This window comes from Amblyraja radiata, chromosome 3, assembly GCF_010909765.2.
Source record: "Amblyraja radiata isolate CabotCenter1 chromosome 3, sAmbRad1.1.pri, whole genome shotgun sequence".
In the NCBI taxonomy this organism is placed as follows: Eukaryota; Metazoa; Chordata; class Chondrichthyes; order Rajiformes; family Rajidae; genus Amblyraja; species Amblyraja radiata.
Window position 1 is genome coordinate 79,105,714 of NC_045958.1, and position 72,089 is coordinate 79,177,802.

The following is a 72,089-nucleotide window of genomic DNA, read 5'->3' on the forward strand; positions in this document are numbered from 1 at the left end:
GGTGACAATTTTTGTCATATGAAAATGTTGAATAAATTTTCCCCAAGTCCTATCAAATTTACCCAAGGGTTCAACAATGTCACTCCTAATTTTTTCTAAATTTTAACATGATATCGTTTCAGAATACCAATGGAGTGTGGTCGGAGGATTAGAGTCTTTCCATTTAAATAAAATAGATCTTCTGGCAATTAATGTGGTAAAAGCAATCAGCCAATGGGCGGAACGGGACAAAGTGTTCAAAAGGGAACTGCAGATGCTGGAATATCGAAGGTACACAAAATTGCTGGGGAAACTCAGCGGGTGCAGCAGCATCTATGGAGCGAAGGAAATAGGCGACGTTTCGGGCCGAAACCCTTCTTCAGACTGATGGGGGGTGGGGGGGGGGGGAGAAAGAAGGAAAAGGGGAGGAGGAGGAGGAGCCCGAGGGCGGGCGGATGGGAGGGTGGGAGGAGACAGCTAGAGGGTTAAGGAAGGGGAGGAGACAGCAAGGGCTAGCAAAATTGCGGGACAGATGGATAGAATCTAAAATTGGTAGCCCAAAAATTGCAGTAATAGGATGAGGTTGTAAATCAATACCTAAAACTACAGAAATAGTATCAATATGAGTCAATGAGGCCACTTCAGAATTACATCTGTCACAGGTAGGATTTATATGACCATAAAAACGAGCTCTTATCTTTTGACATATGAGCTCTGTGAACCACCTTGAATTGTATCAACGCGTGTCTTGCACACATTGAGGAAGTATTAACTAATTGAAGAATCCTCTCCCATTTCTCTATAGATGGAGACATTTGGAGTTCTCTTTCCCAGTCATTCTTAATTTTATCAAATATATCTATTTGTAATTTCAAAATCAACTCATAGTCGTTATTAAGCCCTTCTGATAAGGGTTCAAATGTAAACATTTTTAAAGCTAAATCTAACTCTCTCTTGAAAAACATCCAGTGAATTGGCCTCCACTGCCTTCTATGGCAGAGAATTCCACAGATTCACAACTCTCTGGGTGAAAAAGTTTTTCCTCATCTCAGTCCTAATTGATCCCTAATTCTTAAACTGTGATCCCTGGTTCTGGACTCCCCCAACATCGGGAACCCTGTCCATTCCTCTAAGAATGTTATGTTTCTGTAGTTCTTGGAATTAGCCGAAATGTTGTATTTATAGGGAGAATGGGTATGGCTGATTCTTAATTGGTTGCTGGATTGTGTGTGATTTTAATGTTTTTCTTCCAAATATAGTTGTACATTTATTAAAGAGCGCTGTGCAGAGCACACTCTGTGTGTGGGCACTTCGGAATCATTGGATTACACTCTTTTCAGGCTGTAAATAAATAAGTTGCATGCAAAGGGATCACCCGGAGATTTAGAACCACTTGCAAATTGATGGCATAGTCAGCAAGGGTGACAAATGCCCCGGGAAGTAACTACCAGAAAGAAAACTTGCTTACTGGAGAGAATCGTCAGAAATAAAAACAGGGCTGCTTTGGAACTCTGAAAATGTTACAGTAATGCACAGAACGTACATATCAGGAAGTGTGGAGTGATTCCTTGATTTCTCTCTTTAAACAAGGGAACGTGGCTCTGCCTTGGGATAGGGAGTGAGGAGGGTCAATTTAAAATGAAAAATAATCTACAAACTTTGATGGGGTTGGTGTTGCGGAATAACATGTGATAGATAGAATTAAAATATTAATCAAGAATGGGCTCAATAGGAACCTAATCTGATCCCGTCTCTGGAGAGAGCAAACATTAAGTGTCTATTGCAGGAGAGATGGGAATCTCTGCATCATGGGCTTCACCATCTAATCAATGCCGCTGTAGTCAGTCATGCAAATGGCCTAGAGTGGATGAAAACATTGTGTTTGTTTATTTTTTAAGGTGGAGCACTTTGCCATCTGCCTGATACAGTCTGGTAGCCCTGCAGAACTGTGACTCTCCCAGCCTAACAGAGACAAGCCAGTTTGAGCAACAAGCAAGTGGCATGGGTCAGTAGCACATGACCTTGTTTATATTTAGCTTGGTAAAAAATTTCCCCATGCGTCGTAACAGACCATAAGGATGAATGGGAATAGAAGGGATATTTTTTATTAAAATTCCTTCATATCCTTGGAACATCCTGAAATGCTTCATCTCCCATGAATAGTAAATAGCCAGTTAATCTATTTTGATAGCTGTGTGCTGGACACAATATCAGGAATCTCCTGTGCCATTTTGGAGAACATGAGATCGTTATCACATGGAATCTCACTCTATCCTAGTGTCCATGTTACAACAGTGATTACACAACGCTGCCTTTAAAACTCAGGCACATCCCACGGTCATGGAAAACTTTGTACTTCAATTATTTTGCATCTTATGTACACCAGAATAGAGGGAATATAATATCAGGATACTTACATGACTGTAGATGCTTCAAAAATTGCCTTTATAATTCAATTGACATAACCACATGACCACTGTTTCAAAATATCTTGAGAACTGCTCCTTTTCAATGGGCAGCACTGTTCACTGTAACCATGGGCATTTTTGAAATATTAAATCAATAAAAGATCAATATGAATATCTCATACGAGCTGTTCACCCTGAAATCCATTCTTTGAAAGAACAGTAGTTCCCAGCTTCTTGCTAGCCGAGCTTGGGGCCTATTTTCACTGGTAAACTCTGTGGTCAACACTGGAGGCCATTCAAAAACAACACTAGACCCAAGTATGTTGTTCCCAGAAGTTAGTTTTTCACACCTTTCTCTCAAACGATAAGGTCCCACATTTGATAAGGTCCCACATAGGAGATTAGTGGGCAGAATTAGGGCACATGGTATTGGGGGTAGAGTGCTGACATGGATAGAGAAGTGGTTGGCAGACAGGAAACAAAGAGTAGGGATTAACGGGTCCCTTTCAGAATGGCAGGCAGTGACCAGTGGGGTACTGCAAGGCCCGGTGCTGGGACCGCAGCTATTTACAATATACATCAATGATTTGGATGAAGGGATTCAAAGTAACATTAGCAAATTTGCAGATGACACCAAGCTGGGTGGCAGTGTGAACTGTGAGGATGCTATGAGAATGCAGGGTGACTTGGACAGGTTGGGGGAGTCGGCACATGCATGGCAGATGAAGTTTAATGTAGATAAATTCCCGGGATGGCGGGACTGTCATATGCTGAGAGGGGGCGCCGTCCTGTATGGTATGGCTGCCCAGCCTGCAGCTGTCCGTTTCTTCATCTCTTTTTTTAATTTTTAGTTAGTTAAAGTATTTTGTTCTGGAGTTCTAGTCATTTTTATGTGGGGTGTGGGGGGGGGGAACTACTTTTCAGGGTCCCTACCTGGTCGGAGAGGCAGCTTTTCTCCGGGCTGCACCGTCGACCCGTCCGTCAGGTCTACCAGCGGGCCTGGAGCGGCGTTTCCTGAGGGGGCCGGCCAGAACCTTGGCTTCGGCAGCGGCACACGCTGTAGCGATATCGCGGAGCGGGCGATGCCTTGCCCAGGTCGCCGTGCTGGAGTTCCGGAATGCTGAGACCGCAGGTGAACATCGCGGAGCTGCAGGACTGTGGAGCGGCCAGCCATGGGCGGCAGCGCTGACTTTAACATCGGGAGCCTGGGATCTCTCGCCGACATCGCCAGTGGTGGAGCTCCATCCAGCACGGCCTGTCGGCTTCAAAAGCCGCAGTCTCGAGTAAGGAGGCGGCCCTTCCAGGCGTCCCATGCCGCTGAGAGGATTCTCCCGACGCCGGAGCACCATGACCCAGCGAGAACGGCCTGGACATCGGGCTTCCGTAGCGGCGACTGTGGAGGCCTCAATAGGCCTGACTATGGGGATGGGACTGGACTTAGTGCCTTCCCTCATAATGGAAACCATTGTGGGGGGATGTCTTTTATGTTTAAATTTCTTTATTATTGTCATGTCTGTATTCTTTTTTTATGTGCTGCATTGGCAACAAGTATTTCACTATACCAATTGGTGTAGGTGACTAATAAAGAAACCTTTGAAACCTTTGAATGGAGCAGCTGGGCTTGTACACTCTGGAGTTTAGAAGGATGAGAGGATATCTCATTGAAACATATGATTGTTACGGGTTTGGTCACGCTAGAGGCAGGAAAGATGTTCCCGATGTTGGGGGAGCCGAGAACCAGGGGCCACAGTTTAAGAATAAGGAGTAAGCCATTTAGAATGGAGACAAGGAAACACTTTTACTCACAGAGAGTGGTGAGTCTGTGGAATTCTCTGCTTCAAGAAGGCGGTGGAGGCAGGTTCTCTGGATGCTTTCAAGAGAGAGCTAGATAGGGCTCTTAAAAATAGCGCAGTCAGGGGATATGGGGAGAAGGCAGGAACGGGGTACTGATTGGGGATGATCAGCCATGATCATATTGAATGGCGGTGCTTGCTCGAAGGGCCGAATGGCCTACTCCTGCACCTATTGTCTATTGTCTAAAAGGAGAATATTTCTCCCTGATTCGGGAAGCTGGATACATCTGCCCTCAGCTACAATCAAAAAACATTTCATTTTGTAGTATCAACTTTATCTGGGAATTCCTCAAATTGATAAGGATGTGCCAGCCTCTAACAAGAATAAAGTGTGGAGGAAGGCTGGGATAGAAATGCTAATTGAAATCAAATTGTACGGTGCCAGTGTGAATCCTGCACCCCATAGCACCGAACCCACATTATGGCGACATATCTGTGCCCACCGCCGCAGTACTCCGTGGCCAGAGCTGAATTATGCACTTGTATCTAAACTCACGTCCGGAAAATAGGCTCAAGATGCTGGAGTCTATAATGACAGAGGAAATGATAATAGTTTAGGAAAGCCAAATATAATCAAATTGACAATAAGGTTTTATGAAAGGCAGGTCATGTGTGGCCAATTTGCTAGTTTAATTTTAGTTTAGAGATACAGTGTGGAAACAGGCCCTTCGGCCCACCAAGTCCTCGCTGACCAGCGATCTCCACACACTAATACTATCTTACATACTAGGGACAATTTACAATTTTACCAAGCCAATTAACCTACAAACCTGTAGGTTTGTGGGATGAAACCAGAACTCCTGGAGAAAACTCACGCAGGTCACGGTGAGAACGTATAAACTCTGTACAGACAAACACCTGTAGTCAGGATCGACCCCGAGTCTCTAGCGCTGTAAGGCAGAAACTCTACCACTGCGCCACCATGCCATCCTGTGAAAAGGAAAATTGATAGGTGACCTGTCAATATAGTGCATAAATAAATCATGAGCCGAAGGTACTGGAGGAAGTTTTAGCACAGGTCTTTTCCAGTTTGAAGGGATGCAACTAGTGGACATTTTTTTAGCCCTCAATTGTTTACTATTTACATCAGTAAACTGGAGGGGAAAATGAAAAGTAAAGTCTCTAAGTTTACTGATGATACAAAAGCAGAAGCAAGGGCATGTTGCTTTGAGGGCATTGTGATTCTGCGACACATTCTAGACAGTTGAGTGACTGGGCAAATGGAGTTTAACACAGAGAAGTGCAAAGTCATGCACTTCAGTAAGTGGAATCAAAAGATGGTTTATCTGAATGGAAAGAGGCAGTAAATAGTCATAGAGTGTGGAAAGAGATCCTTCGGCTCAACTTGCCCACACAGACCAAATTGTCCCATCTACACTAATCCCACCTGCCTGTGTTTGGCCCATTTCCCTTTAAACCTGTTGCATCCATGTACCTGTCTAATTGTTTCTTAAACGTTGCAATAGCGCCTGCCTCAACTACCTCCTCTGGCAGCTCATTCCATACACCCAACATCATTTTTGTGAAAAGTTACCCCTCAGATCCCTATTAAATCTTTCCCCCTTCACCTTAAACCTGTCCTCTAGTTCTCGATTCCTCTACTTGTGATGTTGGTGAGACCCCAATTAGAATATTGTGTTCAGTTTTGGGCACCATGTTATACGAAAGATATTGTCAAGCTTGAAAAGGTTCAGAAAAGATTTACGAGGATGTTGCCAGGACTAGAGGGTGTGAGCTATAGTAAGCGGTTGAGTAGGTGGGTCTCTATTGGAGAGCAGGTGGATCTTCTAGAGGTGTACAAAATCATGAGAGGAATGGATCGGGTAGATGCACAAGAGTCTCTTGCCCAGAGTAGGGGAATCGAGGACCAGAGGTCATAGGTTCAAGGTGAAGGGGAAACGGTTTAATAGGAATCTGAGGGGTAACTTTTTCACACAACGGGTGGTGAGAGTATGGAACAAGCTTCCAGAGGAGGTAGTTGAGGCTGGGAGTATCCAATTGTTTAAGAAACAGTTAGACAGGTACATGGATTGGACAGGTTTGATGGGATATGGACCAAGCACAGGCAGGTGGGACTAGTGTAGCTGGGACATGTTGGCTGGTGCGGGCAAGTTATGCCGAAGGGCCTGTTTCGACACTGTATCACTCTATGACTATTCTGGGCAAGAGATTCTGTGCGTCTACCTAATCTATCCCTCTCATGATTTTATACACATCTGTACGATCACCCCTCATCCTCCTGCTTTCCAAGGAATAAAATCCCAGCCTGCACAACATCTCCCGAAAGCTCAGACCCTCGAGTCCTGACACCATCCTCGTAAATCTTCTCTATACCCTTTCCAACTTGACAACATCTTTCCTGCAACATGGTGCCCAGAACTGAATACAATACTCTAAATGCGGCCGAATCAACGTCTTATATCACTTCAACATGACCCTCCAACATATATACTCAGTACTATGACTAATGAAGGCCAATGTGCCAAACACCTTTTTGACCACTCTATCTACCTGTGACACCACCTTAAAGGAACCATGTACCTGCACTCCTATATCCCTCTGCTCTACAACACTCCCCAGGGCCCTGCCATTCGCTGTATAGGTCCTATCCTGGTTAGACCTCCCCAAATGCAACACCTTGCATTTATCTGTACTAAATTCCATCAACAATTCCTCAGCCCACCTGGCCAACTGATCAAGATCCTGCTGCAATTTTTTGACATCTATCTTCACTATCTACAATATTACTCACTTTTGTATCATCTGCAAACTTGGAAGTTCAGAATGATCTACGTGATCTAATCGATGAATCACAAGTAAGCAAGTAGATCCAACAAGCAGTTAAAGCAAATTGCATGTTGGCATTTATTACAAATGGTATGAAGTTTAAGAATTAAGCAGGTTTTGTTCCAGCTGTGTATGGTGTTGTTCAGACTGTTGGCCTCATATTACTCCTCTGTCCCTTCCATCATTGCATGAAACAGGATTCAAGATTGAACAGTGTGATGTAATCAATAACTGCTCTTTTTAAGGAATGTGGTTGTCTTCTTCCAAACAAGTAATTTTGTGCTGTACAGCACTGGATGAAGGGGAAATGATTTAATAGGAATCTGAGGGGTACTCCAAGATCCCCGTTATTCCACAGCTCTCAGTATCCTCATTTACTGTATACTCCCTGTATCAGCCCAAGGTCAGAAGATAGAAAAATTAATCAGCATGCATTTTACTGGTTGACAAACAGTTGCAAGAGCGTCATGGTGGAATACCATTGCTCAACTGGATTAAAGTTCAAATCCCAACATAGCAACTTGGGAATGTTCAACCAAATTCCAGTCCGTATATTTCTCAACCATCTCAAAACGAGTCAAGGTCAGGGACTCCAGTAGAAAAGGTTGAGCATTCTCACTTTCTTTTGTTTTCACCGTTATGTCTTTGAAACATGTTCACACGTGTCGTAACTAAAAGGAATGCAGACACCTGCAGAAATTCTGCTGTTGCGGAGGAGCACAAACAAAAGGTAACCCATTAAGTATGAAATAAGTTTTAAAATTCATTGCAAAAACCAGCAATTTTATTACACTCTTAAAACATCACAAGTGGCAGGCAATTATATCAATATTTGAATGAACCATACTGATCAACTCTGTGGGCAGCACACCTACCTGGAAATAATTTTTCAATTTCCACCGAAACAATTACTCCTTTTATAATACGACTCTTGGAGCCTTACCAAAGTCTGGGAGATACTTAATTTGATACGTTTGACTCGCATGTTTACAATATTTTTTATATTCTGTAGTAAATCAAACACCTGATGCCCAAGAGAATACATGTATAACTGCACAAACACAAATTGACTCATTCAAATTATGGTTAAACCAAATAAAAGTAGACAAAATAAAGTGACTATTTGCGTAGTTACAGTCATTTACAAAAACAGTTCCTTTGTGCAGATCCAGTTAACACAAGTTATCACCTAAAAGTAATATATGTTTTCTTTGGACCTATCTGCCTCCTCTGTGGGATTAACATTTTATAAAATGGTGGAACAATTCTATTTTCACAATATACAAGTCATTCAAATTTATTTTGCATCAAAATGAATGGATTTGCACCAGTTTGAGTTCTTTGGTTGCAAAGCAGGCTTGAAACTTCTATTCCTACGATGAGGGGTGCAACGGGGGCTATACATCCTCCATGCAAACAGGAAAACAAGCCAGTTGAGCTGAAGAGTTTGTGATTTAATTCTGTGCAATATTGGCTCCAAAGATGTTATTGTAAGTGGTACACTTGGTAGATCTGCTGCCTTACAGCGCCAGACACAGGTTCAATCCTGACCTCGAGCGCTGTGCATGTGGAGTTTACATTTTCTCCTGTTACCACATGGGTTTCCTCTGGGTGCTCCGGTTTCCTTCCACATCTCAAAGACATGCGGGTTAATAGGCCTCTGTAAAATTGCCCCTAATGTGGATGAAAAAGTTATAACATAAAACTAGTGGAAACTGGTGATCGATGTTTGCCGTGGATTCAGTGGGCCGAAGGGCATGTTTCCATGCTGTATCTGTAAACTAAACTAAACACACCTTTAAATTACAACTAGGAAACAATTTGCTGTTACAACAAACAAACTTGTGATAGATGTTTGCAGGAAAAGGGATCAAGTTATCCGCTCTATATATTGGAGCCAATTTTAGCAAACCAGTTGAACAATTTGTTACTGCCCCAATTGACACTTTTTAACCAAACTTAACATTTGTCCCTTCCATCCAGATCTTGGCTCCTTGCCAAGGCACAATTTACCCTCTGGTATCTGTCCAATCTGGACATTAAAACCTGTTTGCTGAATATTAAACAGCACGACTACACCAGATGCTACCCTGAAGCCTACACCAGCAACACAGGTTCAACAGTGGAATTCTTGTCTGTTTTTTTAGTCTCCCCTCAACCAAAGGCTAAATGTCGTACCCCCAGCTAGAAAACGTCAAACTGACCCTACACCTGTTTGGAATCAAGGCCAGGAACTCATTGAATAGAGATTGCTGAACCATTGAGGGAGCCTTTTCTTTCCTACATTCCAATAGCATTCCTATTTTGGGACAATTCTTTGACATGATTGCTCCTCATACCATCTATGACATTTACTCAATATCACAATTGTCTGCTGTAACCCATTTAAAAAATATGTAATCATTAAATGCCGTAAGAGGCTGGTTTAGTGATTTTGCAATTTTGTTTTGGGAATAACCAAATTGTTTACAAGCTAGAAGTGCAGCACATTGCCAAAGTACAGGTGGTTTTGCTTTAACACGTTTCTATAACCCACGTTAAATAGAATACAAACAATGAATCAGGGAACATTGTTTGCATTAAGCAGGCTGAATTGGTTATAATGATGAACCTCCATACAGTATATAATGTACTAAGTCTCTTGCAGATAAAATCTGTGCGCAAGATTATGGTCACTTAAATTGTTTGGGCAAACTTGGCATCTTTCATTGCTGGTGAATTTAATCATAAATGAGGGACAGTCAAATGAAATCCAGAGATGTTTCTAATTAAATGGTTAACAGAAACTGGGCATCTGCTTCCCTCTGGCAAATGTACACTGAACTTGCAAGATGAAATCGCATGATCCACTGGTAGCATCAACTGAAGAAAGTTCACATCCCTTATTGGTATTCTTTCAAATGCGACAAGTAGTCTGATTTCTGAAAAGAATCTCCCCAACATTGAAATTGTCTTTGTGAATGCTTATTCTGGATCCAACCGAGGCAATACAGGAAGAATAAGATTTCCAAAAGCAGAGTCTTGAGTTATGAAATATCCTGATGAGTGTGCATGTGCATGCTGAGGATCAAATGAAAGAATATGCGTTAGATTTTTGTTCTAAACAGAAATGTTCAATTTAATACAAAGTCAACTGATAACCTAGATTAGTTCCCAATTGATGTTGTTTGACATTGATTTAAATATATTTACACATAACAGCAAATGCAATATTTCCAGCTAAATGTAATGAACTAGTAAACATACATTAATAACGAAGTCCTGGAAGGGGTGCAGAAAGTATTTCCTCAAAATGGTTCAATAGTGGGAATTTGGCTATGAAAGGTAGAGTGCGAAAGGTGGGGCACTTTGCTCCTCGAAGCAAAGATGGTGGTGAAGAGATTAGACACAGGTATAAGCCTCATGATTGTTTTAGTCAGGGTACATAAAGGGAAGCATTAGCAAATGGTTCAAAGATCAGAACACACAGATTTAAAACATATGTGCAAAAGATAAAGGAGTATTGCAAGGATGAACAGTAGTTAGGATCTAGAACTCACTGCCTGGAAGGATGGTAACTGGATCACTATCTTAAAAATGAAACTAGGCGAGCAAAGATAATAACTTGCAGAGCCATGTGGGGGATTATGGAGGGGTAATAAAAAGGGAGACAGTACTGACAGGATTACAGGAGTTGGCAGAATTCATAAGACTACTTTCATATGTTCATTTCACAGTTCATATGACTGCTTTCCACACTATAACAGTTTAGTGATTCTGACATATTAGTAGATTTCAAGATGTTAAACATTGAGACTTGGCAGACAATTAAAATTATATAAAAGGTTCACAATGGAGCAAAATGACAGTCCTCAATCTGCTTTTTTCACTAAAGACAAATGGGAATATAATTCTCAAGTCATATTATTAGTAATAAAAGCTGTTTAAAACATACCTGCAAGGCAGCTTTTTGTTGTGCTGCAATATGCTGTTGTTCTGCATGGTCCCGAAAATCTTTAGCAAAAGCAGGCCTTGATAGTGGAAGACTACAAAAAGCAATGCAAATGTCAGACAAAACATTTCAGTTATTCGTGCAATCCACACAATAACATTCCACAAAAGGTGCTTAGCATGGATTGTAAAATAATGTTATTTCAGAGATATTTATACCATAAACTCAAACTTATCATTAAATCATGGACATGCTGGAGGTTTCAATCTACTCTGCATTATGCATGAACACAGTCTGAAGATAAAACATTGAAGTTGACAACAAGTTGGTAACCTTGTGAATTTAATCAAAATTAAGATATAAATGCAAAATTATACAAATGTTTGAAACATGGTTCGTACATTTGGAACAGCTATAAATTCAGGGCTTTAAGGACTTTCAAGGTCCAAAAATCCCACTTTCAAGGGGCAAAATCCAGCCAAAAATTGATGGTTTATCAGAGACTGGTATATATATTGCTTGGTATTGGATGATTTGATTATTTACCAAATAAAAGTAAGAAGGTTGGCTGGACACCATCTCAGATTTGATTGAAAATCATGTTTTGCACACCTCTGGTACAAAGTACACAGCAGAAAAATCAACTTTCAATTCACAGTTCCTTCGAAGTTATGAACCAATGATATAGCTCGAATTATTACCAAATGCCATTGGAATTTGGAGTTGAGACCTTGTTTTCTGTTGTGTTACTTGTGTGCTCTGATGTACAGACACTGATTTTCAGGGAAATCTGAGAAGGTGATCAGTCAATCCATTAGTCCAGGTTGCACAGAACGACACTAAACTACATTCGTACTTCAATAGTGCACTGATGGTCCATTTTCTCATCTCAGTTGTTCAATCTAAAACCATGATAATGGAAAACTTTGCTTTTCAACCAGTCCCTGCAAACACGTACTGTCCTTCCCTGCCTGCTTCAAAGTCTCCACTATTGTCCCTGTACCCAAAAAGACAACGATTACTGGTCTTAATGACTACAGGCCTGTCGCACTGACCTCTGTAGTCATAAAGACCCTTGAAAGAATTGTGCTGGCCCAGCTGAAAAATATCACGAACACTGAACTCTCTGCAGTTTGCATACTGGGCCAATAGATCAGTGGATGACGCAGTCAATCTGGGCCTGCACTTCATCCTCCAGCACCTAGACCACCAGGGGACCTATGCAAGGATTTTGTTTGTTGATTTTAGCTTTGCATTCAACACCATTGTGCCAGAGCTACCACACTCCAAACTCTCTCAATTGACTGTGCCTGAACCCCTGTCAGTAGATCAACAACTTCCTGACAGACAGGAAGCAGCATGTGAGGCTGGGAAAGCACATTTCGGACCTGCAGACCCTCAGCATCGGAGCACCGCAAGGCTGCGTACTCTCCCCTCTCCTTTAGTCGCTCTCCACCATCGACTGCACCTCCACAGACTCTTCTGTCAAGCTTCTCAAGTTTGCGGACGTCACAACCCTGATTAGACTGATCCAGGATGGGGAGGAATCTGCCTACAGACAGGAAGTGCACAGCTGGCGTCCTGGTGGCTTCGTAACAACCTGGAGCCCAATATGCTTAAGGCAGTGGAATTGATAGTAGACTTTAAGAGAGCATCCCTTCTCTCCCCCCACTCACCATCAACAACACCACAGTAACATCTGTGGAGTATTTTAAGTTCCTTGGAACCATCATCTCTAAGGACCTGAAATGGGGACCACCATCGACTCAACAGAGGGCCAACAGGGGATGTACTTCCTGCGGCAACTGAGGAAACACAATCTGCCACAGGCAATGATGGTCCAATTCTATACTGCCATCATAGAGTCTGTTCTCACCTTCCCCATCATGGTCTAGTTTGGCTCAGCCACCAAGCACGACATCCGGAGGCTGCAGCGAACTGTACACTGCAAGAGCCAGGAAGTGAGTGGGTAAGGTCATCTCTGACCCCTCTCACCCTGGCCACAAACTCTTTGAATCACTTCTCTCTGGAAGGCGACTCCGGACTGTCAAAGCCACGACAGCCAGGCATAAAACCAGCTTTTTTCCACAAGCAGTAGCTCTACTCAATAACTAAAAGTATGTAGCTTCCTTTTGCTCTGTTTTTTAATTTCATTCACATGCTTAAACTATAATGTTTTATTATTAATGTTTTATGCGTCATTCTTAAATGTTATTGTATGTCGTGTCGTTACTTGCGAGCATAGCACCAAGGCAAATTCCTTGTATGCATATACTTGGCCAATAAACTTATTTATACAATAAACATTTTTTAAGTTCTTCTTATTTAGAAGTTTTTTATTTCAGTGAGTTTGTCTTCTATGTTTTGTTGCACTTTTTTCAGCTCAACACTCATCACTGGCAGATCTGCGCATGCTGTTGGACTTGGAGATAATGGTGACTCTAGCCATGTGGTCCTACCTTGCTACACAGACTTGCCCCAGAAAACTCCAGACCCCTATTTATTGGAAGCACCTACATGAGTTTGATGCTTAGATTTTACTCTTCATTATTATATGATACATGGGGAGTTTGTGAGCAGTGTTACAGGGCTAATTGTTTAGGTGCCGGAGCTGTCAAACAGGAGCACCATTAAGATTATAGCCAATCACTACATTCCAGTGTACAGCTAGTACAAAAAAACATATAATACTTAATTTAATAATATGACAAAATATTGCAGTTGCACCAACTAATTATGATGAAATATAATTATCAAGCAAGTTAAGAAAAAGACGGTAATCATGTGTTTTTACAGAGGTGGCGGCCCGGCACTAACACGCCCCGACACTCCCGTAACTCTGGGCCTTCACACTCACACATACTCACCCTCACCAACACACATTCACTCACCCACCCACTCACTCACCCATTCATTCACTCACTCACCCACCCACTCACCCACTCCAGACCGGTCCCTCCACTGACACGCGACTCGACCGCCCGCCCGGAGCCCCACCGCTGGATCGCACCGCCACCTGCCCGACCACCATTAGGCCGAGATTGCCACCATGAGGAGCAGCAACAACATCCACCTCCTCTCTGACTTTCACCACCTTCCCGGCCAAACCCAGGCCCGGACCACCAAAGCTGCCGACTCTCAACACCTCCCCGGGCGGGGCCATCGCCGATGTCGCCGACCTTCACTGTCTCCCCGGACACCGATGCTGCTCCCCCACCCTCCTACAGGGAACATTGTTAGCAAACATATGTAACAATGTTTCCCAACTTTGAATAAAATACGCATAATAAACGTGATAAAATAAAATCTATGAATTAATATCTCTATCATAAAAATGAATTTAAAAGGACCTATGATAAATACAAGGACTTTCAGGGCCTTGAAAACAGTGTTTCTAATTCCAGGTCTTTCAAGCACTTCCAAGGACCATACGAGCCCTGTTGAAATCTCAAAAACAGAAAATGCCAGAAATACAACAGGTCAGCAACTGCTAACGCAAAATCGCTGACTACAAATATTAACCCTTTTCTTTCTCTGAATGAATATTTGTATTAATTCCAATTCATTATATTATGCAGATACTTGTTAACATGTATACATGATACTTATCCAGGACAAAATGAAAATAAATAGCTTTCGAGTAGCAATGGGTACAATATTCTTCACAAGATTCCACACTATAATTATAGCATGACATGCAACTCTTCACATTGTTCAGAAAATGGATGCGATCAGGAATGATATTACTTTTACAACAAAGGTTCATATAGGTTAACAATGATTGGAGAAAAAACAGGTCAGATAATTCTAGGGTCCTCAAAGTTCATTAACAAATGATATACGAAGTGGAGGCAGCGGGGAAATCAACAGGCGATGGAATATGCTTCTATACCAACCAGGATTGGTGTAGCGACATCACGGTACTGTCAAATTTTCTGCTCTCCCAACCTAGAATCCCTCTTTATAAACTGCAAACCCTTCTACTCTCCGAGGGAATTTAACTCCTTTATTCTCACTGGAGTTTACATTCCCCCCCCAAGCCTGCATACGTGAGGCGCAAATGCAACTCGCTGACCAGGTAATGCGGGTACAGAGTGACTTCCCGGACTCCATGGCCATTGTTTTGGGGGATTTTAACAAAGCAAACCTCAGCCGTGACCTTCCAAAATACAGACTTCATGTTAACTGCCCCACTAGAGGGGAGAGAACACTCGATCACTGCGGGTCTGGGTCTCTCTGATCATTGTCTAGTTCATCTTATTTTGACCTACAGGCAGGAACTAAAAGCTGCTAAGCCTGTGGTCAGAACAACAAAAAGGTGGACAAGCGAGGGCATTGAGAACCTACAATCCTGCTTTGACTGCACGGATTTGAATGTGTTCAGGGAAGCAACCACAAGCCTCGATGAGTATACGGACACTGTATCATCATGTGTCAGCTTTTGAGAGGACAGTTGCATTCCAACTAAGACCCGGACATGGTTCAACAACAACAACAAGCCCTGGTTCACTGCAGAACTCAGACAGCTCTGACGGTCTAAAGAGGAGGCCTACAGGAGCAGGGATGCAGACCTCTACAGGCAGGCCAAGTACAAGCTGAGAAAAGGAAACAGACCTGCCAAGGAAAGGTACTCTGAGAAGTTGAGGAGCAAGTTCTCAGCTAATGACTCTTCTCAGCTAGAGACCGCTTTTCGGAGCTCCCGCAACGGCAACTTCTCCCGCTGGAATCGCGGGGTGAAATTACTTGTGGCGGGGCCTAACATCGCCCGGCACGGCTTAAACGGTCGCGGGACTTACCATCGCCCACCGGGGGCTTTAACATCGGGAGCCCCAGTCGCCTCGACGCTGCAGTTGGACTGCTAGACCGCGGGAGAAGAACAAAGGAAGAGATAAGACTTTTGCCTTCCATCACAGTGAGGAGGTGTTGGAAATTCACTGTGATGGATATTTGTGCAAAGTGTGGGTCTTGTTTTTTTTTGTAATTGACAAGACTGTAGAAAATGCAATTTCATTCAAACCAATCTGTTTGAATGACAATTAAAGGCATTCTATTCTATTCTTCAGTTTGGAAGGGATTGCAAGAAATTACCAGCTACAAGAGGAAAGCCTCCTGCTCTTTGGACAATTGTCAGCTGACCAACGACCTGAATGAGTTTTACCAATCACCCACACCCTCTGTGCTGCACAACATCACATATCCAATATCAACAATAAAAATAGAGGAGGTGGAGAGGCTTTTCAGAGGACAAAAAAGCCGAAAATCTCCAGGACCTGACAATGTTTCCCTCTCTACTCTTAAGCTCTGTGCCAAACAGCTGGCTCCGGTCTATACAGACATTTTTAACCAGTCCCTGCAAACATGTACTGTCCCTGCCTGCTTCAAAGTCTCCACTATTGTCCCTGTACCCAAAAAGGCAAGGATTACTTGTCTTAATGACTCCAAGCCAGTCACACTGACCTCTGTAGTCATGAAGACACTCGAAAGGCTTGTGCTGGCCAAGCTGAAAAATATCACAAATCCCCTGCGGGACCCTCTGCAGTTTGCATATCGGGCCAACAGATCTGTGGATGATGCAGTCAACCTGGGCCTGCACTTTATCCTACAGCACCTAGACCACCAGGGGACCTATGCGAGGATCCGGTTTGTTGATTTTAGCTCTGCATTCAACACCATTGTGCCAGAGCTACTACACTCCTAACTTTCCAAGTTGACTGTGCCTGAACCCCTCTGTTGGTAGATCACCAGCTTCCTGACAGACAGGAAGCAGCATGTGAGGCTGGGAAAGCACATCTCGGACCCGCAAACGCTCAGCATAGGAGCAACGCAAGGCTGCCTACTCTCTCCTCTACTCTCTCTACACCAACGACTGCACCTCCATTGACTCCTCTGTCAAGCTTCTCAAGTTTGCGGTTGACACAACCCTGATTGGACTGATCCAGGATGGGAAGGAATCTGCCTACAAACAGGAAGTGTCACAGTTGGCGTCCTGGTGCCATCGCAACAACCTGGAGCTAGATGCTCTTAAGACAATGGAATTGATTGTAGACTTTAGGAGAGCTCCCCCTCCCCTCACCCCACTCACCATCAACAACGCAGTCACATCTGCGGAGACTTTTAAGTTCCTGGGAACCATCATCTCCAAGGACCTTAAGTGGGGGGCTACCATCGACTCCACAGTCAAAAAGGCACAACAGAGGATGTACTTCCTACGGCAGCTGAGGAAGCACAATCTGCCACAGGCAATGATGGTCCAATTCTACATGGCCATTGTAGAGTCTGTTCTCACCTTCTCAATCATGGTCTGGTTTGGCTCAGCCACCAAGCACGACACCTGGAGGCTGCAGTGAATCGTCAGATCAGCAGAGAATCGTCCGATCAGCAGAGAAGTTTATTGGCTGCAACCTTCCCTCCATTGATGAACTGTACATTGCAAGGGCCAGGAAGCGAGCGGGCAAGATCATCTCTGACCCCTCTCACCCTGGCCACAAACTCTTTGAATCACTTCCCTCTGGAAGGCAACTCCAGACTGTCAAAGCTGCCACAGCCAGACATAAAAAGTTTTTTTATCCACGAATAGTTGCTCTACTCAACAGCCAAAAATCTGTAGCCTCCCTTTGATCTGGTATTTTGTTGGTTCACATGCTTGATCAATGGTGTTTTATTATTAACGTTTTATTATTATTAATGCTTAGTGTTTTCTGAGTCATTCATAACTGTCACTGTATGTCATGTTGTTACTTGTGGGCGGAGCACCAAGGCAAATTCCTTGTATGTGAATACTTGGCCAATAAACTAACTTACTTATTTATATACTCCTGTTTCTGTACAACGTAACATTAATTGATCATAAAAAGGTTTGATTCTAAGTAACATTAATGGTGCAACCATCAGCATTTTCCAAATGTTAAATTAAGCCAATTGAAAAAAAGACTTCTACTTTATGGAAATCGTAAACCCCAAGTTAGTTCCCCAAAAACAAAACTATAAAAGCATTAAGCAACAGTAACTAAGCAAAGATTTTGCATGTCCACTTGAGTAATTTCACTCAAGTACTGCAGTTACGATGGTGAACCAGACTATTTTAAAATGTCACTGTGCATGTATATTATGGCCTATGGCTTGACCATCACAGAGATATATCACTGACCAAACAAAATCTGCACTTAAGAACTAATGATAATAGGAGGTTTTTTTTTAAAATTGAAAGGTAAACCAATTCCACAAAGGTACTGGGTCGGCCTCATTTTCCTCTCATCCACAAAGATATGTATCTATATGAAATGTGGTTTATTTTTACAGGTAGAGAAGGAAAAAGCTGGAAAGCTGATATATTAACATTAATAACATAGGAAAATGATCACCTTGATCATGGAGTAGGCTGTTGTAGATCTAGAGGTGTCTGTCAAATGGGAGGCTTATAAAAGTAAGATAGTGAGAGTTCAATGTCTGCAAGTTGCTGTTAGAGTGAAGAGCAAAACTAGTAAGAGACGTGGGTCAGATACAGCAGCTAGGATTATCGTATTTCCCGGCAATGAAGACCCTATTTTTTACCCAAGAATAAGGCACGAAAATTTACCTGCGTCTTGGAGGCCGAAGGTTAGGTTGTTAGCCAAGAGAGACTTGGCTATCCCTCAGTACAGCAACATCAAGAAAGATGTTGCTGTACTGAGGGATAGCCAAGTCTATCCCTCATTGCTGGCAGCTGATGGGAAGCGGCTGTAAAAGGACAGCGCCACTGGGGGGGGGGGGGGGGGAAAGAGTTCCTTTCACAGCGTGTGGGGAGTCTGGCCCGGGTCAGCACGGCCAGGAGCGTTGAGAAGGACGGGGTCGGGCATCATGCCAGCAACTCACTCACTCACCGCTGTCGTGGCGTTCCGGGCACGGAGCCACCGCATTGTGGCCGGGGAGGGAAGTAGCTCGGGTGGCTGCGAGCGGTCGCCGGGACCGGACAGCAGATCCGGCCGTCACCTCAGCGCCTTCTGCCGGCCCACTCACCTCTGGCAGTGCTCCCCGTCTAAACACCTCTCTCCTGCCGCTCGTCCCTCACTCATGTCAGCCGCTTCCTGCAAATCCTTAAATTCCGACTGCCGCCGGGAGCAGGACATGGCCTCACTTGCTGCGCTGGGTGACACTGCATGGCATTCACTGCCCGGTTCGCGTCTTTCAATGTAGGTAACCAGCTCAAGAGCAAAGATCATAGAGCGGAGCAGGTCAGTGGGCGATGGATAACAGGACAGCGGGCGGTGGAGCTTACTCCTGTATCAGTGCGAGTAACCTCAATTGGTATTGTCATTGAATAAGATCACAACTGATTCAACGTCCTGGTGTGCTCCCGTTTTTCCCACCATCTCTCCACCTGCTGTCACCCTCGACCCCCACCCATTCAGTCATTCAGAATGGAGGAGATCTGGAAGCCTTGGACAAATTGAAATGTTACTTTCTTTATTTTATTTTTTTATTTTTTTGAGCGTGAGAAATTCTATGTCCCGCCAGCCTTTTTTCAAAATTTAGCAACTCAAAATGGGGGTAAGGTTTCGACGCAGGTGCGTCTTCATTGCCGGGAAATACGGTAATTTAAATCCTGGTAGAGTCGAGGGAATCAGGGGGAAACTTAAGAAGGAAATCAATAGGACAAAAAGGGGGCATGAGATAGCTTTGCCAGAAAAGAATAAGGAGAACCCCCAAAGCTTTTAACTATATTAAGGGGGATAAAAGTAACTAGGATGAGAATAGGGCCCTCATTAGACATTACATGTGACTCCCCAAGAGATGGGAGAGGTCCTCAATGGATACATTTTCCTCTTTTTATTTTGGAGAAAGTCATGATGAATATGAAACTGGGCAATGTTAATAGGGACGCGTGAGGATAGTAGAGGTTATAGTAGAGGTAGTGCTCGATGTCTAAAAATGTACCAAGGTAGATAATTTTCTAGGGCTGATCATATATGTCCAAGAATAGTGGTAAGAGAAGAAATTGAACTACAAAACTGTCTGAAATGTCGTCACTTCTGGCTCCGCCCTACATTTTTCTTCTTCCAGTATCATGAATTATTAGGCTTCAAGAAATTAACCCATTACATTTCACATGATTTTTACAAGCAATATGGATAAAGTTATTAACTTCCTTTCATGGAATGTGAATGGCTTGAATCATCCCATTAAGAGAAAACTTTTTTTTAAAGTTCTTCACAGACTAAATGCTCAGATTATCTTTGTTCAGGAAACTCATGCAAGGCAAGATGACAAGTTACGATTCTTCAAGTTTTGGAGAGGACAGCAGTTTCATTCAAATTCACAGGCTACGGTGAAAAGAGTCTCTATTTTTATTGACTCCTCAATTCCGTTAGTTCACCATGAAACAATTTCTGATCCATATGGCAGATCCTTGGTGATTACCGGTGTTCTTTATAGGCAAAAAGTCGCTATGGTGAATGTCTACGCACCAAATATTGATCACCCTGAGTTTTTTTAAAGTTAATTGCATCCTTTCCTAATTGAAATTAACACTTTTTAATAATGGGTGGAGATTTCAATTGCTGTCTGAATCCCTCGATTGACAGGTCTACATCTGATCATGTGCTTCCAAATAAATCAGCTAATTTTATTAATTCTTTTTTACTTGACTCGGGAATGTTAGAAATTTGGAGATTCTTACACATTCCTTTCAGGAATTTTATACCTCCCTATACCAATCAGATTTTCCTACTGATTCCAATATAATGCATGAGTTTTTTAAGAAACTGAATTTACCAAATTTACCATATAATGAGTCTCTGTTGTTAGATGAACCAATCACGGAAGAAGAAATACAGAAAGCAATTTTTTCAATGAATTCTGGTAAAGCTCCCGGTTTAGATGGGTTTACAGTACAATTTTTAAAGTATTTTTCAAATTTATTGTCTCCATGGCTATACAAGGTATTTAAAGAAGCCTTTTTAAGGAATAGATTACCAAATTCTTTTTATGAAGCTTCTATTTCTTTAATTCTTAAAAAAGATAAAGACCCTACTGAAGTGACATCAGATAGACCTATATCAATGTTAACTAGATTTCAAAATTCTTTCCAAAATATTAGCTATGAGATTGGAAAAGATTTTACCGCAAATTATCTCTGAAGATCAGACAGGTTTTATTAAAAATCGTTACTCATACTTTAACGTTAGGAGATTAATGAATATTGTACATACAGCGTCTAATAAAACCCCAGAATGTGTCATCTCACTTGATACCGAGAAGGCGTTTGATAGAGTAATATGGGAATACTTATTCAATACACTTGAAAAATTTAAGATTGGTCCAAATTTTATCTCTTGGATCAAACTGATATATCTTATACCCCAGGCTTCTGTATTTACTAATAATCAGAGATCCACTTTTAACTAGACAGGGCTGTCCCTTAAGTCCTTTACTATTTGATATTGCTTTGGAACCTTTAGCCACTGCTATTAGGGAATCCCCTAATATTTTTGGTATTACCCAAGGGAATAAGATACATAAGCTATCTCTTTATGCAGATGATCTGTTATTATTTATTTCTAACCCTGAAAAATCTATTCCGGCAATGGTAGCATTACTTAATCAATTTAGTCGTTTTTCTGGTTATAAACTAAATCTTAGTAAGAGTGAGCTTTTTCCATTAAATAATCTTGTTTCGAATTATGGACAGTTTCCATTTAGATTGACTACCGAAAGTTTTACTTATCTAGGTATTAAGATCACCAAGAAACACAAGGATTTATTTAAAGCTAATTTTATGCCTTTAATTGACTATATCAGTTTACTAAATGGTCACCAATGTCCTTATCCTTAATTGGCCGAATCAAGTGGCCAATTAAAATGTTCATTTTACCTAAATTTCTGTATTTATTTCAGACAATACCAATTTTTATTGCCAAATATTTCTTCAATATTATAGACTCCAAAATTTCTTCATATATATGTCAGAATAAAAATCCCAGACTAGGTAAAAAAATACTTACAGAAATCAAAAAAAGATGGTGGTTTGGCATTGTCGAACCTTAGACTCTACTATTGGGCAGTCAATGTTCGTTATTTAACATTTTGGACAAAAGATTTAGAATATACCCAATGCCCAGGATGGATAAACCTAGAACGCGATTCCTTACAAGGGTTATCAGTGGCTTCTATTCTAGAGGCCTCGTTACCTTTTACAATTACGAGATTGAATAAATATACGACTAACCCAATAATAAAACATACGTTCCGAATATGGTTTCAATTTCGTAAGTTTTTTGGACTAAATTATTTTATTGTATCGAGTCCTATTTTATCCAATTTTCTCTTCCAACCATCTAGTACTGATCAAGTCTTTTTGTTATGGAAGAGGAAGGGATTAGTAGCTTTTCGTGATTTGTTTTTGGAGGGTTGTTTTATATCTTTCGAACAACTTTCTAATAAATATAACTTACCTAATTCACACTTTTTTAGATATTTACAAATTAGACCATTTTTGAAGGCTACTCCACCCCTTTTTCTGCTACCACATCAATCCGAAATTTTTGATTTTTTTTTACAGTTGAACCCTTATCAGAAAGGATTAATAACGACTATTTATGAGTTGATTTTGAAATTACAAATAGATACATTTGATAAAATTAAGAATGATTGGGAAAGAGAACTCCAAATTTCTTTATCGATTGAGAAATGGGAGAGGATTCTTCAATTAGTTAATACTTCCTCAATGTGTGCAAGACACGCTTTGATACAATTCAAGGTGGTTCAGAGCCCATATGTCAAAAGATAAATTAGCTCGTTTTTATGGTCATATAAATCCTACCTGTGACAGATGTAACTCTGAAGTGGCCTCACTGACCCATATGTTTTGGTCCTGCCCTCTTTTGGAAAAATATTGGAAAGAAAATTTTGATACTATTTCTGTAGTCTTTAGTATAGATTTACAACCTCATCCTATTACTGCAATTTTTGGGCTACCAATGTTAGATTCTATTCATTCGTCCCGCTCCGCCCATCGGTTGATTGCTTTTATCACATTAATCGCCAGAAGATCTATTTTATTTAAATGGAAAGACTCCAACCCTCCGACCACACTCCAGTGGTACACTGAAACGATATCATGTTTAAATTTAGAAAAAATCAGGAGTGACATTGTTGAACCCTTGGTTAAATTTGATAAGACTTGGGGAAAATTTATTGAACACTTTCATACAACATAAATTGCTCCCTCTTTAACCGTTATAAAAATTATTTTACGTCTATCGGGTGGAACGGACTTGACGACAAACAGACTTAAATTGTTGAAATTCTCAGTTCAGATTCTGTTTTGCTTTGCTTTGTTTTTTAATTTATTTTATTTTTATTCTTATTTTATTATTAATTTTTTTTGTTTTCTTTAGTTTAGGGGGATTTTGTTTTTTCCTTTTTTCTTTGTCTTTTTATCTTTGTGTTTTTTTTACATTTATAAGTTTCATTTTAAAGATTTAACTATATTTACATAGAGATCGGGAGGTCTATATTCATTGTGTATTTTGACACTGGTCTCATATTAGGTTATACCTGTTATTAATGCAATCCTGATCCCTATGTATCAATACCATTGTTATGTTTATCATTATTCTTTTTGCTCCGTTTTTTGTTTTATTTTTGTTTTTTTGGGGGGAAAAAAACAATAAAACGATTTTAAAACAAAAAAAGAGAAGAAATTGTAGGAGCACTGGCTGAGATATATGCATCATTATTAGCTAAGGAAGAGGTGCTGGAGGACTGGAAGGGGATTAATGTTGTGTCCTTATTCATGGGCTACAAGAAAAAACAGAATTATTGACCAGTACACCCAACATCTATGGTACACGTAAGTTACTGGAGGGGATTCTGAAGGATAAGGTATATATGCATTTGGAAAGACGGACTAATTAGGAATAGTCAGCATGGTTTTGTGTGTGGGAGATCATGTCTCATGAATCTGAATTAGTTTTTTGAAGGACTAACCAAGAAGGTCAATGAGTACAGCATATCCATATGGACCAGCAAGGTTTTTCTGCATGGTAGGCCGTTTTGGAAGGCTAGATTGCACAGGATTCAAAGAAAGCTAGCTATTGGATACATAATTGGTTTGATGGCATGAAGCTGATGATGGATGATTGTTTCCTGAAGACCCTTGGCTAGTGGTGTGCCTTAGGAGCAGCGCTGGGCCTATTGCTGTTTGCCATCCATATCAACGATTTGGATGAGAATACACATGGCATGGTTTCTAAGTTTGCAGATGAAACTAAAATAGGTGGTATCATAGACAGTGAAGGCGACCATCAAGAATACAGCGGGACCTTGATCAGCAAGGTAAATAAGTAGGGGAATATCAATTGGTCCAATTCAGATATGTGCACGGTGTTGCATTCTGGGAAGTTAAACAAGGATAGGACTTCCTAGTCAAGACCCTGGGGTGTGTTACTGAACATAATGACCTACAAATACAAGTACATAGTTCCCTGAAAGTGGTGTCACAGTTAGATATGTGATGACTGCAGCATTTGGCACTCTGGCCTTCATCAGTCAGGGCACTGAGAATAGGGCTTGGGACATTACGTTGCGGTCATACAAGACATTGGTGAGGTCATACTTAGAGTATTGTAGACACCAGGAACTGCAGATGCTGGAATCTTGCGAAAAAAACAAAGTGCTGGAGTGACATCCTACCTGGCCCGCTACGTTACTCCAGCACATTGTATTTTGTGCAAGATTCCGGAGAACATAGTCAACATTTCGGGTCGTGACCCGTTTTCAGACAATACTTGGGAGTATTGTGTTCAGTTTTAGTCACCCTGCTATAGGAAAGATGCCAATGTTGGAAAGGGCACAGAAAATATTTATTAGGATGGTGTCAGAGCTTGAGGGACTGAGAGGTTGGGCAAACTAGGATGTTATTCCTTGGAGCGTAGGAGATGATAGGTGATCTAGTGGTGTATAAAATCATAAAAGACGTAGAAGGGCTGAATGCTGTATTTTCCTTGGAGTTGGGGAAAATCAAGAATTAAAGGGCACAGGTTTAAGGCAAGATAGGAAAGATTTAATGGAAACCCTAACGGGAAAGTTTTTCCACACAGGAGGAATTCCAGAGGCAGGTAGAATAGTTTAGAAGTTATTTTGGCAGGTACATGGTTAGGAAAAGATTTGAGGGACATGGGTCAAACACAAAGAGGACTAGCTTAGATAGGCATATTGGTTGGCGTGGATGAGTTGGGCCGAAGGACCCATTTCCAAACTATACAACTTCATGACTGACAAATTCAACTACCACTTTACTTTGAAAGATATTCAAATCCTTTGTCATTTTTCAAATAAATTTACAAGAATAATCTGATACACTATACCTAGCTCCAGGGTTGTTCATAGATGACTGATTCTGCATTATCAACTTTTTCTTCTCCTGTTGCAGTTCTACCAAGATAGCAGCACGATTTTTGTTTTGAAGATCTGTTAAAAAAATGTTGGTTAGTGCAAATGGTACACAAGTCAGATATATAAAAAACAAACTCCTGCAGCAACAATTTACTCTGAACTTTTAATTATTTTGTAGAGGCAATTTTAAAGGAAATACATTACTTGAAAAGCAAACCATGTTGTTTTCCTTGATTTTGCAGCTAGTGAACTGAGAGAATAAGCCTGATGCCCATGATAAAAGATTCACACTGTATTTCGGCAATTTAGCAGGGCTAAGCTAATTTTATGTTGAACGTATTAAGCCACTACAACTCAGTAGAGTGGCACAACTTTGATACACATCTGCAATTTCCCAACCTGAAAACAAAGAACATGGGATACAGTGGAGAGTATTAGAAACTGAGACATAGAAATCATTCCATTACGGTATTCTGGCTCCAGAGTGCCTAGACTCCATAAGATCAAACGATTTCAAACATATTTTCGTTATCTGTATACTAGGATCTATGCAGAACCCAAAAGTCTGAGCATGTACAACAGCTGAACAAAGCAGAGAAAGTGTAATGGGCCTGTCCCACCTACACAATTTTTCAGTTGATTGCCGGCGATTGTCAATTCACCAGCAGTCGCCTGAAAAATGGGGAACTGGAACGACGACTGTCAGAATGGAACACACACACACATCGCAAAGGCGGGGGCAGGGCAAGCGGGGGGGGGGGGGGGGGGGGGGGGGGGGGGGAAGGGTAGCGCTGTCTGAAATTCACACGGTGCAAAGCCAAGGTGATACAGACACACACCGCGATGAATAGGAAGGTTAAGACGGCTAGCACAGTGTACAGTGAGTCCTTTAAAAGAGGGGGGAAGAAAGGGGGAGAAACATTTATGAAGCCAGGCAACTTTTAATAAAGCCAGAGATGCACAGCTGTGAAGTTCGGCGGGAATTTAACATTACCGGTCGGTTTTCCTTGGTTCTGAAAACTCGTGCTTACTTTTTTTTCCCCCAATGAGCCAATGAAAATGACCGGTCAGCAAAGGCGATTAACTAAAACCACCTACGCCTACCTCGACTACCTATAACTACATGGCGACCCCACTACAACTGCACCAACGACTACAGGATTATCAATTTTCTCCATGGCGACCAATTTTTAGTTGGAGAAACCTTTTCAACATGTTGAAAAATTTGCGGCGACAATACTGAGGCCATGACTAGTCCCCAGATTGCGGGAACTCCTCGCAACCATGAAGGAGACTCACCAGAGACCACCAGCGAACATGTGGTGATCAGGTGGCGAGCGCAGAGTCTCCTGCACAAAGAGGCTGGTGTGGGGGAATGGAAGGGCTGGGGTGAGGGTGGGAAGAGCTAGCAAGGAATAGGGGAAGAGAAACTGATTGGTAGACAACAATCAGATGAAGAAAACAGGGATAAATTAGTTCTGCACTTATCAATCTTCCCCCTCCCCCAAGTTCTGCTATTCCACACAAAAAAAAGCCCACTCAAAATTCTTAAGTATTATTCTATAAACATATTTTGTGATGACAACAGTTAATTTAGCAGGGGGAGGGGGGGGGGGGTGCAGAGATGTCCGGACCGACGGGATACCAGCCCCCAGGCCCACCGCCAGCGCAGAGAAGCACCAACCCCAGCTCACCTCCGCCTCCCCCGCCGGTCCAACCAACAGCCCGGTCCGACGACACCAGCGGCCTCAGGCCCACAGCCATCACGGAGATCCCAGACGCACAGCCAGCCCTGAGAACCCACAGCCAGCACGAAGAACCCACAGACCCACAGCCAGCGCGGAGAACCCACAGACAGCGCCAACTCCAGCCCAACCCCGCTCCAACTCCAGAGGAAATCGCTCGCCGATGAGCCTTTACGGCGAAGTGCCAGTTCGTCCACAGCCTAGCCGAGCTGCGCTACTACCCCAAGTACAAGTCGTACCTTGCACACCACCGACTTCGGCCACTTCATCCACAATCCCGAGGAGGAGCGAGGGTCCCGGCCTGGGCTCAGCCTCCTCCAGCCCGGCGCTCGACAGTGCCGCATTGTGGGCGGCCTTCAGCCCAGATCTAGAGTTGGAGCTGGCCCGGACTCTGGGCTTGGGGCTGGGCAAGGGAGGGGGAGAAAGTTGCTGCTGCTGCCAGCACCACCAACAGCACCAGCAGCTCCGGCGGGCGCCCGACCTGCCCATAGCCAGCAGGAGCCAGTTTGCAGACTCTCTCTCCGACCAGGATGACTCCAGCAGCAGCGGCTCTGATCGCCCGTCTTCGAGCATGGCCGGCGGCTGCCCATCTTCAGCAGGTTCTCGGTGTCGGACTGAGGGGAAGGGGGTGGAGGTGGAGGACTGCCGGCCAACCCAGCAAGACAGGCAGAGCCGAGCTGGAGTCAACGGCTACAAGTCCGGGGCCATTCAGCTCCATCGATATCGATAATTCAGCTCCAACTCAATAATTAAGTTTGCTGATGACACTGTGGTGGTGGGCCTGATCTCAGACGACGAGAAGGCCTACCGGGAGGAGGTGGCTGGTCTAGCACTCTGGTGCCAGGATAACAGCCTCCTCTTGAACATCAAAAAAACGAAGGAGCTGATCATGGACTTTAGGAGGGCACATCATCCGAGGACGTACACTCCATTGAGGATAAATGGGGATCCTGTGGATAGGGTGAACTGTTTTAAATATCTGGGAGTCCACATCCCCGAGGATATGACATGGGCATCACACGCCTCAGCACTCGTGAGTAAGGCAAGGCAGCGCCTTTACCACCTCAGGCAATTGAGGAAATTCAGAGTGTCTCCGAGGATCCTCCAGTGCTTCTACGCAGCGGCGGTGGAAAGCATCTTGTCCGGGAACATTACCATCTGGTTTGGGAATTGCTCTGCCAAGGACAAGAAGGCTCTGCAGAGAGTAGTGCGTTCGGCTGAACGCACTATGGGAACTTCACTTGCCCCCCTGCAGGAACTATACATCAGGAGGTGCAACTCCAGAGCCAACAATATCATGAGAGACCCCTTCCACCCCTGCAACGGACTGTTCCAGCTGCTACGGTCAGGCAAACGCCTCCGTTGCCATGCAGTGAGAATGGAGAGGTTGAGAAGGAGTTTCTTTCCAGAGGCCATTCGGACTGTAAACGCCTATCTCACCAGGGACTAACTCTACTGAACGTTTTTCCTTCCATTATTTATTATGTAGAAGAATATGTGTGTTATGATTGTGTTTATAGTTTGTTTGGTTGTTTGGTTGTTTGTCTTTTGCACAAAAGTCCGCGAGCATTGCCACTTTCATTTCACTGCACATCTCGTATGTGTATGTGACAAATAAACTTGACTTGACTTGACCCCGCCAGCCCAGGACCACCCCGGACACCTCTGGACAGAGACGGGACACGGGGAAGGGACGGGGACGGCCCAGAAGCAACTCAATAGAGGCCGCAGCTACTGAGAGCCGACGCCGACTCCAACTACGGACAAAATGCAAGCCTGCACACAATGCAGCACCACCGTTGCCGAGACTTCTTATAGCTAGTGACCTATGACCTGGGCATGCACAGACGGAATACCGAACTCGCTTATTCTTTTGGCATTCAACTGATTTCACCACTGATTTAACTAAGAAACTCAGTATATTTAGTATTTAAAGCCTACTTAAAACTTGCATTTTTTATTCAGCAGTGCAGATTTATTTTTCTGGTATGTGGGGGTGGGGCAGATGTAGACTGAGAATTTGAATCATTTCAAAGGCCTGTCACATACAACAAAGCGACAGTAGAATTTCACAACTTAGTTTCAAACTGCTAAAAAGTAGCTGCAGTCAATGTTTTAATTATTTCAAAATGTAGGATACCATCATGTGCACTAAAGGATCATTCTTTGGAAAGTGAACCAAATTTGAAAAAAAAGTTTTATCTGTTAAATTTTTAGTATATATTCATAAAGAGCATTGTCCAAAGTTACGTGAATAATATATATTTTTTTGAATTAAGACTTCATTCATGCACATTTGCATAAATTTACATAGGCGTATATTACAATGAAAATAACATGTATTTTCCCCCTTTATTAGACAACTGTAAAATTGTATCTAATATCTTCCTTTCTGTATTTTAATGTTATGTTGTGCTTGTCCACGTCTATTTTTAAATTTCACTTAAAAATAATAGCTTTCATTCAATTATAATGAAATAATTAACGGTCTAATTAACGTTAAATTGCACACACATGACCGAAAAAATGAAAAGCTTATGCCATCTGAAAACCAGTTTTGATAACATTCATTTTTCATGTCAAAAGCTAGCTTTATTGTGCCTTGCTTTTTTTTTTACCAAATATGAATTCACTAAACTGTCATTTTTAATTAACAAAGAACTAATCAATTGGTCACACACGTGGCATTTATGATCACGTGCGTGACAAAGCAATCCATGAATGCACTCAGGTTATACCTATCATTGCTCCTCTTCTTGACCAGATTACCCATAAATGTAATGGTATAGTCTACTCAGTTATTACAGGAATGTGATCTCAGAAACAATGGAGTAATTGTATGTTATGCCAGTGTCTAGCACTTGGCCCACACATGGTTCAAACACATTACCAAAATAACACACAAAGTACACTGTATGAGCTGGTCATGTGTCTGCTGGACAACTGGATGCACCTGTACAAACTCTTCACTACTGCTATACATTTCTGAGCTGTTTTGAGCTGGAAAATAATTTGAAGGTGAGCATTTTACACTTGCAGTTGATTTTAAATATTAATAGAATTAATTATATGGAATTTGTTCTATGATTATATGTAAATCATGTGCAATGTGATGAACATGTTTTTTTATAAGAGAGCATTCTCATGCAAGAAACTGTTGAATGAGATATTTAAAGACATTAGAGTTTGCATGTGATGTCAAGACAAATTAATTTACACCGTTCAAATAGACTACTCAGTAATCAACTCAGATTAGAATGTATGTGTACATGTAGGTGCCTTAATTTCTTTTAAGGGTAACATATGAATTGAACCAACGTAAAAATAAATAGTACATGTACATCTTTTCATGTTCATGGTAGTCAAAAATGACTATGACTACACTGATGTTGTGTTAATATAATATTCTGGAGTATTTTAGGAACTGTTTTACTTTAATACTGCTTTTACATGAATGTGATTAAATTCCAGACAACATGGATGAACAGGCTCCTGCAACCAAAAGACCAATGACTTCAGCAGAGAAAATGAGGAGACTTCGAGCAAAAAAGAAACAACAAGATCCTGACTTTTCTTCTAAGGAGAGTCAACGAGTGGAAGCACTACGCAAGAAACGCTTACAAGAAATGACAAAGGAGCAGATCACTACATATCGCGACGCTGCTGCTGCAAGAAAGCAAAAGTCACGTGAAAACAAACTCAAAACAGAATGATCAGAAGCTGCGTGTGTGTGTGTGTGTGTGTGTGTGCGTGTGTGTGTGATCACATCTTCGCGAAAAAACGGCGTGGTATCAGTAACACTTTTACATATTTTGGTAGACATGTTTCCCCTGGTCCAAAATCGACTTATCTGAAAATTTCATGCTTTATTTCTTGTTATTAATGAAAAATTTCAAAAATCTGCCAAAACATGGAATTAAAAAACGACTGTCTTTCACTGATGACGTCACAATGTGTCTGCATGCCTTCTTCCTTGCGCTGTGAGTGACGTCATCCCTCCCACATCTCCCTCCTCCTCCTTCCTTCCCCCCCTTATTTAAAAGACGCAGCCGGAGATGAAATCGGGCAGTCGACTGAAGACCAAAGATCGTAGCTGAAGACTGTGGTGGCCCAACTCGCGGTCCTTTGGTCGATGGTTGATGCTCGCTCGCTTGCTCACCCGCCCTCTCGCCGCCCCCCCTCCCCTCACCCCGCCCCCTCGCTAGGGGTCCTCGTGTCGGCGCATGTTGGGGAGGTTGCTGCCCGCTGCCTCTGTCTCCACCTCGCTATCTCTACCCCCCTCCCTCTCCCTCTAGCTGCGCCTGCGAGTGGGGGCTATGCATGAGTTGACAGGGCGGTGGATGAGGTAAAAGGAGTGAATTAATAATATTAATATAATATCAAGGGGGGTGTGTAGTCCGCACCCCCCCCCCCTTCCCCCCACCGGGGACGGAACCCAACGGGTCCCACTTGGTCTACTAACATATAAAAATTTCACTTGATAAACTTCGGAAAAATAGAATCATATATACAGTACAAAACGTACAAAACAATATATCTGTAATGCTTTCAAAATTAGAGGAGATGTATTTCACAATGTTTCATATTTTTGGTCACACACGGACTGAATGGCCCTAAATGACAATTTACTGGAAATCATGTTAGCCTCCGAAGCCATAAAACAACCTTTTAAAATGTCAACAGCTTTCCACATTAAGTTAATTTTAATTATTCAAACAATACAAATTTAACATTCTCCACTATCTCTCGCTCAATTATTGGCAATTCAATTCTTTAGAAGCTTTCAAATTAAGATTTTTAAGTCAAATCCACCAGCAATTTTATGATGTTTATATTGTACACATCTTGCCGATACAAACCAGCTGTCTCTTTTACCACCTGTTGAATGCTGATCAAGAGGTCAATCTGAAATGTTGACTTCCTCCACTGCCTAAATCAACGGTATTTCCACAATTTCCACCATTATTTCATCTCATGCATCTGCAGTGTGTGCTGGTGACGTGGATAGTAAAATGATGATAGATTATTTTTGTAGAATGGGGAAAGTGATACAAATACATTTAAAATTATGACCCTGAGTTACAAAATCTGATTATGTAAATTGTGATTTTTATATCCAGCAAAACACTGCCCTTTTACTGAATTACCAGTCCTATGAAATGCAAATCTAATTACTGAAGAGAAAATAGATTTTCAGTATAACACTAATCACCACAACATGACCGAACAGATATGACACAATGAAACTATTATGTGAGATATACTAGAGATGAGTAATTGGTTCGGAAGCTATAAGTGGAAGAATTCAATAAACAAGCCCCAGATGCTGGACTTTTATGGCACTCTGGAAGCAAACTGCAACACTGCTGTACCATTTCTATTTTATATAATCACTAATCAATTTTGTTTTTCCCCAATCCCCAGCTTCTAGCAGTACCACCAACACTGCCACCTGGTGGATTTACAATAAACAGCAGATCTATAATTTAAAAACAAATCTCTATAATGCTGTCAGATCTTTAGAGTGGTGACCAGAACAGTATAGAGTTCTCTAGCTGTTGTCTAACCAGTATTTGGTAAAATCCTGCATGACCTCCTCTTAGGTGATGCTTCGGGTTGTGACCCTTCTTCAGACTGATTGTAGGCAGGTGGGTGGGGAGGAGAAAGAACTGGAGCAGTTAGATGATCTTGCTGAACGCCTGGGGAGAGGATAACTTCTTCAAGGTCCATTAACCAGCTCCACAGTATGCAACGATGTATCGCTCTTGGGATCACTGTCCCTAGCCAAATCAGCCTATCAGGGAAACCAAGTCATCTGTCGCCAGCCCTGATTTGTCCTGGTTTTTTCTTGCTTCCAGTTCTCACTCTCCAGACTCAAAACGTCACCTATCCAAAGGTTGACCAAAAATGCTGCCTGACCCGCTGAGTTACTCCAACATTTTCTGTCTATCATTCTGGTAAACCACCTCTGCACCCTTTCCAAAGCCTCAATGCCCTTCCCGTGATGGGACGACTAGAACTGCACACTGCACTAGAATATTTCAAATGCAGCCCAATAAAAGTTCTATAAAGCTGCATGACTTCCTGGCTCATATTCAATAACCTATGACCCCCAGCAGGACCAAAAACAAGACCTATCAAAGGGCGGATGAGCTTCTAGCGAGCCAACGGCCATCCACACTTCAGTAGAAGTTGCGATCGTACATAGCATTGTAAGGAATGATGATAAAGCACACACACCAAAATCCTATACATCCAGCAGCGGAAGTTTGCAGGAACTGGACAGAGATGCATGGTGTGTCCGTCACCGTTCCCGTCAGAAACCAGCACCACTGCTTCGCTAAGGTTTTTAACAATGATCAATGAAATTATGAATAACCCGTGAAACCAAGCATGCCATCTATCTATCCATCTATCTATCCACTTTAACAAAAATCACTTCCATCTGCACTGCTCGTTAGCAGCGTATGATGTCAGTGGGATCCCGAATCTCATTTACATAAAGTATTGCTCTTTTCAAAAAATTCTGTTTTAGTTAAATTCTTCCGTTTTCATTCACAATGACGTCACAATACTCATTTACTTAAAAAAAAAAATCACAATAAAAAAAAACCCTGATTTAATCAAATAGTTAGGGAGAGGTTTCATTTACAAAAAACATTGCGATTTCATTGTGGGAGGCGGGGGTGGGGGGGGGGGGAGGTGAGGGGAAAGGGGGGGGGGGTGAAGAGGAGGGAGAGGGAGTGCTGGGTATGAGAGGGAATGGAGGAGGATGGGGTAGGGATGGCGAGGTAACGGAGGGGAGGGGAAGAGAGAGGAGGGGAGGGGGTGAGGGGAGGGGAGGAAGCAGAGGATGGTGGGGAGAGGGAGGATAATGAAGGAGGGGAAGAGGAGACTGAAGGAGAGTGAGTTGCGTTCACATTGATGTTACTGTTTACAAGTTATTCACATTTTAAACCTCCATCTGCACTGGCCGTTAGCAGCGTATGACATCACAGAGGGGTCCCATTTACAAAAAATATGGCTCTTTTGAAAAAAAATCCACTTTTATTCAGAGAGACATAACAAATTGCTCTTTTTTAAAATATTCTGTTTTATTCAAATGTTTCCATTTTCATTGACAATAACGTCACAATGGGACCGCAAATCTCATTTACATTTAAAAAAATCATAATTTTCATAAAAACTGTTTTACATCCTTTGAACGAGCTCTTGAGAAAAGATGTACCATAGATGTTCCATTTTTTAGCATCTCTTTTGGCTCTGCACATAGCTGTCCACTCTGACTTTCTAATGGACCAATTTTATCCCTCGTTATCCTTTTGCTATTAATATAGCTGTAGAAACCCTTTGGATTTACTTTCACCTTACTTGCCAAAGCAACCTCATATCTTCTTTTAGCTTTTCTAATTTCTTTCTTAAGATTCTTTTTATCTATCTATCTTCTATCTATCTATCTATCTATCTATCTATTATATAAAAGTCTCGCCCCATCCGTCCGGCTGGCGTCCGGATCCCTTCCTGCCTTTCGATTTGTTCCCGCCGTGCGATGTCACAATGCCCGATGCTCGCAGACGTCCAATCGCGATGCCCGACGCTCGCGGACGTCCAATCGGAACGGATCCATTTACATGTACGGCTTCCTTCCGGCCGCATTTCTTCCTTTGATTCCCTGCAACTCCGAAACCGGACGCAGAATCGCCGACGTCTTTTCCATTTCGGTAGAGATTTCACTTTTCTTTCTAGGTATCCGCACCTCATTACATTTCGTCGTGTTTAAGTACACGTTTTTAATCAAATCCTCCCCCCCCCCCCAAAATTTCAAAACTAAACTGGCTTCTCACCCACAGAAGCTTCACCAGCCCCAGCCCCTGCTGAACGTTCCATCGTGTGATGTCACAATGCCCAATGTTCACATATGTCCAATCGGAATGGATTCATTTACATATGCCTATGCAGGAGCCCCAGCCAATGGTGAACGTTCCATCGTGTGATGTCACAATGCCCAATGCTCAAATACATCGTTGCCATAGTGACAGTACAGAGTACAAACTGGCTTCTCACCCATACAAGCAGCCATTTCAGTAGACATTTCACTTTCCCTTCCAGCTATCCACTCCTCATTACATTTCGTTATGTTTAGGTCCATTTTTTTCATTAAAACCTTCACCCCCCCCCCCCCCCCCCGACCCACTCACTCATTTTGTCGCCTCCTGCTGGCCAGCGACCATAACGGCTGCTGGCGCCCGCAGCACAACCTCAAGCGATGCCATTTAAAAACGGCCTTTCGGGAACGGCTCTACTTCGATGACCACGTCTCCCGTGGGGGCTGCGGGTAGGCAATGGCTGCGTTGGGGCATTACACTTTTAAGGCTCTGTGTGTGGGGATGCTTCGTGTGTGTGATGCCGCCCCGCCACCCCCCCCCCCCCCCCCCCCGCGTTGCCGAGACGGACCCGACTTCGACGACTTCAAGATACGCTATTTTAAGACGGTCGGTACCCGACTTCGACGACCACGTCTCCGCTGGGGGCTACAGGTAGGGAACGGTGGTTATACACTTTTCCAACTCTGTGTGTGGGGGTGGTTAGTGTGTGTGATGCCGCCCCCCCCCCCCCCAGTGGGGGCTACGGGTAGGGAACGGCTGCGTTGGCTAAAGGGATCAAGGGGTATGGAGAGAAGGCAGGTACATCCCTCTCCCTACCCCTCCCTCCCTCCCCACTCTTCCACTTCTCTCCCCCTTCCCCTCCACTCTCCCTCCCCACTCTTTCCCCTCTCTCCCCCACCCCTCTCCCTCCTCCCCATCTTCCCCATCCCCCTCCCCGACATCTCTCTCCCCATCTCTCACCCCCTACCCCGCTCTCCTTTCCCTCCCAAATCTATCCCGTTTCCTCCTCCTCCTCTCCCCTCCCTCCCCTCTTCTCAACCCCCCCCCCCCGCAAACACCGTTGGGGAGACAGACCCAACGGGTCTGCACTTGGTCTAGTTATTCTATAAAACTCTCGCCCCATCCGTCCGACATCCGTCCGGCTGCCTTTCTGCCTTTCGATTAGTTCCCACCGTGCGATGTCACAATGCCCGATGCTCGCAGACGTCCAATCGCGATGCCCGACGCTCGCAGACGTCCAATCGGAATGGATCCATTTACATGTACGGCTTCCGGCCGCATTTATTCCTTTGATTCCCTGTAACTCTGAAACCGGACGCAGAATCGACGACGTCTTTTCCATTTCGGTAGAGATTTCACTTTTCTTTCTAAGTATCCGCTCCTCATTACATTTCGTCGTGTTTAAGTACACATTTTTAATCAAATCCTCCCCCCCCCCCCCCAAAATTTCAAACCTAAACTGGCTTCTCACCCACAGAAGCTTCACCAGCCCCAGCCCCTGCTGAACGTTCCATCGTGTGATGTCACAATGCCCAATGTTCACATATGTCCAATCGGAATGGATTCATTTACATATGCCTATGCAGGAGCACCAGCCAATGGTGAACGTTCCATCGTGTGATGTCACAATGCCCAATGCTCAAAGACATCGTTGCCATAGAGAGGGATTAGAGAGAAGGTTCACCAGGCTGATTCCTGAGATGTCAGGTTTTTCATATGAAGAAAGACTGGATACTGCCTTGTACTCGCTAGATTTTAGAAGATTAAGGGGGTATCTTATAGAAACGTATAAAATTCTTAAGGGGTTGGACGGGCTAGATGCAGAAAGATTGTTCCGGATGTTGGAGAAGACCATAACAAGGGGTCAAAGTTTACGGATAAGGGAGAAAGCTGAATAGCCGACATCTTTTCCATTTTGGTAGAGATTTCACTTATCTTTCTAAGTATCCGCATCTCATTACATTTCGTCGTGTTTAAGTGCACGTTTTTAAACAAATCCTTCTCCCCCCCCCCAAAATATTTCAAAAATAAACTGGCATCTCACCCATAGAAACAGCACCAGCCCCTGGTGAACGTTCCATCGTGTGATGTCACAATGCCCAATGCTCACATATGTCCAATCGGAATGGATTCATTTACATATGCCTTTGCAGGAGCACAAGCACTTGGTGAACGTTCCAATGTGTGATGTCACAATGCCCAATGTTCAAATACATTGTTGCCATAGAGGGATTACAGAGAAGGTTCACCAGATTGATTCCTGGGATGTCAGGACTTTCATATGACGAAAGACTGGATAGACTCGGCTTGTACATGCTAGAATTTAGAAGATTGAGGGGGTATCTTATAGAAACGTACAAAATTCTTAAGGGGTTGGACAGGCTAGATGCAGGAAGATTGTACCAGATGTTGGGGAAGTCCAGAACAAGGGGTCACAGTTTAAGGATAAGGGGTAAATCTTTTAGGACCGAGATGAGAAAAACATTTTTCACACAGAGAGTGGTGAATCTCTGGAATTCACTGGCACAGAAGGTAGTTGAGGCCTGTTCATTGGCTGAATTTAAGAGGGAGTTAGATGTGGCCCTTGTGGCTAAAGGGATCGGGGGTATGGAGAGAAGGCAGGTACAGGATAATGAGTTGGATGATCAGCCACGATCATATTGAATGGTGGTGCAGGCTCAAAAGGCCGAATGGCCTACTCCTGCACTTAATTTCAATGGTTCTATGTTTCCCTCTCATCACCCCTCTCCCTCTCCAACCCATCCCTCTCTCCCCCACCCCCCTTCCCTCTCTACGCCACCCCCTTCCCTCTCTCAACCCGCCCCCTTCCTCCTACCCCTCTGTCCCTCTTCCATTACTCCCCCTACCCCTCTCCACCTCCCTCACCACTCTTCCACCTATCCCCCTTCCCCCTCCACTCTCCCTCCCCACTCTTTCCCCTCTCTGCCCCACCCCTCTCCCTCCCTCCTCCCCATCTTCCCCATCCCCCCTCCCCCACATCTCTCACCCCCTACCCCGCTCTCCTTTCCCTCCCAAATCTATCCCGCTTCCTCCTCCTCCTCTCCCCTCCCTCCCCTCTTCTCACCCCCCCCCTCCCGCAAACACCGTTGGGGAAACAGACCCAACAGGTCTGCACTTGGTCTAGTTATTATATAAAAGTCTGTGGCTGCCGCCTGCCGTCCGTCCGGCCGGCTGCCTTTCTTCCTTTTGATTCGTTCCATCGTGTGTGTCACAATGTCCAATGTTCACATATGTCCAATCGGAATGGATCCATTTACATATGCCTTTGCAGGAGCCCCAGCCCATGGTGAACATTCCATCGTGTGATGTCACAATGCCCAATGCTCAAAGACATTGTTGCCATAGAGGGAGTACAGAGAAGGTTCACCAGACTGATTTCTGGGATGTCAGGACTTTCATATGAAGAAAGACTGGATAGACTCGGCTTGTACACGCTAGAATTTAGAAGATTGAGGGAGGATCTTATAGAAACGTACAAAATTCTTAAGGGGTTGGACAAGCTAAATACAGGAAGATTGTTCCAGATGTTGGGGAAGTACAGAACAAGGGGTCACAGTTTAAAGATAAGGGGGAAATCCTTTAGGACAGAGATGAGAAAAACATTTTTCACACAGAGTGGTGAATCTCTGGAATTCTCTGCCACAGAAGGTAGTTGAGGCCAGTTCATTGGCTATATTTAAGAGGGAGTTAGATGTGGCCCTTGTGGCTAAAGGGATCAGGGGGTATGGAGAGAAGGCAGGTACAGGATACTGAGTTGGATGATCAGCCACGATCATATTGAATGGTGGTGCAGGCTCGAAGGGCCGAATGGCCTACTCCTGCACTTAATTTCTATGGTTCTATGTTTCCCTCTCCTCACCCGTCTCCCTCTCCCACCCATCCCTCGCTACCCCACCCCCTTCCCTCTCTCCACCCTTCTTCCTACCCCTCTGTCCCTCTTCCAGCACTCCGCCTACCCCTCTCCTCCTCCCTCCCCACTATTCCACCTCTCCCCCTTCCCCCTCCACTCTCCCTCCCCACTCTTTCCCCTCTCCCCCCACCCCTCTCCCCGTCCCTCCCTCCCCATCCACCCCCTCCCCCTCTCTCACCCCCTACCCCGCTCTCCTTTCCCTCCCAAATCTGTCCCGTTTCCTCCTCCTCCTCTCCCCTCCCTCCCCTCTTCTCACCCCCCCCCCCCTCCCCCCACCTGTGTGTCTGGGGGGTGGTTAAAGATTTCACTTTTCTTTCTAAGTATCCACTCCTGATTACATTTTGTCATGTTTATGTACACATTTTTAATCAAATCCTTCTCCCCCCCACCCCCCCAATATTTCAAAATAAACTGGCTTCTCACCCATAGAAGCAGCACCAGCCCCAGCCCCTGGTGAACGCTCCATTGTGTGTGTCACAATGCCCAATGTTCACATATGTCCAATCGGAACGGAGTCATTTACATATGCCTTTGCAGGAGCCCCAGCCCCTGGTGAACGTTCCATCGTGTGATGTCACAATGCCCAATGCTCAAAGACATTGTTGCCATAGAGGGAGTACAGAGAAGGTTCACCAGACTGATTCCTGGGATGTCAGGACTTTCATATGAAGAAAGACTGGATAGACTCGGCTTGTACACGCTAGAATTTAGAAGATTGAGGGCGGATCTTATAGAAACGTACAAAATTCTTAAGGGGTTGGACAGGCTAAATGCAGGAAGATTGTTCCAGATGTTGGGGAAGTACAGAACAAGGGGTCACAGTTTAAAGATAAGGGGGAAATCCTTTAGGACAGAGATGAGAAAAACATTTTTCACACAGAGAGTGGTGAATCTCTGGAATTCTCTGCCACAGAAGGTAGTTGAGGCCAGTTCATTGGCTATATTTAAGAGGGAGTTAGATGTGGCCCGTGTGGCTAAAGGGATCAGGGGGTATGGAGAGAAGGCAGGTACAGGATACTGAGTTGGATGATCAGCCATGATCATATTGAATGGTGGTGCAGGCTCGAAGGGCCGAATGGCCTACTCCTGCACTTAATTTCTATGGTTCTATGTTTCCCTCTCCTCACCCCTCTCCCACCCATCCCTCGCTACCGCACCCCCTTCCCTCTCTCCACCCTTCCTCCTTCCCCTCTGTCCCTCTTCCAGCACTCCCCCTACCCCTCTCCTCCTCCCTCCCCACTTTTCCACCTCTCCCCCTTCCCCCTCCACTCTCCCTCCCCACTCTTTCCCCTCTCCCCCCACCCGTCCCCCCCGCCCCCTTCCCCCCTGTCCCTCTTCCATCACTCCCCTTACCCCTCTCCTCCTCCCTCCCCACTCTTCCACTTCTCTCCCACCTTCCCCCACCCCTCCCTCCCCATCCCCCCTCCCCCACATCTCTCACCCCCTACCCCGCTCTCCTTTCCCTCCCAAATCTGTCCCGTTTCCTCCTCCTCCTCCCCTCCCCTCTTCTCACCCCCCCTCCCCCACCTGTGTGTTTGGGGGGTGGTTAATGCGAGTGTCATGATGCAGCCCCCCCCCGCCCGCAAATGCCGTTGGGGAAACAGTCCCAACAGGTCTGCACTTGGTCTAGTTATTATATAAAAGTCTGTGGCTGCCGCCTGCCGTCCGTCCGGCTGCCTTTCTTCCTTTTGATTCGTTCCATCGTGTGATGTCACAATGCCCAATGTTCACATATGTCCAATCGGAATGGATCCATTTACAAATGCCTTTGCAGGAGCCCCAGCCCATGGTGAACGTTCCATTGTGTGATGTCACAATGCCCAATGCTCAAAGACATTCTTGCCATAGAGGGAGTACAGAGAAGGTTCACCAGACTGATTCCTGAGATGTCAGGACTTTCATATAATAATAAATAATAATAACTTTATTTATAAAGCACTTTAAACAACTACAGTTGCCACAAAGTGCTGTACATGAGAAATCATGAACAAAAAGCTATTACAAACAATTAAAAACCATTAAAAACCGTAAAACGAAGGACTATAAAAAACACACTAAAAATTAAAAGACATTAAAAGCACTAAAAACAGGAGCAATGCCTCAGCCAGTGTCGAAAGCCAAAGAATAAAATATGTTTTTAGGCAGGATTTGAAGATGGAAAGTGAGGGGGCCTGTCTGATGTGCAACGGCAAGGTGTTCCAGAGTGCCGGAGCAGCAACAGAAAAGGCTCTATCCCCTCTGAGCTTCCGCTTAGACCTTGGTACCTCAAGGAGCAGCTGATCAGCTGACCTGAGGCACCGGGCAGGAGCATATAGGTGGAGCAGCTCAGAGAGGTAAGGCGGGGCGAGCCCATTCAACGATTTAAAAACAAATAAAATAATTTTGAAATGAACTCGAAAGTGCACTGGGAGCCAGTGTAGGGAGGCCAAAATTGGCGTAATGTGCTCCCTCTTTCGAGTTCCAGTCAAAAGGCGAGCGGCAGCATTTTGAACAAGCTGGAGACGAGCCAATGAAGCTCGTGCGACTCCAGAGTAGAGTGCGTTACAGTAATCCAGCCTAGATGTAATAAAGGCATGGATTACTGTTTCAAAATGCTCCCGCTCGAGAATGGGCTTCACCTTTGCCAGCTTCCTTAGGTGAAAGAAGCTGGACTTAACCACCGCGCCTATTTGTTTGTCTAGTTTAAAATCACCGTCCATCCTAAAACCCAGGTTCAAGACGGTTGGCTTTACAGACAATGCCAGTGGACCCAAGTCAACAAAGGGAGGTTCACGGCAGCCATTGGGGCCAAACAAAATCACCTCTGTCTTCTCTTCATTAAGTCCCAGAAAGTTTAAGGCCATCCAGGACTTAATGTCCTCAAGACAAGACAGAAGTGATTTTAAAGAATAGTCTTCCTCTTTCCTGAGTGGCATATATAACTGGCTATCATCTGCATAAAAGTGAAAGGAGATGCCATGCCTTCTCAAAATTGAGCCCAGAGGAAGTAGGTATAAGGAGAAGAGCAGGGGCCCTAAAATTGAGCCCTGTGGAACCCCATATACCAAGGGAGTGGAGGAGGATTCAAAGCCAGCAAGGCTTACCCGCATGGTTCTGTCTGCCAGATAGGACCTGAACCATCCCAGGGCACTGCCACAAATGCCCACTTGGTGCTGTAGTCTGGAAATTAAAATTCCATGGTCCACTGTATCGAAGGCGGCAGATAGGTCCAGCAAGACAAGAACCACATAATTACCTGAGTCGTTTGCCAGGAGGATGTCGTTGAAGACCCTTAGCAGAGCCGACTCTGTGCTATGCATAGCCTTGAATCCAGACTGGAAAACCTCCCGAATATTGTGCTCATCCAGGAAGAGTTTCAGCTGCGCATAAACTACCTTCTCCATGATCTTGGAGATAAAAGGCAACTTGGAGATCGGCCTAAAATTGGACAGATCAGTTTGATCCAGGCCTGGTTTTTTAAGTAGTGGTTGCACTACAGCATGTTTAAAATTTATGGGGACAACCCCAGAACACAAGCTACTGTTTATAATGGCGAGAACCGACTGCCCTATACTCGGGAAAACCTCTTTAAAAAGAAGAGGAGGGACAGCATCACAGGGGGAACCCGACGGCTTAATATGCCTAACCACATCCTCTAGACCCGACAATGTCAGAGGCACAAACTTTTCAAATGCCACCAGGCATGGGGCCGGAACAGAGGGGTCAGAGGCAGGGGCTGAAATGAGAGCCCTTATAGAAACGACCTTTTTGATAAAGAAGTGCAGGAAGTCATTGCACAATTCGGACGATGCTTCCAAGCAAACAGGCTGTGGGGCATTTAAAACAGAATCAATAGTTTTGAATAATACGCGTGGGTCGTGACGCTTAGCCACTATTATATTAGACAGGTAATATCTTTTGGCCTCTTTAACAGTATTTTGATAATTTCGCCAGCTGTCCTTTAGGATTTGCGATGAAACCTGCAGCCTGTCCTTCTTCCACTTTCGTTCAGCTCTGCGACAATCCCGTCGAGCTGTACGAGTTGCGTCACTAAACCAGGGCTCGGGTTTAGCTCTGGGCTGCAAAGTTTTTAAAGGAGCCACAGAGTCCAGTATAGTTGTGCAGGAGGAGTGGAACCAAGAACTAATCTCCTCCGCACCAAGGGGAGTGGACGCAGAGGGGGCACAGAGCTGATCGAATGCAGCAGAGAATTGGCCAGCAGCAGAAGGGTTAAAGGACCGACAGCGCCGAGCAGACGATACAGGTCTAACTGCAGCACTGGAAAAACCAACATCAAACAGTACAGGCATGTGATCAGAAAACAAACTATCACAGACCTCCAAGTTTAATACAGGCAAGCCATAGGAGAGAACAAGGTCCAATGTATGTCCATGTTCGTGTGTGGGACCAGACACACACTGCACAAAATTAAAAGAATCAATAAGACTTAAAAAGTCCTTCGCCAACGGCTTATCAGGACAGCACACGTGTATGTTAAAATCCCCAACCATAAGGACACGGTCATAGTTGGGCATAATCCCAGCCAGAAACTCAGAAAAGTCAGACACAAAGTCCTTGTGGTATTTGGGGGGTCGGTAGATGACAGCACAAAGCACCGTGTCGGAGCGACCCACCTCAAATAAAGTTGCCTCAAAGCTGGAGAACGTTGATAATGCAGTGCACTGTTTGCATTTAAAAGTGCTTTTATAAATGACTGCAATTCCACCTCCACGGCCCGACATCCGTGGCGAGTTGAAATAAGAGCAGCCCGCCGGCAAAAGTTCAGTAAAAGCGCTGCACTCACCAGGACCGATCCAAGTCTCTGTCACACAGAGGAAGTCCAGGGCCCGGGAACAGAAGAAGTCCCTCAAAATAAAAGTCTTGTTTGCCAGCGATCTGGCGTTCACCAGGCCAACCCGGGAAGGGGATGGACTCTTTAGGTCTGCAGATCGGGGAGCCCGGGGCAGTGTCCGCAGGTTCCGGATATTCACCCCGCGATGGCGGGGCCGAGGAGAGCAGGGGGAGCGGAGCCGGTCCCGCTGCAGCCTCCGATCGTAAGCGGGTAGGGGGGGAGGGGGGGAGAAAGGAGCAACCTGAAGCAGCCGGCACACCCGGCGACCGCCCCCGTCCCCTCCGAGGCGGCGTGTCCGGCCAGTTTTCCGGGCCGTAGCAGGCGGACAGCCCTCTACACCTTCCGGGAGGAGTTGGTCCGGTGGCAGCTGAGAAGCACCAGGCTGGAGACCCCGGAAGAGCGGGCTCACCTTGAGGCTGCCCACCTCCCCTCCGAGGCGGCGTGTCCGGGCAGCTCTCCAGGCCGCAGCAGGCAGGCAGCGCTCTGTACCCTCTGGGAGGAGATGGTCCGGTGGCAGCTGAAAAGCACCGGGCTGGAGACCCCGAAGGCGAGGCCCACGAAGAAGTCGCTGACAAGGGAGCCCGGGCGTACCCAGTCTAAAACTCACCAGTCGACCGCCGCGCTTTCCACGGCGACGGCGACGCTTCCTTCGAGGCAAGGCCCAGTCCAGGTGAGTCGAGGTTCCGGATAAGAACGGTGGCAGGGTATTATATTCAAACGCACCGACAAACGCACCGACATTATGTCGTAGATCTTGGAGAGATTGACGGTCGTACACCAGCAGAGACTTTACCTGTATAGTGCCAAAAAACACCAAACACAGACAGAGCGACAGACGAGCAGCCACACACACCGGCGCCATCTTATGAAGAAAGACTGGATAGACTCGGCTTGTACTCGCTAGATTTAAGAAGATTGAGGGGAGATCTTATAGAAACCGATGTTGGGGAAGTCCAGAACAAGGGGTCACAGTTTAAGGATAAGGGGGAAATCTTCTAGGACCGAGATGAGAAAAACATTTTTCACACAGAGAATGGTGAATCTCTGGAATTCACTGCCACAGAAGGTAGTTGAGGCCTGTTCATTGGCTATATTTAAGAGGGAGTTAGATGTTGTCCTTGTGGCTAAAGGGATCAGGGGGTGTGTAGAGAAGGCAGGTACAGGATACTGAGTTGGATGATCAGCCATGATCATATTGACTGGAGGTGCAGGCTCGAAGGGCCGAATGGCCTACTCCTGCACCTAATTTCTATGTTTCTAAGTTTCCCTCTTGTCACCCCTCTCCCTCTCCAACCCATCCCTCTCTCCCCCACCCCTTCACTCTCTACCCTATCCCCTTCCGTCCCCGCCCCCTGCCCCTCTTCCACCACTCCCCCTACCCCTTCGTCCCCACTTCTCTCCCTCACCCCACCCCTTTCCCTCCCCCACCCCTCTCTCTCCCCCTCCCTCCCCTACCCCTCTGACCCTCCCCACTCTTCCACCTCTCCCCCTCCCACTATCCCTCCCCACTCTTTCCCCCCCTCTCCCCCCACCTCTCTACCCCTCCCTCCTCCTCTCCGTCCCCATCCCTCCCCCCCACATCTCTCTCCCCCCTCTCTTCCACTTCACTTCTCTCCCCCCTTCCCCCTCCACTCTCCCTCCCCTCTTTCCCCTCTCTCCACCCACCCCTCTCCCCTTCCCTCCCTCCTCCCCTCCCTCCCCATCCCCCCCCCCCTCACCCACATCTCTCTCCCCATCCCCCTCTCTCATCCCCTACCCCGCTCTCCATTCCCCCCCAAATCTGTCCCGTTTCCTCCTCCTCCTCTCCCCTCCTCTTCTCACCCCCCCTCCCCCCACCTGTGTGTTTGGGGGGTGGTTAATGTGAGTGTGATGCCTCAAACCCCCCCCCCCGCCCCCCGCTAACGCCGTTGGGGAAACGGGTCTGCACTTGGTCTAGTATATTACTAAAAGTCTGATCTTGACCGCTTTTGTCCGAGAGAACGCCACCACCTACGGCCGTCATTTTTGGCCACCTGGCTCAGAGCCCACGTCTGCCTTCCTAAACCGGAGTATTTTTCCCAACGATGAAAAATCAGAGAGATATTAATGTTTTTTAAAAAATCACCATTCTCTCTGCTGCCCCTGCTGGAGGGAGGGGGAGGGACTATAACACCAGGAAGTGGTGTGCCACATTCAGTCTCTGCAAGATGGAGGTCACTCTGAGCTCTGAATAACACTGAACACATGTGTACTCAACTGTGAGTACCTTTAATGTGGTTTGAAAATGAAAATATGGTTAGTTTGAAGTAAAAAAAAGCACTGCCTGCAAATGGTTGTTTGGGAGGTTTGGGTTGAAGTAAAAAGGCACTCTCTCTCTCTCCCCATCTCCCCCTCTCCTCCCCTCTTTTTCTTCCCCTCCTCCCCTCCCCCACGGTCCCTCCCCTAAACCCCCCTCCCCTCCACACCCCTACCCTTCCCTACCCTTCCCTCCACCCTCCCTCCACCCTCCCTGCTCCCAACCTCTCCCCCCTCTCAGCACACCCTCTCTCAGCACCCTCTCTCTCTCCTCCCCCCCTCTCTCCTCCCCTCCCCCCCTCTCACTCTCTCCCCCTTGCCCCTTTCTCCGTGTCTCTGTCGCTGCCCCTTCTCTCTCTGCCCTCACTCTCTACCTCCACCCCCCTAGATCCCTATCAAGGGGGGTAATTAGCGTGAGTGCGGGGGGGGGGATAGTTAGTGTGTGTGACGCTGCATGCTGCCTCCCCCCCCCACAACCGCACGTTGGGGGGGAACAGACCCGTTACATGGTCTAGTATTCTTTATATTCCTCAATCACCTCATTTACTCCATGCTGCCTATATTTATTGTAGATCTCTCTCTTTTTCCGAACCAAGTGTCCAATTTCCCTTGAAAACCATGGCTCTTTCCAATTATTACTCTTTCCTTTCAACCGAACAAGGAAATAAAGATTCTGGACTCTTACACCCCTGTCTCATGGTGTGAGTTGGCCCACGAGGTACCCCGAGTTTAAAACAAATTTAACTTGTGGTAACTACATACAATTAACGTAGCGGGAACGTCGGAATTCGTAGACACAACTTAGTGACTCGTGGCGCTAACGGCAGGTACCCGTGAAACTTGTTAACTCTTGGAAAAATTCAAACATGTTTAAAGTTTTCCACGAGTAAAATGTACTGCTGAAGTTAAAAATTGAAACATTTAAACTCGTTGTAAGAACGTAGTGGCCCGTGCGTTTACCTTAGTGTCTCGTGAGTCTACCATGGGCACTCTTTAACTCAGCGGGCAGGCAGCATCTCTGGAGAGAAGGAATGGGTGACGGGATAACGTTTCTATTGAACCTCGCAATGAAAGGACAATGGATTTCATATAATGGAGTTACCCTTGTACTTCAGCGTACTTGCTCAAAAGTTTACGGCCGAACTGAACTCAAAATATGGTTTGTATATCAAACATGCATGTTACAAGCACTAACCAACCATTGACAGATGAAAGATACATGCAGCTCCTGGAAAGCGAGCGTTAATTAGTTCCATGTTAGAGTGAAATCCTTACCGATAGTAATAATTTTATTCGGAATAGTTTAAATCTACCGAGTAGCATTTTAGTTTACACCCACCGCCTCCATACTAATACACGTGTATCCACATGTTGTTTCCTCCATATACCACCGGTGGTATCGTTATTTAGGTGTTTTGGCCACCCTGAGTCTGAACGGCACTGTAATACAGAGCAAGTCTTTATTTCTATTTCCCTTTGTGAGAATTTTTTCCCCCTGATCATCTTCAGTAAATAGCTTTCCAAATATTGGAACGTGAAATTATATTTTATCTACCGTGCAAAGCTTCATTTCAGATCTTCACAATGCCAACCGCATTGAAGCCTTTCGCTGCTTGGACGCGGGCGGTTCACTGCAGAAAATGACTATTTGTTTCCCAGATAAGGACGAAATGCAGAATGAGTTAGGATACACAGTGGAATATTGCTTAAAGTTGTATATGTGTGTTGGTGGAGCGAGATCTGGGTCCCCCAGAAACTGCACTGGTTTGTTCCGCGACAAGCCGATTGTACCGCATTCACCGTTTGTAACACCTTTTCCCACGGACACCTTTCAGAACAAGCTCAGAAACGGCTTCTCTTTTGTCCGTTTTCAGGTGAGCCGACAGTGTGGAGAGGTGGGGGTACGCGACTTTTGGCTGTAATGGATATTTGTCACCGAACCAGCCGAATTCCTGGAGACCAAACACCACTTATATAGCTCGTTCTACCTGTTTAGCTAAAAAATGACCCCCCTCCCCCCCCTCGGGGAGAACAGCGAGGGTTCTTTGTTCTTGTTCCGAATTGTGTCAGAGTTGAAGAAAAGTGCCGGTTTCCACGCGCGACTCAAGCGGTGACCTGATCTCTCTGGGAAAAGGAGAAGTTCAAAATGCAATATATGTGGCCGCACTGAATTCTATCTTTAATAAGTCTCATAATCAGGCAACCATGAACTAGACAGACAAAATGCTGGAGTGACAATGGGTCAGGCAGCATCTCTGAGGAATACGTAATATTTCGGGTCAAGACCATTCTTCAGACGGGTCTCGACACGAAACGTCACCAATTCCTTTACTCCAGTCCCGCCGAGTTTCTCCAGCTTTTTGTACACTTGTTCAGACTTTCGGTTATTGATCTGCAAAGTTTCTGTGGAATTTGCCTGACAATCCACAAATTGCTCTGCTTGCTATCTCTCTTCATTTCTTTTGATTTTTCTGATGCCCTATTCACACCCTGTTCCAATCCGATTCATTCTGGATCTGATCTCGCACACTGTTCATACCTCCAAGTTTATGCCATATCAATCACCACAAATTTAGGACTGGTTCATCTTTCTTCGCAATCTTTTTAAACAGCAAACGGGCAACTGATTGAATGATTACTGCATTGAAAAGCTATTTTAAAGAATCTGCACAGTGTCTCAATTGTGCAGCAGCTCCACAAATAATAACACAATCATATATTTTTATCACAGTTAACAGTACACGCATATGATTTACAGTTTAGCTACTCAATGCCGCAGGATGGAGATGTCTTCTTTAACACTGTTGCTTATTAAAACAGACCTTCATCCACGGTGGCTCAAGAGTATCTTGGGAGAGGAACTTGGAACATCGCAGAAATGACAAGTAAACGACAAACATTATCATACCGGTGGGAACTTAGTTAAACTCTTGATCATATACTTGGAATCTCGTACACAACCACGAGTTGTGATTATTACCAACCACTTTCTGTTATTTGCACTATCAGTTTATTTATTCATGTGTGTATATATTTATATCATGGTATATGGACACATTTATCTGTTTTGTAGTAAATGCCTACTATTTTCTGTGTGCTTAAGCAAAGCAAGAATTTCATTGTCCTATACAGGGACACATGACAATAAACTAACTTGAACTTGAACTTGAGTCTTTCACTCAGGGTACCTCGTGGGTCAGCTCGCACAGTGAGACAGGGCTATTAAAATTTCACCTTTAAATGTCCTCCATTTCTCTACTACATCCTTCCCATAAAACAAAAAGTCCCAATGCACTCCTTTTAAATCCTTTCGCATCTCCTCAAAGTTAGTCTTTCTCCAATCAAAAATCTCAACCCTTGGTTCAGTTCTGACCTTCTCCATAATTATATTGAAACTAATGGCATTGTGATCACTGGACCCAAAGTGCTCCCTGTTAACAAGAGGTCCAGCATTGCCCCTTCTCTAGTAGATAGCTCTATGTATTGCTGCAAAAAAACTATCCTGCACACATTTTACAAACTCCAAACCATCCAGCCCTTTTACAGAATGTGTTTCCCTTGAGTGGAAAATTGAAATCTCCCACAATCACTACCTTGTGCTTACTACTAATATATGCTATCTCCTTACATATTTGCTCTTCCAATTCTCGCTCCCCATTAGTCGGTCTATAGTACACCCTTATAAATGTTGCTACATCTTTCCCATTTCTCAGTTCCACCCAAATAGGCTTCCATTGATTACCCTAAACTATCGTATTATTTTTATTTGGGTTTTCCTCTGTTTTAGGTACTTATCTATTGTCAGGACTTTATTTCTCTCCCCTATTCCAATTTCTTAAGATCTCTCACTACTTTCTATATTCAATTTGCAGACTTTGATTTATACAATTGTCACTGGATTCTTTTTCTCCTCTTATAACTTTAGTTATCTTCCCATTGAGTGAAATATATATACACAATTTTTAAATGAGTTATATTTTGAAGGTTCATGTTGTTGGATTACTATTGTGACTATCAACTATTGATTGCAATCTATCAATATAATAGCCAGTTTCCACGCTGTATCTCTAAACAAAACTAAAACTAAATATTCACAATATACAAGGAACAGGTCAGACTGATTATTTTTCAGCCATCTAACTCTTGACTCCCAGAACAGTACAATAATTTCCAAGAGTCAAAAATTAAGTTTCTACCGGGAACTGAAACATAACTGAAAACTTTGTACTGATACCCAATGAGACATGACAAGAACAACTTCAACCGCATACATACACTTACCAGCTATAATGAATGATGCAAGGGTGTGTGGTGGCCACTGGGGGGAAGGGAGGAAGTTTGAGGACAGCATAAAATATTTTAGAAAACAAACAGGGAAGAAAGGCAAACCAATGAGGGCAAGAAGAAACTGAAAACATTTATTTTTGGCCTGATGTCCATTTATCACCTGTACATTTTTGGAAAAGTCTTGGGACCTTTCTTCTACATTAAAGGCAGTTTATTGCAGAGAGACGCAGATGAAACCACAAGTAGATCGGAGCTTTTCCAATCATAGGTGCCCAAACAATGAACTGTCCTTGATATATTGCTATTGTTATAATATGGGAAAGAACGGTTGCTGAAATTTACTTTAATTTCTAATCACTAGGCATGTATATCTATAATTATTCTTTTCCACATCTTACCTGGCGCTGGAGGGTTTGTTGTCATTTCTGTTGAACACCCAAAATCTATATAAAAAATAAAAAAGATAATTATAATTATAAATTTGGTAACAATTAGGAGGTTAAGCTTGAATAGTAATGAACGCTTATCTTTTACAAACATCGTAGAAACTGTTATTGGCTTTATCGTGTATCTGTACACTGTAGTCATCTTGTTTGTAATCATGTATAGTCTTTCCACTGACTGGATAGCACACAACAAAAAAACTTTTCACTGCACCTTGGTCAAGTGACAATAAACTAAACTAAAAAAAACTCAACTAAATGTAGAGAATTTCAGTAATGTGGAGAATCTATATTTCTCCAGCAGCAAATTATTTAAAGATTTTGGACCAATGATTTGAGGCCCAGGCAACAGACAGGCCTGGCAGTATAATCGTTTATGCAGCTTCAGGTTGTGTTTTCAAGGTTGGTTACAGAATTTGAAGTATAGTTGGAAAGCCTAAGATCAAACAAATCTTGTATTACTACATCCCAACCATTTTTGCAGATGATTTCCAGCAATCATGTATCTCCTCAGTTGGTTAGTCTTATCCAGTTGAGGGGTTGAACCAGCTCTAAAATGACTGTTATCCCAGTCTATCAAAGCAAGTTGCAGAATCTGCAGAGCAAGCTTTATGAAACAGTTACTGGCAATATCAATTGGCGTTTGTCTCATATATAGCACTAAGAAGATGTCAGGTTGCCACAAGGATATCTTTAATATAGAGTGACAACATAGTTTGCCACTCTAAGGAAAGTACTAATTTCAAAGCCAATATGTCACATGAATGCAAACTGAAAGTTAAATAGTGAATTCATGAACATGTTGGAAGTTGAGCAAATCAAAACATGAATCGCAGGGGACGGGGGACGGGATAAAACTTTCATCTGTACTCAACCTAAATTAACGCCAGGAGATCGTAACACCTTAAGACTGGTTCCTGAATTCCCTGGCCAGTTTTGTAGATGAGCAACTTGTATTATGCAGCTCGCACAGAATGGTGTAAATCTATCTCCATAATTATTACATGAATGTACAACTTGCACATCTATACTTTTCCCCAATACATCGTAGCACCACAGAGTACAGCTTTTAAATGATATAACTAGTAAACATAACCTGCAGGACATCATTAAAAAGTGATGTTACATGCAAATTGTAGGAACAACACTTCATATTCCACGGGTAATAGGTAAAGGAACCACTAGGAGGTAGTGACCATAATATGATAAGTTTTTAATCTGCAATTTGAGAGGGAGAAGGTTAAATCAGAAGTGTCAAATGTGGGTCCCTTGAAAGCAGTAACAGGTGAAATTATTATGGGGAACAAGGAAATGGCAGAAGGGTTGAACAGGTACTTTGATTCGGACTTTACTAAGGAAGACACCAACAATCTCCCAGATGTACGAGAGGACAGAGGAACTGAAATAAATTTGCATTAGGCAAGAAATAGTATAGGGTGGACTGATGGGACTGAAGACTGATAAATCCACAGGACCTGAAGGTCTGCATCCCAGGGTATGCAAGGAGGTGGCTCTAGAAATCGTGGACGCATTGGTGATCATGTTCCAATGTTCAATAGATTCAGGATCAGTTCTTGTGGATTGGAGGGTAGCTAATGTTATCCCACTTTTCAAGAAAGGAGGGAGAGAAAACAGAGAATTATAGACCAGTTAGCCTGACATCGGTGGTGGGGAAGATGCTGGAGTCAATTATTAAAGAAGTAATAACGACACATTTGGATAGCAGTAAAAGGATTGGTCCAAATCAGCATGGATTTATGATGGGGAAATCCTGCTTGACTAATCTGGATTTTTTTGAGGATGTGACAAGTAAAATGGATGAAGGAGAGCCATTGGATGTAGTGTATCTGGACTTTCAGAAAGCCTTTGATAAGGTCCCACACAGGAGATTAGTGGGCAAAACTAGAGCACATGGTATTGGGGGTAGGGTATTGACATGGATAGAGAATTGGTTAGCAGACAGGAAACAAATAATAGGAATAAACGGGTCCCTGTCAGAATGGCAGGCAGCGGCGAATGGAGTGCTGCAAGGCTCGGTGCTGGGGCCGTAACTATTTACAATATACATTCATGATTTAGATGATGGGATTAAAAGTAACACTTGCAAATTTGCAGATGACACAAAGCTGGATGGCAGTGTGAACTGTGAACCTCATGTGAGGTTCAAATGACAAATAAAAGGTATTGTATATTGTATTGTATTGAAGAGGATGCTAGGAGGTTGCAGGGTGACTTGAACAGGTTGAGTGGGCAGATGCATGACTGATGCAGTATAATATAGATAAATGTGAGGTTATCCAGTTTGGCGGCAAGGACAAGGAGGCAGATTATTATCTCAATGGTGTCAGATTAGAAAAAAAGGAAGTGCACGAGACCTGGGTGTCCTTGTACACTAGTCACTGAAAGTAAACATGCAGGTACAGCAGGCAGTGAAGAAAGCTAATGGCATGTTGGCGTTCATAAAAAGAGGATGCGAGTATTGGAGTAAAGAGGTACTTCTGCAGTTGTACAGGGCCCTGGTGAGACCACATATGGAGTATTGTGTGCAGTTTTGGTCTCCTAATTTGAGGAAGGACATCCTTGCTATTGGGGCAGTGCAGCATAGGTTCACAAAGTTAATCCCCGGGATGGCGGGACTGTCATTTTAGGAAAGATTGAGCTTGTATTCACTGGAATTTAGAAGGATGAGAGGGCATCTTATAGAAAACATAAAAGGCTGGACAAGCTAGATGCAGAAAAAATGGGGAGGCCATTTAAAACTGAGATGAGAAAACCTTTTTCATCCAGAGTTGTGAATTTGTGGAATTCTCTGCCACAGAAGGCATTCACTGGATGAATTTAAAAGAGAGCTAGATAGAGCTCTAGGGCCTAGCGGAATCAGGGGATATGGGGAGAAGGCGGGCACTGGTTACTGATTGTGGATGATTAGCCATTATCACAATGAATGGCTGTGCTGGCTCGAAGTGCCAAATGGCCTCCTCCTGCACCTATTTTCTATGTTTCTCTGAATACTGCAATTTTTAATACTTAATCTACAAACTAGCCCCCCCCCCTTTATTATTTTTTTTCCTATCCCTCCCCCCTCCCTGTGCCTCACACGTTTCTCCACAATCCGCAAGAAATGCAACACCTGTCCCTTCACCTCCCCCCTCGACTCCATTCAAGGACCCAAGCAGTAGTTCCAGGTGCGACAAAGGTTCACCTGTATCTCCTCCAACCTCATCTACTGCATCCGCTGCTCTAGATGTCAGCTGATTTACATCGGGGAGACTAAGCGGAGGTTGGGCGATCGTTTCGCCGAACACCTCCGCTCAGTCCGCAATAACCTACCTGAACTCCCGGTGGCTCAGCACTTCAACTCCCCCTCCCATTCCCAATCCGACCTCTCTGTCCTGAGTCTCCTCCATTGCCAGAGTGAGCAACACCGGAAATTGGAGGAACAGCACCTCATATTCCGCCTGGATTGCTTGCGTCTGGTTGGCATGAACATTGAATTCTCCCAATTTTGCTAGCCCTTGCTGTCTCCTCCCCTTCCTTAACCCTCGAGCTGTCTCCTCCCATCCCCCCGCCCTCGGGCTCCTCCTCCTCCCTTTTTCCTTCCTTCTCCCCCCCATCAGTCTGAAGAAGGGTTTCGGCCCGAAACGTCGCCTATTTCCTTCGCACCATAGATGCTGCTGCATCCGCTGAGTTTCTCCAGCATTTTTGTGTACCTTCGATCTTCCAGCATCTGCAGTTCCTTCTTGAACACTTTCTCCACAATCTGCCTGGATTCCTTCCTCCAGCTTCATAATTCACATCTCTTCCATCCTTAACTCACACCTTTTGCCTTTTCATCTGTTCAATCAACTGCCTATCAAACTCACCCTCACCTATATCCACCTATCACTCACCAGGCTTTGTCCTGCCTCTCCTCTCTTCCAGCTCTCCTCATCCCCACCACAATCAGTTTGAAGGGCCCCAACCTGAAACGACACTTCCATGTTTTCCAGAGATGCACCTGACCCGCTAGTTACTCCAGCTCTTTGTGTATATTTTGTAAGTCATCATCTGCAGTTCCTTCTGTACATTAGAGTTGAGTATAGGAGCAAAGAGGTCTTTCTGCAGTTGTACAGGGCCTAGTGAGACCACACCTGGAGTAATGTGTGCAGTTTTGGTCTCCAAATTTGAGGAAGGACATTCTTGCTATTGAGAGAGTGCAATGTAGGTTCACAAAGTTAATTCCCAGGATGGCGGGACTGTCATATGATGATAGAATGGAGCGGCTGGGCTTGTGTACTCTGGAATTATATGCACAAAAAGCTGGAGTAACTCAGCGGGACAGGCAGCATCTCTGGAGAGAAGGAATGGGTGACGTTTCTGGTCGAGAGATACTGCCTGTCCCGCTGTTACTCCAGCATTTTGTGTCTATCTTCGGTGTAAACTAGCATCTGCAGTTCCTTCCCCACACAAAGATACTTGCTCAGGACTGACCCATGGTGCGGCAGGCCGACCTGAAAAAGGATCTCGACCCGAATCGTCATCTATTCCCGTTTTCTCCAGAGATGCTGCCTAAATCCGCTGTTACTCCGGCATTTTATGTGTGTATCTTCTATGTTTATCAGCATCTGCGGTGCGGTTCCTTTCCCCTTCCCTGCACAAAGCTAATAGCTCGGGGACTGACCCACGGCTCGGACAGGTCGCTCCACTCTCCAGTGGAGGGAGCGCGCGCCGCTTCCGCTGCCGCTGCCGCTGCCGTCACACAATGGGGGACGGAACGCGCGCCGGTGTCGTCACAATAGGGAGTGTGCGCGCCGCAGCCGCAGCCGCTGATGTCACAATGGGGGGCTGCGATGGCGGTTGAATCGTCGCTCGGCTCCGGGCCTGCGACGCAGCAATGAAGGGGCGGTGGCGGCCGTGTGGGGAGAGAGAATATTATTCATTCATTCACTGTCTGTCTGCCTTTCCTCTTGACATTTGTTTCCCCCACCCCGTGCACCTACCGAGCGCCTCTTCCTCCTCCACCTCGCCCGTCTCCGTTACTGATCGCCTCGCACTCGGCGAGACACAACTTAAAGACGAAGCGGCGCGGCCGCGGCCGGGCGATGGCGCATGCGCGCACTCTGCCGCTCCGGAGTGCGCACAGGCCGGCGCGCATGCGCGAGTGCAGGTTCTAAACATTGCCCAGGAAGGAACTGCAAGTCGAAACACAAAGCTGGAGTCATTCAGCGGGACGGGCGGCATCTCTGCAGAGAAGGAATAGGTGACGTTTCGGATCAAGACCCTTCGGCTTTTTTATTTACCTTTCGGCTTTTGTTTTAAAAAACGTCTTGATTTTTTTGAGAAATCAATCGATCGAAGAAAGCTGATCCTAAATCGTTATCTGAGTGCGTGAAAAGCAAAGATCTTATATAGCTATAAGATCTTTGGTGAAAAGTGTTGCAATAATCTCTGAATTGTACAAACGGGTCACAATCTCGACTGAGGCGCGCATCTGCCATGGCACCAATGCGCAGGCGTTTTATCGCCGCAGAGGCAAGTTTGGGGTCGAAATCGGACAGAGAGCTCTTAAATTGGGTGCAATCATTGCTTGTAAGAAAAAAAAACATAGGTGGATTGCAAATGAATGTGCCTTGTTTTCCTATTGAATTCATGTACACACACTGACGGTGGATTCCCTCCAACTCAATGGATTGTTCATGAAACTCGGGATAAGTCCATCCGAGGACGATATAAAGATTGTTCCTCAACATCAGTCACTCCTCTTGTTCCCTTAGCTACCATTTAAAGGGCAGGGGAATGGGAATTAGAAAGTTACAAATAACTTTGTGTGACACTCCTAAGCCAACTGGAATAAAGAACAGTACAGCACAACAATAGGCCCTTTGGCCCACAATGTCTGCCGAATATGATACTAAGACCAACTCTTATCTGCCTGCACATATCCATATTCTCCCATTCCCTGTGTATCCATATGTCCATCCAAAAGTCTCTTAAATGATGTGGAGAGAATGTTTCCACTTGTGAGGAGAACCTAGGACCAGAGGTCATAGCCTCAGAATTAAAGGACATTCTTTTGTGTAAGAGATGAGGAGGAATTTCTTTAGTCAGAGGGTGGTGAATTTGTGGAATTTATGACCTTAGATGCCATTATCGTATCTGCCTCAACCACAGCCCAGGCAACGCTTTCCAGGCACTCACTATTCATATCTCCTTTAAACTTTGTCTTTCTAACCTTAAAGCTGTGCTCTCTAGTATTTAAATTCTCCCATCCTGGAAAAAAGGTTCTGACTTATCTATACCTCTCATAACATTATATACTTCCAACAGGTCTCCCCATGCCTTCAGCCTTGCAGAGAGAGAAAAAAAACTAATTTTGCCCAACCTGTCCTTCCCACTAATTCTCACCAATCCAGGCAGACTGAGTAAATCTCTTCTGCTCACTCGACAGCCTTAGCATCCTTCCCGTAATGGAGTGGCTAGAACTGCACCGAATACTCAAAATGTGGTCTAACCAAAGGCCTGACTTGACTTTCTAACCCTTATAGTCAATGTCCCATCAGATAAAAGGAAGCAAACCATAATAATTCTTTACTACTCTATCTACTTGTGTTGCCACTTTCATGGAGTTCTGGACTTGGACCCCAAGATCCCTCTACATCAATGGTGTTAAAGGCCATGCTGTTAATTGTATATTTTCCCCATACCTTTGACCACCCAAAGTGCAAAACCTGGGCTAAACTCCATCTGCCATTTTTTTGCACATTTCTGTAACTGATCTATATTCCTCTGTATGCTTTGACAGCCTTCCGTACAGTCCACGACCCCAGCAATCTGCAAACTTACTAAACAAACCGTCTACGTTTCTGTCCAAGTCATTTACATGTATTTACACTCCACAGGGTATGTGCTACTGTTTCAACACCAAAACATCTTCAAGTCAAGTCCAGTTGAGTTTATTTTCAAATGCACAACTACGGTGAGGAAGAGGTATGAAAAGGTATGCTCTCAGAAGCATTACTGACATATAGATTGAGACAACACACAAAACAAATTGTACAATGACTGCATTTCGTTGTCTCTGTACTGTACACTGACAATGACAATGACAATTAAAGTTGAATCTGAATCTGACAAGACAGTAAAAAGAAAAAGGCTGTGCAAAAACAAGACAATAGAGCAAAACAGAATTAGAAAACATGTTAGTGCAAGAGATGGTCTGTAATGTTTCATTGGTGAGGTAGGATTAGGGTTGTGCATGTTTGGTTAATAACCTTTTGGTTGTAAGAAAGTAGCTGTTTCTGAACCTGGTGGTGTTGGTACCTCCTGCCCAATGGTAGCAACGAGAAGAGGAGATGGCTCAGATAGTGGAAACTTTTGATGATAGATGTCTTTTTGAGGCAGCAACTCATGTAAATGCCTTTGATCATGGGGAGGGCTGTGCCCATGATGGAGCAGACTGACTCCATCGCTCTCTGTAACTCTTATGTTTCTATGCAATGGAATTACCGTACCGATGCAGTTACTCAAGATACCCTCTACAATACATCTGTTAGACTATTAGGTGAATTCAAATTCTCCTTAAAAATTATAGGAAAGTAGAGATACTGGCATGCCATCATCATGATTACATCTATATCTGGATCCAGGAGAGGTCATCCGAGATGTTAACCCCCAGGAATTTGAAGTTGCTCTCTATCCACCACCAGCCCACCAATGAAAACCCACATGTGGTCTCCTGACCTCTTTTCCCGAAGTCAATTAGTTCCCCGGTTTTGTTGACATTTACCTCAAAATTGCCAACAAAATAATTGTGCTAATGTATTGACTTCAAACATTCTCAATTGAAGCATATAGAATGGTACAGTCAAAAGGGAAGGTTGTAGTTAATCAAATTATCAATGGAGTGATATTAGGATTAGAATAACTAGAGTGCTTAGAAAGAGAAGCAGCCCCAGTTAAGTGTTAAAGCATTAGACGGAAAATTTGCAAGAAGATAGAATAAACTGCAAGAGTTTTATCTGAAATCATAGTCATACAACATGGAAACAGCCCATTCACTGCATATTGTCCCAACTGACCAGTGGGCATCCATCTGCATTAATCTCATCTTTCAGCATTTGAAGTAGCTTCATTGCCTAGGCAAATCAAGTGTTCGCCTGGATTCCTCCTATTTTACTTCCACTACTCTCTCCAGCAGTCTATTCCAGATATTCACCACTCTCTGGTTGAGAGGTCACATTCAAATCCACCCGAAATCCCTCACACTTTACCCCTTACATTGATATCTCTTCTTCATTAACAACTGTTGTATGCATCTAGGGTTAGAAAATAAGTTATACATCTCTCACCCGTATCCCCTCTGTGACCCGCAGTTCTGCTCCCCCTCACCCCAGATGGAACTATGATAGAGTTCCATGATCCTCTCAGTTCAACCCACTAACCTTTGCGTCCAACACATCATCCTCCGATATTAACGTCACCTCCGAAGTGATCCCACCAACAATCTTCTCATTTCCACCCCTTTCCACTTTCTGCAGAGACCGCTCCCTCCACAATTCCGTGATTTACTCATCAGTATCAGTATCAGTATATCTTTATTGTCATTTTCCTGAGTACTCACATACCCAGAGGAAACAAAAAAACGTTGCTCAACCAGTGTCCATTCAGTGTGCAGTACAAATAACAACAAATAACTAGAAATAAAAAACATATATCATGAACAAATTAAATTAAACACTCTACTCTCTACTAAACATCAACAGGCGTTCCGATCGACAGCTGCTGCAGTGTGTCCAGGTTGATGGTTGGTGCGCGATACTTTGGCAGGGGGCTATGTCCGTTTATCAGTCTTATAGCCTGCGGGAAGAAGCTGAGGAGCCTGCTGGTTTTGCAGCTAATGCTCCTGTACCTCTTCCCAGATGGCAGGATGGAGAATATGTGATGCGATAGGTGGTATGGGTCTTTGATGATGGAGATGGCTCTGTTGATACATCTCTTCCTGTATATGTCCAGCAAGAAAGGGAGTGGAGCACCAATAATCCTGCTGGCGGTCTTCACAATCCTGTCAAGTTGGTGCCGTTCGTACGCCTTGCAGCTCCCGAACCAGGAAGTGATGCCGTTGGTTAATGTGCTCTCGATTGTCCCCCTATAAAAAGTTCGTAGATGTGTAGTGGGGAGACCTGCTTTACGTAGTCTTCGGAGAGGGTGTAGTCGCTGCTGGGCTCTCTTGACCAGTGCTGTGGTGTTGGTTGTGGACATCAGGTCATCTGACAGGTGGAGTCCTAGGAACTTCACGCTGCTGACCCTTTCCACATCAGCTCCATCGATGTGCAGAGGTGTATGGTGTTGTTTTCCCGCCCTCCTGAAGTCAACCACCATCTCCTTAGTTTTTCCCACGTTGAGAATGAGGTTGTGGGATTTGCACCATCCTGTGAGCAGCTCCACCTCCATCCTGTACGCCGACTCATCATTGTCACTGATGAGACCCACCACTGTTGTGTCATCAGCGAACTTGTTGATGAAGTTGTTATTGAGTCTAGCAGTACAGTCGTGTGTAAGCAGACTAAACAGCAGGGGGCTTAGGACACAGCCTTGGGGCGAGCCAGTGCTCACGGCTATGGTTTTTGATGTCCTACTGCCCACCCTGACTGTCTGCTGCCGTTGTGATAGAAAGTTCAGGACCCAGTTACATGTGCCAGCATCAACCCCCAATAGCTCCAACTTCTCCACCAGCTGCTGCGGAATGATTGTGTTAAACGCAGAGCTGAAGTCTATGAAGAGGATCCTGGCATAAGTATTTTTCCGATCAAGGTGTGACAGTACGAGGTTCAGTGTTGTTGAGACTGCGTCCTCTGTGGATCGGTTGGCTCTGTAGGCGAACTGCAGTGGGTCTAGGTCGGCAGGTAGACTCTTTTTGATGTGCTGCATAACCAGTCGCTCAAAACACTTCATTGCTATGGGTGTTAGAGCCACTGGTCGAAAGTCATTATGGCAGGCTGGGTTTGGTTTCTTCGGGACAGGGACGATGGTGGCACTCTTAAGACAGTTGGGCACTACTGCCTGGCTGAGTGAGATGTTAAAAATGTCTGTGAAGACATCTTTCAGTTGCTCGGCGCAGATTCTTAAAACGCATCCCTTCCCACCCAAAGCACCCTCTCCATAGGTACTGCAATGTACTCTAACTGCAAGAGATGTAGCACCTGTCCCTATACTTCCTCCCTCACCTCCTTCCAGGGACCTCGACAGTCTTTCCAGGTGAAACGGAGGTTCATGTGCACCTCCTGTACATTGGTGAGACCAAGTGCAGACACAGCGACTATTTTGATGAACACTTGCGCTTGGCCCGCCAAGGCCTCAGGGATTTCCCGGTTTCTAACCACTTTTCTTCCTAATTCCTCTTCCCATTCTCATGCTGACCTTTCAATCTGGGCCTCCTCCATTGCCAGAGTGAGGCCACATACAATCTAGAGGAACAGCACCTCATATTTCCGCTTGGATAGCTTACAATCCAACGATATGAACATTGAACTCTCTAATGTAACTAGGAAAATGGACAAGGGAGAGCCAGTGGATGTAGTGTACCTGGACTTTCAGAAATCATTTGATAAGGTCCCACATAGGAGATTAGTATATATATATTAATGATTTAGATGAAGGGATTACAAGTAACATTAGCAAATTTGCAGATGACACAAAGTTGGGTGAACTGTGAGGAGGATGCTATGAGAATGCAGGGTGACTTGGACAGGTTGGGCGAGTGGGCAGATGCCGTTTAATGTGGATAAATGTGAGGTTATGAATGAATTAATGAATAATTTTATTGGCCAAGTATTCACATACAAGGAATTTGCCTTGGTGCTCTGCCCGCAAGTGACAACATGACATACAATGACAGTTAGGAATGACGCATTAAACATTAATAATAAAACATTATTAATTAAACATGTGAATTAAATAAAATACCAGAGCAAAAGGAGGCTACAGATGAGTGGTTATTGAGTAGTGCTACTACTCATGGAAACAAAGCTGTTTTATTGTCTGGCTGTGGCAGCTTTGACAGTCCGGAGTCGCCTTCCAGAGGGAAGTGATTCAAAGAGTTTGTGGCCAGGGTGAGAAGGGTCAGAGATAATCTTACCCGCTCGCTTCCCTGCCCTTGCAGTATACAGTTCATCAATGAATGGAAGGTTGCAGCCAATAACCTCAGCTGATTCGCTGCAGCCACTTTGGTAGCAAAAGCGGGAATGAAGATTATTATCTAAATGGTGTCAAGTTGGGAAAAGGGGAAGTACAAAAGGATCTGGGGGCTTTGTTCATCAGTCAATGAAAGTAAGCATGCAGGTACAGCAGGCAGTGAAGAAAGTGAATAGCATGTTGGCCTTCATAACAAGAGTTGAGTATAGGAGCAAAGAGGTCCTTCTGCAGTTGTACACAACCCTAGTGAGACCACACCTGGAGTATTGTGTGTAGTTTTGGTCTCCAAATTTGAGGAAGGACATTATTGCTATTGAGGGAATGCAATGCAAGTTCACAAGGTTAATTCCCGGGATGGCGGTACTGTCATATGCTGAGAAAATGGAGCGGCTGGGCTTGTATACTCTGGAATTTAGAAGGATGAGAGGATATCTTATTGAAACGTATAAGATTATTAAGGGTTTGGACGCGCTAGAGGCAGGAAACATGTTCCCGATGTTGGGGGACCAGAACCAGAGGCCATAGTTTAAGAATAAGGGGTAGGCCATTTAGAACAGAGATGAGGAAACACTTTTTCACACAGAAAGTTGAGAGTCTGTGGAATTCTCTGCCTCAGAGGGCGGTGGAAGCCGGTTCTCCAGATACTTTCAAGAGAGAGCTAGATAGAACTCTTAAAGATAGTGGAGTCAGGGGATATGGGGAGAAGGCAGGAATTGTGGATGATCAGCCATGATCACATTGAATGGCGATGCTGGCTCAAAGGGCCGAATGGCCTACTCCTGCACCTATTATCTATTGTCTAATTTTAGGTTACTTTCCAAACCCACTCCCTCTTCCTCTTTTCTCCCCCCCCCCCCCCCCCCCCTCCCACTGCTGTTTCCACTCTCTTCCCAGTGTCCCACCCATCTAGACTCACACACATTTCTCTTTTCATCTCAGGTCTTTGTCCAACCATTTGCCTATCCAAAATTCTTGCTTTGTTTTTGATTCCCAGAGCTTAACGTATGATTTTGATTTCCAGAGCTTAACGTATGCAGGGGTATTGGCTGTTGGTTCTACTCAATTTCTGCCATTATGCTTCATTGAAGTCAATGAATGTGTGAGAATCAATGTAGGTGACAGCTGATATTCTACCGGATGTTTAATGCCAAAGACGAAGGCCAAATTCCCCCCCTCAGAAAGTGTAATTTTACACAAATTAAAAAGCAGGTTTTTAGGTTTTTCAAATAAAATGATATGATCTCAGTTAACCAGTATAATGCCAAATGACTGACAGCCATCTTCGTTGGTTGTTTTTAAATACCTAAAACAGCTTATCAAAGTGAAGAATATTCTTATAGCAATTGATTTTCTTGGCTACAGGCTACAGAGCCAGAACAACCATTTCTTAAATTCACACCGAGACTTTAGAATCCATAGAAAGCTGCAATATGCCACCCTTTCCAGTCTGTGTCAGCCCTCAATTAATTTTGCTAACAGCAAGGTTATGAGAAATGCTATCAAGAATTTGTGAGATCTAGGATTCTTTTGTGAATAATTCAAAAACGTAAAACAGGATTACCAGCAACTGCAGCAGTCTTGTTTTTTAATTTTCAATGTTATATTGTTAATCTATTGCATGTGCCTGGCATCCTGTCATCAACCCATCTTTTTCTTATCACAATCCCAACCCACAGGAAGCTCACAGGTAGCTGGGGGCGCCATCTTGGGGCACGGCTGCTAGCTAGCAGCTGTCCGTCTTTTTAGTGAGTTTCAGTGTTTGTTTTTAGGAGGTCTAGATTTTTTTCTGTGGGGGGAGGGGGGGGGGGGAAGGGGGAAACTACTTTCTAGGTCCCTACCTGGTCGGAGAGGCAGCTTTTCTCCGGGCTGCACCGTCGACCCGTCCTCGCGGTCTACCAGCGGGCCTGGAGCGGCGTTTTCCCGAGGGGACCACCCAGCACCTCGGCTTCGGTACAGCGCTGGAGCGCTATCGCGGACCGGAGCGGGCAATGCCTTGCCTGGGTCGCCGCGCTGGAGCTCCGGTGAGCTGAAGACCGCCGATAAAAACATCGCAGAGCTGTGGGTTTGCGGAGCGGGCAGCTGCGGGCGACGGCGCTGACTTCAACACCTGGAGCCTGGGATCTCTCGATGAGATCACTAGTGGTGGAGCTCCAACCGTCGCGGCCTTGTCGGAAGCCGCGGTCTCCGGTAAGGAAGCGGCCGTTCCAGGTGTCCCTAGCCGCTGAGAGGACTCTCCCGACTCCGGAGCACCATCTCCCGGTGAGAACGGCCTGGAACATCGGGCCTCCGTAGAGGCAACTGTGGAGGCCTCAATTGGCCCGACTATGGGTGAACTGGGGATGGGGACTGGACATTGTGCCTTCCCCCATAATGGTAACCATTGTGGGGGGATGTTTCTATGTTAAAGATCCTTATTGTTCCGTTTCCAAGATGGCTGCCGGAAGGGAGAGTGAACGCTAGCGCGATTAGCTGCCGCCGCTCTCTCTTTGAATTGTGTCTTTAAATTGTGTCTTTGAATTGTGTATTGTTGATGTCTTTACTATTTTTTTTTTTTATTTTGTTGTCGTTATTTTTTGTTTTGTTTCATTCTGCTTACATGTTTTGTATTCTGTCTACTAAATTTTGTAAGGTGTCCTTGAGAGTCTTGAAAGGCGCCCATAAATAAAATTTATTATTATTATTATTATTATCAACCTTTGCAACATTTTCTATGCTTGCATTCACCTCTGTTAATATTCTGTAACTATCCACCCTTTTTTTTGGCTTCATTATATCTTTGCTTGTTCCATTACTACCATCTTACATCATCATTCCTTATGTGGGGTCAAAGCAAGAGCGTTCACGTTGCGGCCGTGTTTCCACCAATCTTTCCATCACTATGCACAAGAAGCTCAAGCCGACATGGTCTGCAGATGCTGAGAAGTTTGTTCAGTTCTGGCTGAACAATTTCTAATCTTGTGATGTGGACTCGATAAGAAGATTCCTTATGTCATATTGGGAACACCTTGAGAACAAGTTTCCAGGAACAGTTAGGAAGCACATTAAAATACGAAGGTAAATGTTATGCGATTATATTTTGTCTTAATCATACAGATAAAAGTTGGTAAAATGGTGTTAGATCACAGTGCAGGCATGATTGCATTGAAAGAGACAAATTCAATGGGTTGAATGGCGAACTCGAATCGTAACCATATTCCTAAACTTTCCTGCGCTCCATCCTGGATTTATTGTTCCTCGTCGAAAATGGGACTGAATCGTTAGTTAAAGAAAAAGACCTGGATTTTCCCAGAGGTTTGAGCAGTTGCAGAGAATTTAGCAGTTTTTAATGCATTTGTTCTCTTTTCACTTACATTACCATGGATTGAGAATTAGAAATCAAAGAAAATTAAATGATTGTGCAGAGTCACTTTGATTAATAAAGTGAAATCATGTTTAATTAAACTTTTGGAAATTATTTGAATGTATTTAATTAGATGAAGAGGCACCATATTTGGATTTTCATAGTCTTTCATAAGGTCCCAGACAGGTGGTTGAATTGAGGGTAAGGTAGCACTGTGAATTGACTAATAGATGAAAAAGAAAGAACATAGAACAGTACAGCACAGGAATGGGCTCTTCAGCCCTCTGTGTTGGTACGAATATGATGCCAAATAGAATTTGGGGTCATGGTCATGCAATTAGAGTTAGGCCAGTTAGAATATAATACAGTATAGAGACATTTCTTCATTCTGATGATTATGAAATTGCAGAGAATTATGGTCGCAGTGCAGACCATCACACAAACTAACCTCCCTTCCATTAACTCTATCTACACTTAGAAACATAGAAAATAGGTGCAGGAGGAGGCCATTCGGCCCTTCGAGCCAGCACTGCCATTCATTGTGATCATGGCTGATCGTCCCCAATCAATAACCCGTGCCTGCCTTCTCCCCATATCCCTTGATTCCACTAGCCCCTAGAGCTCTATCTAACTCTCTCTTAAATCCATCCAGTGACTTGGCCTCCACTGCCCTCTGTGGCAGGGAATTCCCCAAATTCACAACTCTCTGGATGAAAGAGGTTTTTCTCACATCAGTCTTAAATGGCTTCCCCTTTATTCTAAGACTGTGGCCCCTGGTTCTGGACTTGCCCAACATTGGGAACATTTTTCCTGCATCTAGCTTGTCCAGTCCTTTTATCATTTTATATGTTTCTATAAGATGCCCCCTCATCCTTCTAAACTCCACTTCATGCTGCCTTAGCAAGGCCACCAGCATAATCAAAGACGATTCTCACCCCAGTCACGCCCTCTTCTCCCCTCTCCCATCAAGCAAGAGGTAAAGAGATGTGAAAACGCATACCTCCTGACTCATGTTTCGTCCCAGCTGTTATCAGTTCCTACACAATCCTATCAACAATTAGAACGGTCCTGAGCAACTATCCACCTCATTGGAGATCCTTGGACGATCGTTAATCGGACTTCACTGAACTTTATCTTGCGCTAAACGTTATTCCCTTTATCTGCACTGTGAATGGCTCGATTGTAATCATGTATAGTCTGTCCGCTGACTTAGCACACAATAAAAAGCTTTTCACTGAACCTCGGTACAGGTGACAATAAACTAAATTAAACTAAACTACTGTCTCTTATGGTATTTTGTCCTGTCGTATTGCTAGCAACATTGACCCCTCTGGCCTTCTCAGTTTTGATGTTTTCTGATAGAATTATATACAGTGATGAGAGGCATAGATTAGGTAGACAGTCATAACCTTTTCCCCAGGGTGAAAATGTTAAAGGGGGCATGGATTTATGGTGAAAGGGGCAAAGTTGAAAGGAGATATGAGAAAGGAGAAAGGAGATATAGCTATTAATGACTATGATATAGTTGGGATCACGGAGACATGGCTCCAGGGTGACCAAGGCTGGGAGCTGAACATCCAGGGATATTCAATATTCAGGAGGGATAGAGAGAAAGGAAAAGGAGGTGGGGTAGCGTTGCTGATTAGAGAGGAGATTAACGCAATGGAAAGGAAGGACATTAGTTTGCAGGATGTGGAATCGGTATGGGTAGAGCTGCGAAACACTAAGGGGCAGAAAACGCTGGTGGGTGTTGTGTACAGGCCACCTAACAGTAGTAGTGAAGTTGGAGATGGTATCAAACAGGAAATTAGAAATTCGTGCGACAAAGGCAAAACCGTTATAATGGGTGACTTCAATCTACATATAGATTGGGTGAATCAAATTGGCAGGGGTGCTGAGGAAGAGGATTTTTTGGAATGTATGCGGGATAGTTATCTAAATCAACATGTAGAGGAACCAACGAGAGAGCAGGCTATTTTAGACTGGGTATTGAGTAATGAGGAAGGGTTAGTTAGCAGTCTTGTTGTACGTGCCCCCTTGGGCAAGAGTGACCATAATATGGTTGAGTTCTTCATTAGGATGGAGAGTGACATTGTTAATTCAGAAACAATGGTTCTGAACTTAAAGAAAGGTAACTTTGAGGGTATGAGACGTGAATTGGCCAAGATTGACTGGCAATTATTTCTAAAAGGGTTGACGGTGGATATGCAATGGAAGACATTTAAAGACTGCATGGATGAACTACAAAAATTGTTCATCCCAGTTTGGCAAAAGAATAAATTAGGGAAGGTAGTGCATCCGTGGATAACAAGGGAAATCAGGGATAGTATCAAAGCGAAGGATGATGCGTACAAATTAGCCAGAAAAAGCAGCATACCGGAGGACTGGGAGAAATTCAGAGACCAGCAGAGGAGGACAAAGGGCTTAATTAGGAAAGGAAAAATAGATTATGAAAGAAAACTGGCAGGGAACATAAAAACTGACTGCAAAAGTTTTTATAGATATGTGAAAAGAAAGAGATTAGTTAAAACAAATGTAGGTCCCTTGCAGTCAGAAACGGGTGAGTTGATCATGGGGAACAAGGATATGGCGGACCAATTGAATAACTACTTTGGTTCCGTCTTCACTAAGGAAGACATAAATAATCTGCCGAAAATAGCAGGGGACCGCGGGTCAAAGGAGTTGGAGGAATTGAGTGAAATCCAGGTTAGCCGGGAAGTGGTGTTGGGTAAATTAAATGGATTAAAGGCCGATAAATCCCCAGGGCCAGATAGGCTGCATCCCAGAGTACTTAAGGAAGTAGCTCCAGAAATAGTGGATGCATTAGTAATAATCTTTCAAAACTCTTTAGATTCTGGAGTAGTTCCTGAGGATTGGCGGGTAGCAAACGTAACCCCACTTTTTAAGAAGGGAGGGAGAGAGAAAACGGGGAATTACAGACCAGTTAGTCTAACATCGGTAGTGGGGAAACTGCTAGAGTCAGTTATTAAAGATGGGATAGCAGCACATTTGGAAAGTGGTGAAATCATTGGACAAAGTCAGCATGGATTTACAAAAGGTAAATCATGTCTGACGAATCTTATAGAATTTTTCGAGGATGTAACTAGTAGCGTGGATAGGGGAGAACCAGTGGATGTGGTGTATCTGGACTTCCAGAAGGCTTTCGACAAGGTCCCACATAAGAGATTAGTTTACAAACTTAAAGCACACGGCATTGGGGGTTCAGTATTGATGTGGATAGAGAACTGGCTGGCAAACAGGAAGCAAAGAGTAGGAGTAAACGGGTCCTTTTCACAATGGCATGCAGTGACTAGTGGGGTACCGCAAGGCTCAGTGCTGGGACCCCAGCTATTTACAATATATATTAATGATCTGGATGAGGGAATTGAAGGCAATATCTCCAAGTTTGCGGATGACACTAAGCTGGGGGGCAGTGTTAGCTGTGAGGAGGATGCTAGGAGACTGCAAGGTGACTTGGATAGGCTGGGTGAGTGGGCAAATGTTTGGCAGATGCAGTATAATGTGGATAAATGTGAGGTTATCTATTTTGGTGGCAAAAACAGGAAAGCAGACTATTATCTAAATGGTGGCCGACTAGGAGATGCAGCGAGACCTGGGTGTCATGGTACACCAGTCATTGAAAGTGGGCATGCAGGTGCAGCAGGCAGTGAAGAAAGCGAATGGTATGTTAGCTTTCATAGCAAAAGGATTTGAGTATAGGAGCAGGGAGGTTCTACTGCAGTTGTACAGGGTCTTGGTGAGACCACACCTGGAGTATTGCGTACAGTTTTGGTCTCCAAATCTGAGGAAGGACATTATTGCCATAGAGGGAGTGCAGAGAAGGTTCACCGGACTGATTCCTGGGATGTCAGGACTGTCTTATGAAGAAAGACTGGATAGACTTGGTTTATACTCTCTAGAATTTAGGAGATTGAGAGGGGATCTTATAGAAACTTACAAAATTCTTAAGGGGTTGGACAGGCTAGATGCAGGAAGATTGCTCCCGATGTTGGGGAAGTCCAGGACAAGGGGTCACAACTTAAGGATAAGGGGGAAATCCTTTAAAACCGAGATGAGAAGAACTTTTTTCACACAGAGAGTGGTGAATCTCTGGAACTCCCTGCCACAGAGGGTAGTCGAGGCCAGTTCATTGGCTATATTTAAGAGGGAGTTAGATGTGGCCCTTGTGGCTAAGGGGATCAGAGGGTATGGAGAGAAGGCAGGTACGGGATACTGAGTTGGATGATCAGCCATGATCATATTGAATGGCGGTGCAGGCTCGAAGGGCCGAATGGCCTACTCCTGCACCTAATTTCTATGTTTCTATGTTCTATGTTTCTATGTGCAAGGCATTTTTTTTAAGGATAATGGGTGCCTTGAACCCGCTGGCAGGGGAGTTGGTGGATACAAATATGCGACTGGTGTTTAAGAGGCTTTTGGATATGTACATGGATATGCTGGGAAGAGGAATATAGATCATATATAGGCTGATGAGATTAGTCTAATTTCGCATCATGTTCGGCACAGACATTGTGGGCCGAAGGGCCTGTTCCTGTTCTGTATTTTTCTTTGAAGATAGACACAAAATGTTGGAGCAACAGCGGGATAGGCAACATCTCTGGAGAGAAGGAATGGATGACGTTTCGGGCCGAGATCATTTGTTTTAATCATGAACCTGAACGACTATATTTCTCGCCTCAGACATTGCCTGGAGTTCTGCAATTTTGCAACATGTTCTGCTTTGATATCATGCACAAGAATATTGAGTCGACTGACTAATTCTTGCCGACTTGTAATGCATTAAAACGGCACCCATTCCTTCTCTCCAGAGATGCTGCCAGTCCCGCTGAGTTAATCCAGCATTTTGTGTCATTTTGACAGCGCTGGAGGTGGAGAGTGTCACATCGATGGTGCATTGGCAGACGCTGGCGATGGTGCATTGGCAGACGCTGGCGATGGTGCATTGGCAGACGCTGATTGTCTCAGTGGGACAAAGGTCAAGTGCTGGCGACCGGCAGACGACAATGCGGACGCAGTCGATGCAACCGCCGGCGGCAGCGCCCTCTGTCGGCGGGGAGGAGACAGGCAGCGGGAGGGGTGAGTCCTGTCATGCGCAGTGGCGGCGCGGGTTGGCGGGGGGAGGGTCTGGGCTGGTGTTTTTTTTAAATGGAGGCAGCGGCAGAAGAAGCAGAAGCTTCGGCAGCTCGGGCAGAGGACGGGGCGACCATGAGCGCGGTGTGTAAAGCGTTGCCCTCCTCCGGCCCCATGTCCATCTGCGACGTCTCGCACCCGTTGTCGGCCGAGGAGCTCCTGTCGCCCGGAGCCGACGCGACCACGGCCGATGGAGACAGGGTGAGCGGGGGAGAATGGGTCGGGAAGTAGGGGGGAGGGGGAGTGGGGAGCAGGGGGGAGATGGAGTGGGAAAGGAGAGGGCGTGGGAGTGGAGGAGGGTGGAGGAGAGGGGGTGGGGAAGGAGGGTGAGAGGAGGGGGGAGAGGGAACAGGAGGGGGGAGAGGGAACAGGAGGGGGGAGAGGGAACAGGAGGAGGGTGGGGAACAGGAGGAGGGTGGGGAACAGGAGGGGGAGATGAGACGAGGGGGAGATGAGAGGAGGGAGTGGAGGAGGGTGGAGGAGAGGGTGGAGTGGAGAGAGTGGACGGGATCGAGTGGAGAGGAGGGTGGAAAGGGAGTTGAGAGCAGAGCATGGGGGAGAGCGAGTGCAGGTGAGGGGGAGGGAGTGGTGAGGAGGGGATGGTGAGGCTGGGGAGGAGGGGGGAGTGGCGAGGAGGAGGGGGGGAGTGACGAGGAGGAGGGGGGGAGTGACGAGGAGGAGGGGGGAGTGGCGAGGAGGGGGGGGGAGTGGTGAGGGGGCCGGGGCGGAGGGGGGGTGGGGAGAGTGGTGAGGAGGGGATGGTGAGGCCGGGGAGGAGGGGGGAATGACGAGGAGGAGGGGGGGAGTGGCGAGGAGGGGGGGGAAGTGGTGAGGAGGGGATGGTGAGGCCGGGGAGGAGGGGGGAGGGGCGAGGAGGGGATGGTGAGGCTGGGGAGGAGGGGGGGAGTGGCGAGGAGGAGGGGGGGGAGTGGCGAGAGAGTGGGGGGGAGTGGCGAGAGAGTGGGGGGAGTGGCGAGAGAGTGGGGGGGAGGGGGAGGAGTAGGAGGGGGGGAATGGCGAGGAGGGGTAGAATTGTGAGGTATGGTGGAGAAGGGCCGTGCGTGGGGTGGTGGGAGAGATGGGTGGGGAGGGGGTCGGGGGTGGGGAAATGGGTGGTGTGGGATGCAGGTAAATGAGAGGGTGGATGAGGCTGGTGAGCAGGTGGGGACGGGGTAGATGAATTCGGAAAGGGGAGAGGGTTTCAACATCTCGGATTGCTGTGCAGCTGGTGAATTTCTATGGTATGGGTGTTTTTGCAAAGAAATTAGTGTGTATTCTGGAGGTTTTTTTTTACATATCTTTGAATGTCGTAGAATGTTTTCAGCAAATGAGCTGCTCTTGAAATGTTTTGGACAGGGCACACAAATGGCAGCTGATTGTTACCAGACACTGGGCTTTTTGTGATTTTAAATGAGGGGTAGATATTGACCAGATTATTTGCTTTGAAATAGTGCTGCAGGTGCTTTAGCCACCACATGGGAAGATTGGCAAAGGCAACTCTGACAGTATTTTGGTAGGGACCGTCAGTCCATATTTTTGACCTTGTTTCTGTGGAGCACAACCTAAACCTGGAAGTTGTAACTCTGAGGTGAATGTGGTTCCAACTGAGGTGTGCATTATCCTTGCGTACAATTTCTACACAGCAAGCTCCTGCAAATAAATGTGGAAATCTGAAACATCAGAAAATTGTGGAAACCTTCA

General features: G+C 44.8%; 1 protein-coding gene across 2 annotated transcripts; it reads right to left on the reverse strand.

Moving 5' to 3' along the window:
* Positions 1-7,793: 7,793 nt before the first annotated feature.
* LOC116971216 (INTS3 and NABP interacting protein) lies at positions 7,794-55,980 on the reverse strand. Of its 2 annotated transcripts, none has more exons than XM_033018187.1 (5): positions 55,708-55,980; positions 50,684-50,728; positions 25,304-25,406; positions 10,962-11,052; positions 7,794-10,087 (listed from the first exon to the last, which is right to left on the reverse strand). In XM_033018187.1, the coding sequence occupies exons 1-5, from the start codon at positions 55,946-55,948 to the stop codon at positions 9,992-9,994; spliced, it is 576 nt and encodes a 191-aa protein (XP_032874078.1). In that variant the 5' UTR covers positions 55,949-55,980; the 3' UTR covers positions 7,794-9,991. The 2 variants fall into 2 exon arrangements, with proteins under 2 accessions (XP_032874078.1, XP_032874079.1); XM_033018188.1 differs by lacking the exon at positions 55,708-55,980 and adding an exon at positions 55,199-55,418.
* Positions 55,981-72,089: the final 16,109 nt, after the last annotated feature.

Bases quoted from the DNA above. Each gene is read 5' to 3' on its own strand.
- LOC116971216 (XM_033018187.1), bottom strand. From the start codon at position 55,948: ATGCCGCCCGTCCCGCTGAATGACTCCAGCTTTGTGTTTCGACTTGCA. The intron at 25,407-50,683 runs GTAAGATGTGGA...TTTTTTTAACAG, and splicing joins AACAAACCCTCCAGCGCCAG to ATCTTCAAAACAAAAATCGT. The intron at 11,053-25,303 runs GTATAGTGTATC...TGCTTTTTGTAG, and splicing joins ATGAACAACCCTGGAGCTAG to TCTTCCACTATCAAGGCCTG.